Genomic DNA, 72,089 nt, shown 5'->3' on the forward strand with positions numbered 1-72,089 from the left:
TGATTTACTGTTTGCTGAACAAAAGTGGAATGCGGAGATCTTAAAACACGGCATAATAGTCAAAAAAGAAAAAAAAAATCAAACCAGGCGGCAGCTGTACTGCAGAAAAATGCTCCCAGAATTCAATCTTTCCCGGAAAAGTTCCAGACTCCGCCTCTTCACAGGAGCAGCCAATGGTCCCTCTTACGTTTGATTTTTTTTCTTCAGTTAATATTGTTTCTCTCTGAGCTAATAGCAGGCTGATATTGGCCACAAATCGATCGATGCTCTTGCATTCGACAAATCTCTTGCTCTCATCACCAGTTCCCCACCACCACTTATTTGCACCTCTTTATTTACACTCTTCCACCCTCCCTCCAGTTCCGTTTCTGTAAGTAGCTCATTCCTCTTCTGAACCAATCAAATTGATTTTCTCTCAGCCAACAGGCTTCCTCTCCCCATCCTCTTAGCCAGTAGAAATGTCCTTCTGTCTTCCATGCCCCGCCCCCTCGGCCCATTTTGGAATGTTTGACTCAGTCCCACCGTTTTGTTTCTTTTTCGAGGTAATCGAAACTGGGGGAGGGGGTCTGTTCCGGCTTATTCTTGGTCACATTTCGCCATGTGACCGGAAGTAGTGTGCGACTCAAATTGGGGTGACTTCCGCCTTTTTTCACTTGATTCCTCTTGTCGATGAGGAATTGAGACTGCGACTGACCAGGTAAATCCTTATATAGTAATTGCAGCGGCGAAAAGCATGCCTTGCAGGCACTCTTAAATCATATGGATTAATACTTTAATATTCGTCAATCTTTAATAATAAAAAGCAGTTCTGTTATATAGTGTTGCCCGATAGGTTGTTCCGAATAAATAATTCAACATTTATTAATGAAATAAGGTTTAAAACAGCCCTATGAGGTCTTTTTTTTTTTCAGGGCAACCTGATCTACCCAAATATGGGATGCAGCATACTGCTTCTACTTAAACATCAATATAAATAAATATACATTTAACACAGCATTATGAGAAGCATTAAGGTTTTCCTTGAATTCTAGATTTGGGGTTTCAGTGTTTACGCGGGCGGACAGAATCTGCGGTAATTTTCCGTAGGCTTAGTGAATTATGACAGAATCTTTTAAAGCTTTACAGCATCTGTTATTACCACGTTAGGAAAGGTGAGAGTTTGAAACAACCGTTTTAAGGGGGTTGATACATCTAATATGATAAAAATCAACAATTCACAATCTGTATTGTCTTTTGAACGGCATTAAAAGCTCTGCGGTAAAACATGTAAAGGGTAGTAGATTGGGAAAACTGCCAATCACGTTCTATAGATTTATAATCACTTTGATTTATAGTCCACCTTTTCCTTTAAGGAAGTGTACATGATTGTTTTTCCTCGCATTTTTTCCACACCAACAATCCTGTGAGGTAGGTTATGCTGAGAGAGTGATTAGAATCCACTGCATGATATGTCTGCAGAGTCATCTTCTGTTGGTGAGCAGATGTTCCAATAAAGGAGAATATTTGTAACTGAGGGTTAAAACGAGGAGGGGTCTTGGTGCCCTCTGACCTCAGTGGTTTCCTTGCAGACATTTCATTATCCAAACTAGGTAATATCATCAGTGTTGGTAAGGAGTGCAGTTTGCTTGTTAGTTTATATTTTAGTTGTTTGCTCTCTGGGTGTTGGGATATTTGCTCTTTTTGGTTGAGCTTTCAGTTTGGCAATTCCTTGATTTGGGTATTGTTTACCCAAAGCAAGAGTAAACAATACCAGTCTTGATTGCTGATCTGATGTTAATCTTGGTGTTAATCTATGCTCTCTGGGTGCTGATGGCTGGTGGGGAGATGCTTTGGTCTTTTTGTTTTCTTTTTGGCTTGATGATTGTTTCTTGCATAGTATGTAGATATTTATATCTATGTGTTGATGAGTAATTTATCAGAGTGCCAGGCTTCCTGGAATTCTCTAGCCTTTTTGGACTTGGCTTGGTCTAAGATATTCACAGTTTTCCAGTTGAAACTATGGCTAAGTATGTTATGTTGTGGAATAAAAGAATTTTCATCATGTTTTTGACTGCTGGTTAGTGTTTATGATTACTTCTACTAGTCTTCCGCCTGATTGTTCTATATGTAGTGGCTGTAGCAGTGTTTACACTCTATGTTATAAATGACTCTTTTCTTCTTCTGGGACTATGGGTTCTTTTTGTTAACATGATGTTTTGGAGGGCTTTAGTTGGTTTCTGTGCTATATTGATTCCATGTGGTTGTAAGGGTTTGTTGGTGGTTTTTGAGATTTTTTTTTTAATGTTTGGTAGTGTTATCCTTTTTATAGCTTGTGTTATATTGTTTGAGTGGTCAGGCACATTTGTTGAATTTGTTGGAAGATCTTGTATAGTTGCTCTATTCCTTTTTCTGCCTTTCAGAGTTGCTAAATTGTTTCGGTACACTTGTGTTTCTAATTTGCCATTGGAATCTCTGCTGATCAGGCTATCCAGGTAGTGAGTTGTTGTTTTGAAACATTGGAATTTTCTTTCATTTATTGAGTAACTTTTAGGTAATCAAATACTGCTATCCTTGTTGTGTTAATCTGTCATATGAGGCTGTGCTGTTCTTAGCAAAAGGACTTTATGATAATGTATTAAATAATAATTTTACCTTCCAACTTCTAGTTGGCCTTCATGCCTAAATGGTAGCAAGCTAACAGCAGTTTGTTCTGCTTCTTTGTTTTCTCATAACTTTATATGAAGCTGGGTAATACCCTTCTGAAATGTGTACTTAAAATACCTTTTGGAAGCAGAAAGGGCTGGCCATTTAGGATATTTTTGTGATCAGGAAGTGATTTTACTCATACTTGCATTATTCCTTTTATTTTTATTTCCTTGATTGTTAAGTCATTAAGTAATTGCCTTCATTGCTACCACTGCTTCTATTCAACCATTTATTACCTATTCGAACCCTCAATAAATTTTATATTGTATAGATTGAGTACATTTTGCTTTAGATTGTCATATCAGCTTTCCTTCTGATACAGGTAGTCTCAACTTGCAACCATTTATTTAATGACCAAAGTTATAATGACAGTAAAAAAAAGAGACTGGTGGCTGGTCCTTTCATTTACAACCATTGTAGCATCCGCAGATCACATGATTAACAGCACCATTCACTTAACAACTGCAGTATTCAGTTAACAACCATGGCAACAAGGGCCATAAAATTAATTACAACTCATTTAATAACCATCTGACTTAGCAGTGGAAATCAGGACTACTTTCATTGTCTTTCTTTAAAGAGTGCTTAAAAGTTCTTAAGTGATAGAAACCATTGAAATCTAGGCAAATGTAGTAGCAAAAACTAAAGGTACACTGTTCTAATTGTTATGTCCTTCAGAAGAAGAGTTGAGAGAAATTTTGGAAAACCCTGAACCCAAAGTCAGGTACAAAGACTGAGGAAAAACAGATTCATTTCAGTCTGGGACCTATTTTTTTAAGTTCCTACAACTTTGATATTCTTTGCTATCCTGCAGAACTCCAAAGGGAACAGTGCTGCTTGAGGCTAATTTCAGAAGACTAAAAGAAGTACCATTACCAGATTAATGGGAATTTTTTGTAGGAATAATGATCTCTTAGACATTGAAGTTACTCTTCACTAGACCTACATCCAACTCTAGTTACAAGTCTTAGATGGAGGCTTGACACCTTTCACATTAAACTTTGTTTTTTAGATTCAGCAGGTCCTGAAGACAGGAGTTTTAGAAAGTGTGCACATTTTGAATGACAAATTACAGGAGTTCAAGCCAAAGCTACATAGAATATATTTCTTAATGTGACATGTGAATTGAACTATCTTATCAAGCCATTCAGTGTGCTTTCATATGTTGCATGAATACAACCAATGTCTTTGAGCTCTTTGACCCTTTTGAACAGCAAACCTATAAGTTCCTTTGAATTGCCTGTCTGAATTAGAACTTAATTTATTACTTTGACTCTGCTTTTCTTTACATTCATTAGAACAACATTTTGATCACTGCTCAACATGTCTTTTTAATATATATAAAGTTATTTTTTTCATTTTCATAACATATAACCACATGTACACTATTACATAACCAACATCGTATTGTATTATTAAATGTTTACATCAGTTAATCTTACCATCAACTCCCAAAAACAATTATTGGCTCTTCTGCTCGCCATACACCATTTTTGTATCTTCACTTTCTTCTTCTCTCCTCCCCTTCCCTACCGCCTTTCTTCCCTCTGTCACCCTTCTCTACTACCGCGTCCTCTCTCCTTCTCCTCTCTTCCCTTTCCACTTCTCCTTTCTCTCCTCCTCTTTCCCCCCACCCTCCTATCCCTCCTTTCTTACCTTGTCTCTCCTCTACTTCACACTCTTCATCTCACTTACTTGGTGTATTTCAGCTTCTGAACAAGCTCCATTTTATGTTGATGGTATTTATAATTCCTTTTCAGTATACATATTTAATTTTAACATATATCTTCTTTCTTTTTTTAAAAAAGAGAGAGAACAAAAGAGTAATATATATATTCATTATACTTTAAAGCGCCCGCCCCCGGCCTAATTTTGGCCGAGATGTAGACCTGGTTACAATTCCCAGCTATTCTCATCATTAAGTTTATATAATTATTCATCCTTATTCGCCCCCACTTTGTAATTCTGTCTTTAAATCTCAATAGTTTCCCATTGTAAGTATATTTCATGTTCCCTCTCCATTTTTCAATATCTTGGTTTAGATTACCCTTAATTGTCTATAAATGGCAATCCTTACTGTTCAATGTTGATTACAATTCCTGTAATCTACTATATAGAATAACAAGCGGTACACATCTCACTTTGTTCATCTTAAAAGTTCTATATATGTCTATTTTTCATATATTTTAACCCCTGCTTAATTGTCCTTCTATTGTCATATTCAGTGACAATAGCTGAAGGCTGTAAATCCAAACAAAGCTGAGCTGAAGGCTGTAAATCCCAACAAAGCTGCAGGTCCAAACGGGGCGTTGGGAAAAGTGGTAAAAACCTGTGCTGACCAATTAACAGGGGTTGTGACAAGGATTTTTAACCTCTCCCTGCAACAGGCTAGTCCCATCATGCTTGAAAGCAGCCACAATTATCTCAGTTTCGAAGAAAGCAGCCATAAAAAGCTTGAATGACTATAGACCCATTGCACTGACGTCTATAGTGATGAAGTGCTTTGAGAGACTGGTCCTACAACACCCCAGGTCATGTCTTCCACCAAATTTTGATCAACACCAGTTTGCTTATAGAAGCAACAGGTCAACAGCTTTATATTTTCCCATATAATAATTTCTAGTTGTCTGATTTTTTCCTAGCAAATCTTTTTTCCCACTTCTCTATTCCAGTCTTCTCTGCCAAGCCCTATGGAGTTTTTTGTGTGCTTTTTATTTTCCATCATTTCTACCCTTTCATTGTCTCTCCACCCTACTTCCTCCCCTTCTCCTTTAAATACCCGCTTTTCTGAATTCTGAATTCTCTTTAGACTTGATTTTAATGATTTATGCATATTTTTGTTATAATTTCATGTAGTTCTTCAAATTCCCACCTTTCCATAATCTCTAGTCCCAAAGTTACAGTTAAATATACAATTCTTATTTCTGGTCCACCTTAAATTTATCTACTTCAGCTGCTGTGGGGAAATGTGATGGGAGCAATCTTGGTCTTTTGTTCTTCTTTAATGTCCAGTTCCAAAATTGCAGTTAGTTATGCCAATCTTATTTCAAAATTCTGGTTCTCCTTAAATTTAGTTAATTCAACTACTGTGAAATCGGAAGAGAAGCTGGAGCAATCTTGATCTTTTGCAGACAAAAAAGAAAAAAAGACTTTCCCCCCAGTTCTTGATTTTGTTATTATTTTTCCTTGGTACATTTCACTTCTCGTTGGTTATAATTGCTCAAAATATATTAAGTGGAACACACTTGCATACAGCCAAATTCGGGTATGTTTCTCTTCCCTCCTGCTTTTCCAAGTTCTGATTTATGGCAGTTGGTTAATTGAAATTTCCCACAAAGGCAAGATTAGGTTATCAGTTATCAGTAAGGAGATGGTGCTTTTTTCTTGATCTTTCTCCCTTGTTGCATTTCAGTTCTCATTAATGGAAGTTGCTTAAGATATGTTAGTTAAGAGACACTCAGACGAAGCAAATCTTCACGCTCCTAGGCTCTTTTAAAAACACAATCTTTTCAAATCCAAAACCAAATTTAGAGGTTGTCTTTAAGTGGGTTGTGTTTAAGTGGATTTGTCACGTCTCTTCTTTCTCCTTTCTGTCCAAATTATTTCAAGCAAATGGCTCTCTTTGGGGCTAGTGATTCAACCCTCCATTTTCCTTTTCTATCTTTTCGCAAAAATCCCAATCTGTCCATCAATATTATTTATGCTCTCAAGATTCTTTGCCTTTTCCAAATTCTGATTTATAATTGTGGGATAATAGATCTTACCAGGCTTTTATCTCGCCTTTGCACGCTCCTGTTCAGCTGCTTTGGCCTGGAGCCAGCTCTTGTGCAGCCATGTTGCCATGCTGACGCCCCGGCTCCAATTCAGAGGGCAAATCTCTGACCTACGAGGGACCTGTTGCACTCCCTCTGGGTCGCTGCCCCTTCTTCACACACACACACACACAGGCGGGTTCTGATCCAAAAACGGATGTCGGAGACAGTTTGTCAGACAGGGTTCATGTGAGACTCTTCAGAGCTCACATCCCCCATGTCTCTCCAGCTGGAGAACTTCAGGTCGACTCACTGCTCAACATGTTGAACAATATACCATTTATTGGCTTTTTTCAGCCTGCTCCATGATTTTAGATTACATAATCCTAAATTTGATTGGGTTTAGTTGAACCACCATTACAGAGCAGGACAGTAACAGCATGAACTTTTTTCATATTGAAAAAAGTTATCTGAGACAAAAATAATTGTGGATAGTTGTACGTTACTTGTAGACCTGCAATTACACCTTGCAAGTTGTACTGTGGAATGCTGATAGATTTTACATTCATAGTTCAATCTTTCCCATTGAGTTCTCTCTTGGTGTATTTATCTAGAACTCTTCATTCCAGCTGATATTGCAAAGATAGCAAAGAGTAAAATTAGTTGCAATCCAAGGCATGAAGGAAAATGCTGGTCTGGTCCTTGTTCTTTTGTGAAGTCTGGCGCCCTGGCGATTTTTTTTTACCCCTATTTCTTGTTAGTGATATGTTTAAAATTGTTTACTATTACCTTGGTATCAGAATTTATAAGTGTTTCAAGTAAAATATTCAAGACATAGATATTTTAAAGAGTCAGAAATAATTCATATAAAATTCCAATTTTCAGATAGATATCTTACTTAGAGAATAAATCAAGTTTGAAGAGTTGGATTAAAGATAAAAAGATAATTTTTCTTTCTTTCCCTCACCCCCTTTCTTAGAGGCCTCCCCCAACCATAACATCTGTCTGGATAACTTTGGACCAATCACTGTCATATAGACCATAAGGTTGCTGCTATGAAGAAAACAGAAGACAGGAGCTTTTGTTGCCTTGAGTTGATCAAAGATAAAAGTAGGACATAAGTCAAATCTTCACTGTCAGATGAAGAAAATGAAAAATAGAATAAAATGAAAAAAACGAATTCCCAACACAGTTAAGCAAAATTCTCAGCTACCATGACAAATAATCTTGCATATCTTCACATATTTAAACACAGTTATTTTTGCATTTATATGCCACTAAATTATTGAGACTCGTGGCAGTTTAGAATAGCAATTAAAAATTAAACACTCACAATGTTCAGCATTTAATAGCAATAGCAGTTAGACTTATATACCGCTTCATAGGGCTTTCAGCCCTCTCTAAGCGGTTTACAGAGTCAGCATATTGCCCTCAACAAACAATCCGGGTCCTCTGTAGTAAAAGTATAGGATGATGCTAAAAATAACTGAAACAACAAATTTATAATTTTTATTTATATATATTTTGTTTGCTGCTTATCTCCCCACAAAGTGAGTAAAAATACATGAAGTAATAAAACAATGGCAATACTCATAAACAGGAAATTACCAACTCTCTGTGGAAAAGGAGCTGAAAAACCTAACTGATTTTGTAAGTCAATAGCAACTCTGTGAATTGCATTTAGAAGCATACTGGCCACCAACATAGGCCTGAGGTTCAGGCAAAATGTTCTGTTGACAGGTAATAAACTCAGGCACTACTATTTCTGAATAGTCTTCAAAGGCAGTCCTATGTGTAGAGCATTGCAGTGATCTATTTTCAAAGTGACAAAGACAATGTCCCCATGCAAGAATCTCATAATTCAGATGCAGTTGGTCTGCTAACTAAAGCTGGGCGCAGCCTTCCCAAGCAATGGCCTCCACCTGCCCAACAGCAGTGGCCTTGAATATAGGAGGACTTCCTAACACGCAACTATACATTTTCTAGGATAATTTTGCAGGATCCAATCTGGGTCAGTCATTGGGATGGACATTTTCAGAGCCAAATAACTTAGATTACTTACTGCATGATTAGAATTAGGTTGTAAGTGCATTGTTAAAAGGGGGGGTGGGTGGGGTTACAAACAAGTAAATCATAAATCTTCATAAATCCCTAGCTTTGGTTCTAAGAAATCTCTATTTTTGTTCTTTTTAACTAGAGATACACTGAAGAGGGATTAGTTATGATCGATGATTATGATTCATGATTTTTTTACATGGATGTTATGATATAAATGTAAGTGGTCTCAAAGTTGTGCAGAGATATCAACAGACGTGCAGGGATATATTGTAAGGGAATTGTAAAATGGCTGAACTTTAAACCTCTTGTCTCCAATACTGCCAATTCTTACAGTATTATTTACAGTGACATTCCTCTTTCCCCACCCCCAAATCCAGTGAAGCTTAGTGATTGAAGGTCATTTTAGCAGGGACTGCTAAATGTTGAATGTTGCTTGGGAACCAAGTTTGATGCCTACATTCATAGCAACCTTTATGGAAAGGGCACACACATGTGTAAACTGTAGCTTTTCCTTGCAAAATGCACAGATGGAAAATCTAATTGCCTCGGTCGTAACTGGCATAAATTTTATGATGAAAGCTGCCACTTGGGAAGATGTAACATGTGACTCATAATTTGGACAGTTTACTTTTTTTTGCAGATCTGGAACTCCCCCCCTCCCCAAATTCCACACACTCACCCTGTTCTTGGAGCTTAGCTATGCCAAGGAACAAATTCTTTTGCTGTTGGATGTTTTGAAATTGCAATTTTGATTTTATAATTTGATCTGGGTGGATTGATTGTTGGGTGGCTGGCCATCTCCCAAGCAAATGCAAATGGGGTATGGGGAAAATTGAGCTGTTCCCCCACTTCCCATGTAATTTGCTTCTAGACTCTAGTTATTGTAGAATACTTCTTCCAACCCTGCTGTCTTTGGGTAGAAAGTTGGATTAGATGACCTTTGAATCTTTCCAAATCTGCAGACAACCATCTGATACAACAGTTGTAGATATTAGGGAGGGGGATACAATTTTCTCATCCCCTCTCATGGATCAACTGACAGAAGCTGGAATAGGATGGCCCAGCATTTTCATACTTGCTTTCATTCTGCCATTGAACCTACTTCATAAGTGAATATCACAATTTCTTACCAGTTGTTCATTTTCCTAAAATATGACTTGTGTTCAATATCCTTGAGGAGACTTCCTGCATTAGTGTTGCCTAATGTATAAACTACTAAAACTCTTGTGTCTGTAACTTTAGCTGGATGAAAGGGTGCATAATAAGACAACATTTTATCAACAAAGCTCAAATGGGGTAACTTACAGTAGCTATTGTTCTGAGGAACAAAATTTGGGAAAGTTGTGACTACTTAGGCATGGTCTGGTGGCGGCGGTTGCTACAGTCACATGATCATCATTTTCCGTGTTCTGTGAGTTTCCTAGCCATTCTTGTAAGCCCTCCCTCCCTTCCACACATAGCAGCAGAGGGAGGGCAAACACAGTGGAAGGAAACCCTGCATACTTTTCCCACCCCACTCTCTCCAGGCCTTCTCCAACCCATGTGGCACCTCTTGCACACCTCCAAGCACTGACCGTGACTTATTCCATTCTCCCACATGCCCTCTCCAACGCCACCATAGCACCTCTTGCACATGCCTGCAACCCCCATGTATTATCAGTCTGCATCACCTCACATATACTACCCAACACACATGGATTTATCATGTACCCCTATGTAGCCTTCCTGATCCATGCCACCCATTCACATACCCTCCCCAACCACACACAACCTCTCACAGAACCCTTCCCCTCACACCTTCGCTGATTCATGTGACACTTGTTGCACCTACTCATACAGCCTTACTGATCCATGCCCCCCACCCCCCCATGCACCATACCTAACCACCTACTTTCCCAGCAGCCACTTTTATGTCTGTTGGCCTTGCTTTTGCAAAGAAAATGGGAAGCTGGTGGGAGTGGTGGAGTAGTGTGAAGTTTTGAATGCTTCCTGACAGCTTCCTACAAGGAAATTCAATGGGCAAGGAGATAGAAGTCAGATTCATTCCAACTCCCACAAAATAAGTCCCATTTTGATGGAGACAAAATCGAAACAAATATTAAAAGTGAATTGTTTGTATTTAGATTTGTCTCAGCTCATTCTGTGCAAGAGCTTTCTATTCTTTCTATACCCATCCTATCTGTGTTAGGATACTGAAGTTCTTTGACTATATATCTTGTGAAGAGGCAGTAGCGATGGGATTCCACTTGCCATGAGCTCATTGTAAACCATGGCAAATCAATCTGATCTAACTCAGAAATATGCTTGAGTTTCTACCTAATATGCCATCCCGACTTCCTTGGTAGAAAGAGTAGGTTTAACGTCTAGAAGGCCTTATCTATGTGTTTTCTTTTTCTCCCCTTTCCTTCAAAACAGATGATCCATTGACAAGATCACGGATGACACGCCTGTACATAAATATCAACAACTTCACTGTTCTCTCCGAGGATGAGCAAGTTGTATAACTTCCAGAACACTGATTTGGAGCAGAGTCTTCCTGCCATTGCTTCCTCGTTTTCACACTCACCGGGGTTTTCCCCACATTACTTTTCTCCAGAGAGAAGAAGGGCCATTTCTGATGTGCGACGAACCTTCTGCCTCTTTGTGACATTTGACCTTCTCTTCATCTCACTCCTCTGGATAATTGAACTGAATGTGAGTCAAAAAGCTGGCTTTTGCAAATAAGATCTTCTCTCCTGACCTCCTAGATTCCCTCTCCCGCTTCCCTATTTCGCTCAAACAATTAGAGAAATAAAAGTTTCTCCAGAGACACTTTTCTTCACAGCTACTGCAGTGAATGAAATACAGTGCATCAGTTGGAGATGTCCATCCCTGTTTTGAGTAAATAATTGCCTAAGCTAACAATAGTATATTAGGACTAGTTTTCATCTTAGGGGACAAGAGTGGGGGAATAGGCTATTATTTCATTGGATTTAGAATCTGATTGCCTGGTCTTTTCAGCTTTAAACACAAACCTTAAGAGAGGCTGAATCAAACCTGCAAGTTTTTAATTTGTAAACCCGCTTTGGACAAAAAACAATAATGACTAACCTCTTGGAATTGTTCTAATTGTTAGCCATAGAAGGAAGGCCATTTCATATCTCCTCCTGTAAACAAACCTATACATATCAATGCTATTGTGTGCTACAAGTTAGTGAGGTAATGACTCAGGTGAATTACTCAGCTTACACATTGTGCTATAAGAATAGAAACCAATTTGATTTTAAGGAAAAGCATTCCTTCCTGATTGCAAACATGTTCCAATTGGTTCCTCAGAGCATTTGAAAACACTGCTCCCTGTAGGAGTAATATTATACTCCCACTCATCTGTAGCAGTTAGTTCTGTACTCTTTCAGCAATTCTTCCAACATGGAAGCTTCTTAATCTATTGGCAAGTGTCCAGAGGAAATGGAGTTGTAGTCCACGTCTAAAGGGTAACTAATTGTGTCAAAGATATACTAGAGCTTCTGAACAGAAATTTCATTAAGCACAATTTAATTTGCATAATACATAATAACTTTGGAGCATTCCAACAATATTCTTTGTAAACAAAATGTTTCTCAATATAGCATGTCAGTAAGAACAGAGTCATTGGAAATGGAAAGAACCATATGATAGAAATGGAATGTTTTGGTCACTTCACTCTATGCTCTCTACATGCAATGTGTCAGTATATTCCACAGTAGCAACTATTGTGAAAAAGTAGCTCAAGTATAGCAATTTATAGATCTCTTGAATGCCACTCTTTTAGATTTGGAAACCACAACTTCTTTAACCGACAAGTGAGCAGAGATTCATCATATGGCCACCCATTCACTCCGCTTCGTTGCTTTCAAAAGATTAGAAAAAAGGAGGTTTTTTTTTTTAAAGGACGGGAAACAATGAAAAGCCTAAATACCAGGGGTGGGTTTCAACCGGTTTGCGGCGGTCCCTGCGATCCGGTTGGTCGCCGAACCCGGAAGTAAGTAACTTCCGGGAACGGCAACCCCCCCCCCCCCCGCGCACCCGTGCCCGCTCCTTACCCGGTTTTGCCGAATTCTGCGCTTCCACGCATGCGCAGGATGCATACAGCGCCTGCGCGACCCTCCAGGAGCAGCTGGAGCATCGCACAGACAGTAGTACGCATGCGCGTGCCACACGCGTGCATCACGCGCATGCGCAAGGACGCCGCCGGCCTCGTTCCAACCAAACCGGTTGGAACGGGGCGAGAAACCCACCCCTGCTAAATACCCTACTCACAGGAAATAACACGTGGTTTTCCTGATAGTATTATAGCCTCAAATGGGCCAATCAATTTCCCCAGAACAGAATGCACAAGTAAAGGAAAGCTTATCCTGCTAGAAGCAAGATTCAGTCTTTCCATTGTATAAAGCAGTTATTTAACAACTCAGTCATAAAAACAGAGGGAAGGGAATCTTCACATTCATAAGAACAAATGGAGAGAGAAGAATCTCCATCATATCTGTATCTGCACTGAGGGATTCAGCAATCTAACCTCTTACTGATGTTCTGGGGTAGAATTTCTATAAACACTTACCAAAATAGCAAATGACTTGCATTCATAGGAATTAGCTAAGTCAATCTGCAGAGGTCAATATTGTCTAACTCTAGGCTAGGGATTCTTGTGGAGTCTTCCAGCAGCTGCCGCTCTAGGAGTGCACGCTATGGTTGTGGGCTGGCTGCTGGAGAACTCTCTGTCCGGAAAACTCTCTGTCCAGCAGCCAGCCAACAACCATACAGCGCACTCCTAGAGCAGCCGCTGCTGGAAGACTCAGCAGCCGAGTTTGGAAGTTTGGAAGACAGAGAAGAAGTTAGGCTCGGAGCGCGGCGGGGGCTGAACAGGCGCTCGCGCAACCACCCTCTCCAGCTGGGCAGAGCTCCATGCACTGACCTAGGAAGTATCCCAAATGTGCCAAGTCACGGGATCTGGGGAGTGGGCAGAGCACCACGTGCCTTGGCGTCTTGGGGATACCCCTAGGTCAGTGCATGGAGCTCTGCCTGGCTGGAAAGGGGGTTTGCCAAGTGGCTGCTCATGAGCATGGTCACCTCATGGCTGTTTCGCCCCTGCGGCTGTGCCCAGCTCTTCGGGAGCCAGTTCGCAAGGGAGCAGCTGCCCGGCAACCCCAAAACAATAAGCTCTCCCCCTATAATAAGCCCAAGGCCATATTTCGTGGAGCAAAAGAAAATAAGACCCTGTCTTATTTTGAGGGAAACATGGTACATGTCTGATGTTTGGTTTATCACTCTTAACATTCATGTTGCATGTTTGTTTTTAACTCTCTTGTTATTGCTTGATACTTGCTTGAGAGGTCCAGATCAAACAGGGAGAACTAAGATGAAAAGAGTCTGCCATTGTTAGGCAGAATTCAGATAAATATATGATGCTAAAAAACTATTCTTCCCCAACCTGAGAAATGTCAAGCCAACTAAGAATAATGACCCCAATAAAGTTCAGAATATTTTAATGATAGCTGAGTAGAGAACAAGTACCGCTCTGCAAAAACTCTGGAGGTTCTTCTAGTAGTCCATTGAATATCTGTAGTATTGTTGAAAATAGTCAATGGGACAATCTGACTATCCAGGACCTGGCCTCCGATTAGCTACAAATTTTGTGCATGTTGTTGAAAGTGATTTGGAAAGATGTAAGGATCTGTCTGTATTTCTCTCAGATGTTTCTCCCTCACAGGTTTCTTTATATATTATAGTCGTGTGGTAGCCAGATAGATTTAAATAAATAAATAAATAAATAAATAAAATAATGAAGCTGGCCTCAGTGACAATGAAAGTTATGACATGAGATTCTGTCCCTCTGCCAGAAGTGCATCTTCTGGTCCCATTATGGATTAGTTGTAGTTAAGCCTTGAATGTAGGATAGCAAGTCTATCAATGTTCTGCCCAGTCTCCCTGCTGCTTAGGGGAGGGGAGGGAACATTGGCACTATGGTCGAAGACTTGTTATTTATGGCTCAAGATGTAATTATGTCACAAGAATTCATCTTGAAGTAGATCTTGTGCAATTTGAATGTGAACTTAATTTGTATTTGGACCAATAAATTAGTCTTCCTTAACGGGCTAGTTGATTCACATTGCTATTTAATGCCTTTTTTACATATTTCAGTGGATCAGACTAGTGATTATATCCATAATTTGGCTGTTGTATAAAATCCCCAATAAACAGGTCTGAAGACGCAATCATTCAAAATTAGACTTGCTACTTTCAGGTGCAAGAAATCAGGAGCTAGGATAAAGTTCAGAAGTACTAAACGTTTATTTCATGCTACCTATACACCAGGGGTGGGTTTCAAAAATTGTTCGAACCACCTCTGTGGGCGTGGCCTCCTTTGTGGGAGTGGCTTGCCGCCCATGTGACCGGATGGGAGTGGCTTGCCGCCCATGTGACCGGATGGGAGTGGCTTGCCACCCATGTGACCGGATGGGAGTGGCCTGCCACCCATGTGACCTGGTGGGAGTGGCCAAGATGATGTTATTACTAGATATTACTAATTACTAGATATTATTAATATTACTAGATCATTATTAATGCATAGATAACTGTGGGACATTACACACCCACCCACACCCACAAACTATGACAGTGCTAGGAAAACACCAAAAAAATAAAAATCCCCCCCCCCCCCCCCAAAAAGAAAGACTGCCAATGAAACCAGTTTTTTTTTCCTAAGCCTAAGAACAGGAAAGACAAAGTCACTGGAATAAAAACCATCAAGGCAATGTGGAAAATTATAAAGGACAGGCACTCACAGAACCATCAACCACCTCAGAATTACCTAAACAAGTAAGGTGACCAGATTTTCAGATTGGTAAAGAGGGACACCATTACTGCCAGCCTGCGACCTTGCTAGGGACGTCTGGTCACCTTAATTATATACATCCTCTCTCTCTCTCTATCCATCCATCCGTCTGTCTATCTGACTGCCTATCTAGTTATGGTATCCCTCTCCCTCTTTCCCCTCTCTCTTTCTCCATCCATCTATCTGCTTGCCTACCTATCTCTCTCTCTTTCTCTCTATCCATCCGTCTATCTGCCTGCCTATCTGTCTATCTAGTTATGGTCTCTCTCTCTCTCTCTCCCTCTCCCTCCCTCATTATCATCTATCTCAGTGTTTCTCCACCTTTTTATAAAAATAATTTTTTTTATTTTTTTTGTTACATAGACGACACATACCCACAACAATAAAAAAACAAAACAAAAAGAAAAAAACCCATCATCACATATAGCATGTCGTTTGGTTACAAGTGTTTTAACATTTATCATTCTTATACATTTATTATTTCATTTAATAGGTTATAATATACAGTTTGGGTTGCTTTGTTTACCATCCCTTCCTCCTGTTATAACACCACCTTATTTTCCCTTTCTTTTCTCCCTTCCTCCCTTCTCTACTTTCTTCCTTCCTGCTCTCCTTTCCCTTCCTTCTTCCTGTACCTTTCTCCTGCTCTTCCTCATCCCCTTCCTACCCTCTCTCCTCCTCTTTCTCTCCTTTCCATCCTCCTCTCCTTACCTCTTTCTTTTCACCCTCCCTCCCTTCTCTACTTTCCTCCTTCTTCCTCTCCTTCCCCTTCCTTCTTCCCTTCCCTTTCTCTTACTCCTGCTCTTCCTCTTTCTTCTTTCCCCCATCTTCCTTTCATTCTCTCCTCCTTTCTCCCTTTCTCCCAACTCCCTTTCTGGGAGTTGAAGTCCACACACTTTCAAGTCTCCAAGGTGGAGAAAGATTGATCTATCTAATTAATATAATTATTTCTCCCTCTCTTTTTCACTCTCTTTCCAGCGCACATGCATAGGGCAGCCCACCTCACACACAGGTAACTCCGGGCGGCTTACGGGAAGAGGACAGCCGACCACTCACCCACGCAGGGGGGGGCAGGATTTCGCCAAGAAAAGTTAACTTTCCTGCGAAAGGGGCCGGCAGCCTCTCAGCTCTTCCCGGCCGGGAAGACCTCCCCCCACTTCCACTCCTGTGACCCTCCTCCCGCCTCCTCGGAGCTTCAAGCAAGCTAACTGGGAAGGCTGGGGAAGAAGAAGAAACGGAGGCGCGAGGTCAGCGGTCCTTGGGGGCGTGGCGGAAGCCCTGCAAAAGCGCTCCTTTCCCAGCTCGGCTGCCGTTGTTGCTGCTCATGGCAGAAGGGGAAGAGGAGGAGGAGGAGGAAGAGAAAGCGACGGGGCGGTCCCTGCAGCCGCCGACGCGGGAAAGGTGCGCTTTGACAGGGCTTCCACAGCCCTGCTAAAGCGCCCCTTTCCCAGCTCGGCTGCCGTTGTTGCTGCTCATGGCAGAAGGGGAGGAGGAGGAGGAGGAAGAGAAAGCGGCGGGGCGGTCCCTGCAGCCGCCGACGCGGGAAAGGTGCGCTTTGACAGGGCTTCCACAGCCCTGCTAAAGCGCTCCTTTCCCAGCTCGGCTGCCGTTGTTGCTGCTCATGGCAGAAGGGGAGGAGGAGGAGGAGGAAGAGAAAGCGACGGGGCGGTCCCTGCAGCCGCCGACGCGGGAAAGGTGCGCTTTGACAGGGCTTCCACAGCCCTGCTAAAGCGCTCCTTTCCCAGCTCGGCTGCCGTTGTTGCTTCTCATGGCAGAAGGGGAGGAGGAGGAGGAGGAAGAGAAAGCGACGGGGCGGTCCCTGCAGCCGCCGACGCGGGAAAGGTGCGCTTTGACAGGGCTTCCACAGCCCTGCTAAAGCGCTCCTTTCCCAGCTCGGCTGCCGTTGTTGCTGCTCATGGCAGAAGGGGAGGAGGAGGAGGAGGAAGAGAAAGCGACGGGGCGGTCCCTGCAGCCGCCGACGCGGGAAAGGTGCGCTTTGACAGGGCTTCCACAGCCCTGCTAAAGCGCCCCTTTCCCAGCTCGGCTGCCGTTGTTGCTGCTCATGGCAGAAGGGGAGGAGGAGGAGGAGGAAGAGAAAGCGACGGGGCGGTCCCTGCAGCCGCCGACGCGGGAAAGGTGCGCTTTGACAGGGCTTCCACAGCCCTGCTAAAGCGCCCCTTTCCCAGCTCGGCTGCCATTGCTGCTGCTCATGGCAGAAGGGGAAGAGGAGGAGGAGGAAGAGAAAGCGGTGGGGCGGTCCCTGCAGCCGCCGAGGCAGGAAAGGTGCGCTTTGACAGGGCTTCCTCTCCGGAGAGGTGTTTTTTAAAAAGAAAAACCCTGCAGGCACCCAGCGACAGGGGCTAGGAACCCGGAAGTTAATTACTTCCGGGTTCACTGACGAACCGGATCGCAAGAACCGGTGCGAACCGGGAGGAACCCACCCCTGCTATACACACAGAAATAAGATCTACTAACAGTAAAGGCAAATTGGCATCAGATAAGACTCAATAGACTTCCAGCGAGGCTGGACTTAGGTCTCTTATGAGGGTGTAGTAATTCCATATTGATGATGCATTTCACCCCACCCCTGGATTCACCTTGGTCATCTTTTATAGCTACCTTGGTCATCTTCTGTAGCTACCCTTTCTTACCCATCTCCAGTTGTCAACAATGTATAACTAAAAGATAACATAAATTAAGAGCCAAATCAGAATGGACTAGAATCAATTGTAGTGCTATATGTTATTCTTCTGAGCTATCCAATATTACCTAGAACAGTAGCCCCCAACCTTTTGGGAACAGGGTCCGTTTCCATGGAGAAAGATTCTTCTATGGATTGGGGGGGGCATGGTTTTGTGTGCTGCCAGCATCCTGCAGATGGGGCTTCGTTTGTTTGCAGGGTCTGGAATACTGTGGGCTGATGTTGGTCCATGGAAGTGGGGCTTGGTACCCCAGGCCTAGAAGAAACTTCCTAGGGTGTCTTTCAAACCATTTCAAGCACAATAGTTCAGAAAATGTCATATCCCAAGTGCAAAATTGCTTGAGTACAAAATGTGCTTTTACAAAAATTTTGGAAATGTTTCAAGCTTATAATAATGCTTCATATATTATCTTTTGAGTATGAAGCAGATGGTTTTATATTCAAAACAGTTTTGTACTCAAGATACAAATGGTGCATTATCTTAAAACTTCCCTTGTGTCTTCAGAGATGTGGGTTTATGCATGATGAGAGGCTATGCTGTTCTAAATTCTGGGAATTGTAGTCCCATCATACCCGGAGACACCAACTGAGGAAGGCTAAAAAAAAGTTTAAATAAAAGGTAAAGGTTTCTCCTGTTCAGTTGTGTCTAACTCTAGGGAGCAGTGCTCATAATAAAAAAGAAATCCCAGTTAATCATTGTCTATCCATTAAACTCTATTAATGTCATTTTCTTTAATCTTATTTAATTTCAGACTATCAAAACTATCCAAGTTAATTTAAAAGAAGAAGTCATCTATTACAAGTTTAAAACATCCTTTTTTGACATATTTGTAAGTATTCTGCTGCAATTCTCTTTTTTTTTTTTAAAAAAAAAGGGTTTTTTTGTCAGGGCAAATTATTACTAAATAATTCACATGGCTGTTAAAACATATCAGCTGTTGCATTTTGTAGAATTATTTTTAAGTCTCTAAAAATCTTATACTGCCAGCAGTTTACTTAGTTTTCTGTTAATTTAATTCACTCAGAAATAATTGTATTTCTCAGAACTTCATTATTGTTCATAAATATGTTGTATATTCATTTTTATTAGCTCTTGGCTTTTTTCCGGTTCTCGGTACTACTTCTTGCATATGCTGTTTTTAAACTCCGTCATTGGTGGGTCATAGCGGTAAGAGAAAATTCTTTACAAAATATGTTTAATTATATAACCTTGTAGCTTCCCAAGCTGCTCTTGTAATGGATTTTCTTTTTTCTTTCTCCTTCTCTCCTCTTCATCCCCAAGATCACTACATTGGTGTGTAGCACTTTCCTGATAGTGAAAGTTATCTTCTCAGATGTAAGTTCATGAAAAAAATGGGTTCTATTTGAAATTTTGCAGCCATCTTTCTAATGGTTGGAGCAGATTAAAATATTCCATATTAGCTCATGGGAATTTAGTTCATCATTAAGATTCCAGTGGTGGTAATGGGATTGGAGGTGCAAAGGTGTGCTTACAAATAAAGTACTTTATTCATAACATTTGATCTTCCAAGATGGTGAATAATAGTCTTTAACAAATACTGAATATATTAACCTTCGTTAAGCTAACACCCTCCAAATGTGTTGGCTGTAATTCCCATACACTGAAGGTAGTTCACATTTAGTGATTACAATTGAGGCTACTAAGTGAAACTGCAGTGAAGCTCATGATCTTATTTCAGCTTCCCTTAGCAAACTTGTAAAGATCATAAATATAAGGATTGATTGTACAGTAACTTTTTTATCACCATCATAACTGCAAACAGTGCTAAATGAGGCAGTCACTATATGAAGTCTAGCTATAGTCGGTAGTCATTATGCCTGAAATGTATAAAGGTTGTAGATCCAATCCAACTGGAAGGCTCTAATGTTAAGTGATCTCCAATACATGCCTTGAAACTTCTCTTCTTTTTTTTCTTTCTTCATGAAACAGCTGCTGACCAAAGGGGCATTTGGCTACCTCCTGCCCATTGTTTCCTTTGTCCTTGCCTGGCTAGAAACATGGTTTTTGGATTTCAAAGTCTTGCCGCAGGAGATAGAGGAAGAACAATGTGAGTCTGTTTATCCAGTGAGGGCGGGTGTGTTAAATAAAGCTGCCCTTCCACCTATTAAATGGTGTTATCAGCTTTCTTGATGAGGCATTCTGACCAGAGACTTCCTTGTAGAATTCAGGGAAGCATTTGCTACTTTAAACGCAATATATTTTAAGACTTTTTGTTTTAAAATAAGCTACCTCTAAGTAGAAGGAAGTTAGAATTTACCCATGACATATCCTTTCTTTCTGTCTCATTTTATTTTTGACATACTGCAATGTATGTAAAAATGTAAAGATGGTGGGACTGAGATGTCATCTTTAATCTAGAAACATAACGAGATTGCTTAGATGAAAAAAGCTCTCTATTGTTTTAAGCAGTTGCTTTTGAGATGTGACAGGCAGATAGACTAAGCTGAAAAGTTATAGTAGTTTGGCCAGCTGCTATACAAAAGCAAAAAATCTGCTTTTTTGAATTTAAACATGCTACAACGAGTTGCTTGTTTGTCCAACAGAATGTACAGGTTCATGATCTGCTATGATGTATGTAATTAAATTTTTATGTGACTTTGATGTTGTGATCATGATTTGCAATTCTTTGAAAAGCAGATGGGTTAGTGGTCTGGCAACTTTTTAAAATACTGTTCAATAATCATACAATCTCTAGACTTGCATTCTGGAAGAAAGACTGGGGATTTTAGCATGAGGATATTGGAGTGGGCAGTATGTTTGTCTTTATTTTCCTATTAACACCCCAAAAATATGCTGGTAACAATTTCTAGTTTGTATTAGAAATAGGAAGGCCTGGTTTTAAAATTGTACCTATTCTTTGGAAGTAATATTTAGTCTAACCAATCCAGTACCAGCAGGGGTTTTTGGATTCTGGTGATATATACATTTGAGAAATAAATGGGTAAAATTGTTGGAAAATAAAGAACTGGTATGTGTTTCATTATGAGGCATTTAAAAAAATATTAATAGTAACTTTCACTCTGATGAAAGAGTCATCATATGAACTGTTGCTTGACAGGATGTAGGATTCATTTGTTTGTAATAATCTCAATTGCTAGATGAGTGAACAGACAGCCAGACCAATGTTTTCCTAAAACTCTTCATCACTGAATGTTTGCTAATCTGAATTGAAAGAACGAAATTGCAGTTTTCACTCTAATTTGCTTTTTATTCTTACACCAATAGATCTTCCATGAAGTCCAAGTCAGTCCTATTTAGGCATTAGATTTTTTTAAATCTTTCTCACCAGTGAACAATGAACAATTTTCTGAGTCTTTCAGTTTCACCTGGACTTCAATGAAAATTATAGTTCTAATTTGTGAAATAGTCTAATTTCTAAGAAGATTGCTCACTATTTTCTAATGTGATTTTCCCTTTCATTTGGTAGGCTTTCTCATGTCATATATTGTGTAGACTGAGCAATAAGTATCACAAGATAATGATCAAGCCAACCAGTTTTTTCTTATCTCTTCTCTTCTCTTCTTTTCAGGGTATGTGGCCGCTCAGGCTGCTGTGTCTCGAGGACCACTCTTTTATTCAGGAGCACTTTCAGATGGCCAGTTCTACTCCCCTCCAGAATCTGTTGCAGGTGACTGATACTTCTTCCTCTCAAACACTTGCTAACCAACTTTTTATAATGATGAGTTTAAGAGTTGGTCTGATGGAGAACATAGAAGTTATAAATTCACACATGACATTCAGACATGATTTCTCTTTTGTCAACTGCAGTCCCTTTTCCCTTAATATCTGATACAAATATGACAAAACTGTTTCACTTCTCCGTTAATAAAAAGAAGGAGCAGACATAAAAGGGGGAAAGTTTGTACACTCTGGATATATTTTAACAACTCTTTCCTAACACATTAATATGCTTCCAGCAGGTAAAATCTGCTATGAACCCCAAATCCTTATATGCACAGAAACCTGTCCAGGGTTTTTTCATAATTTAGTGTCCAGATTATACCTAACCTCAGCAGAATTAGATGGGGGAAATTGATGCAATGTTTATGGGAACATTTAACAGTTCTGCAGAATTAGCATAGAATTATGTAATCTGCAAGCCTTCTTCCTTTACATGAATCACATTCATATAGCAGATAAGCCTAAGTGCTATTGCTATTTTAGTCTACCTACTTCTAGTTGTAAGACAAACCATTAATTCATACAGAAACAACAAGGATTAGTTTTTCTTCGGGTTAGCGGTTTTTATACCTCAACATGTTCTAAAAGCAAACTCCTGACTGAATAACCCAAACTGGAATTTAAATATTTAGAATACATAAGAGAAAATATCTAGACTTTCCTATTTTTGTTTTATTTTTTCCTAGAATAGTCGGTTTTGTCAAGAAATTCTAGAGCTAGAAATGTTTCTTCCTACTTTACACGTAATACTTCTAAAAGTCATTTCCAAACTTGTAAATATTTATTTATTTCTCTCTCTAATGCAGGATCGGATGAATCAGATGATGAAGTTATGGGGAAAAGAGCAGTAACTGCTGAGGTATGCCTTAACATAGCAGAATCCTTTGGGGCTCTCATATTTTGGGTTATATTTTTCTGTTTTCATATAATAAAATGCATGCTAGTGTTCTTATCTATTTACTTTTCTGTTGGGTGTCCAATCTAAATTGCACAATGAAATGGCAATAAAATAGAAGCAAAAGATAAACAATAGTACAATAGTGGGCAGCAATCCATAATAGTAATGGAAAAGAATCAGGTTAATGCCACCTCACCCATCTATCTAGTCTACTGTGAAGGTGTATTAAATCCCTTTGCTCATCATTTCAATTCACATACAGCTAGACATGTGATGGGTTTCTGAAATATCCAAGGAAATATTTCCCAGGACAGGTGCTCAAATGTACTCTGTGGTTTTTATTCTGAGATATCTCAGCATTTATCACAGATAGATCTTTATCCAAACACTGTGCCTAGAAGAACTTCCAGATTAGTTGCAGTGATCAGATGTTATATATCTGCATGTATCAAATGTGCAAATGTTTGGTGTGGGTTTATGCAAACAGTATATTAAAATAATATTTTATTTATATTAACTTCATACAAATTTTGTAAGTAGGGTGTAGTATCTTACTTCTTGGAGAACCCCATGGCTTTCAGAAAAATCTGAAATTTCTTCTGTTGTTTGACAAATATGCTTCCCTAAAGCAGAGCATCAAGCAGAGCAATTGAATCTTTTCTGCAGAAATTTCAATCATCACTCTGCATCCCAGACCTTGGGTGTCCCAACTTTTTCTCTAGCCTGGGCCATATTGAATGAATGAAGAGGAATTGTCTTGGACTGCATATAAAAAATATAATATACTTAATGTATATAAACCACAGAATGTTAAAAGTGTATGATCTTGTGGGGCCACATTACTAGTTGTGCTGGGCAACATAACAGACCGCTAGTTGGACATGCCTATCCTAGATTTATTAGAAAAATCTACTTGTCTCTTGTTTTTGTTTCTTGCTATCCACCAGGGGGCAGGATTATCCTGTCTAATATTTTCTACCAATTTCTCAAAGAAGCTCCATAAACTCAAAAGTTTTTGGTACCATAGTAGCATGCCGGTCCTATTGTGACATGGACAAACAATTTGTATTTGCTTCCTTGAATGAGTAATAGTTTTTTTGTTTTTAATATTAGGAGAAATAAAACAGCAGAGATGGTAGGCTGGTGGCGATTTAGATTGGGAGAAGTAGCTTTTGAAAAAGGTGTAAGGCATAAAGGCTGGACTTGCTTATTTAATATTTATGGAAAGATTACTGAAAATAAATATTGAACTCACTTAAAATAAAAAAGGAAGATTTTTTTTCTAATATAGCCTTGGGGAAGGGAGGGAAATTATCCTTAAATTCAATTTGAATTTGAAGTAAAATTTATATCCATTTGGAAGGAAGTAACAGTGGGGTACCCCAAGCAATGTTCCCTGTAATTTTTTTTCAGTGTGAGCAGAAAAGTATAGTGTTTGAGTGGCATATTTTCATGCCTGAGCACCTGAATTTTTTTCATAGATGTCACCTAAGACAATAACGAAATCAGTATTATTTGAAACTCAAAGTTATGTTTATTCAAGGTACCCGCTTAATTAAAAGTGTTATATAATATCAGTATCACTTAACAATGCTCCTGCTTAGCAACCAAAATGTTGGCTCAGAAAGTCTGGCATTTGAAGCACGCAAATCTTAAAGCTGTTGTTACAAGACCCTCGCACCCCTAACCCTTTAGGAAAAAAAACCCCAGGGGTCTTCAAACCTGACAGTTTTAAAACTTGTGGACTTCAACTCCCAGAATTCCTCCTCCAGTCATGTTGGCTCAGAAACTCTGGCATTGAAGCATGCAAGTTTTATCATCTGAAAAGCAGAATCAGGATTTCCTAACCACTCAAATAATAAGCAAGCTATATTAAGCAATCCTTCCCACTGTACATTTTAAAATCGTAATAAATTCCACTTATTTCACTTATCTGCAAGAATCCTCCTAATCAGAAAGGGGCCAGTTGCTTACAGGGAAGCCACTGGATCTCCTCTCCCTTGCCCAGCCCTGCAGAAGCTAAAAGGTTTTTATTGACTTGCAACAGCCACAAGCATTATGGAATGAGGGATGAAACCTTTCTGTGCCAACCAGTCACTGGATTACAAACTTCCTGTTCCTTATTTACTTTCCTGTGGTCAGGTGGAGAATTTCATTTGGAGAAGAAAGGGAAGAACCCTTTCTGGCCCTCTTTCTGTAGCTCCTAGTAGTTGCATCTCTTGCTAAGCTAAGTGTGTGTCATAATTGGGTAGAGGGTCTCTGCACCTCCTCAAGAGACAATCTGGCAGGCCGAGGCTGCAAACCCCAAGGCCAATAGTCAGCAACTCAAAAGCTCCGTCTAGAAGCCTCCCGAGTTCCCAAGCCTCTTCCGCTCGGCTGCCTCGCACACGACCACCACGCACACTCACCCCATCCTCACAAATGTAAGTCAGTAGGGAAGAGAAGAGCCGGAGTGTTTATGTTGCAACAAGAGACGAGGAGGGGGATCAGCACCCATCCACCCAGATACACCTAAGCGCGGCCCCTCCGCCGCCCAGCACCGCCGCCCTTCTCCAAGCGCGGATCTTCGGGCGCAGCCAAAGAGCTTGTCTGAACGGGGCTGAAGGGAGGGAACCAGGAGCCCAGCGGAGCAAGAACGCCGCATGCCCGCCATGTAACTTTGCCCGCAAACAAAGCATATCCACACCCGCCGACAACTCCTGCGCGTGAGAAACGAGCCGGGCTCCCCCGGGAGACACCCACCCAACCACTCCCAGGCCGGGGAAGGCTGCAGGTGGGGGAAGGGCGGGGGGGTGGAGGAGCCGCCGCAAGGGCACCGCATTTACCCCTGCCGCCGCCTCATCCTCTGCCGTGCTTTTTAGAAGACATGAGGGCTTTTTTTCCTGCTCCCGCCCCCTCCGCCGCCTTCCTACTGGCTCCCGCGGCTTCATTGCTCCTCAAAAGCACTGCGGAGGATCTTTGCGGGTGGCCAATTCTAGCCGCCTGCAAAGGACTTCCCCACGTTTGCTTTGACAGAAATCACTGCGCGGCAGTTAGAAACTGCTGCGCGGGGTTTTCTTGCCATGTGCCCGGCCGCGCACCTTAGAGGGAACAGTGACCCCCAAGGTTCCGTTTTAGGCCCAGTATTCTTCAATATCTTCATAAATGATCTAGATGAGGGAACTGAAGGGGACTCATCAAATTTGCAGACAACACTAAGTTGGCAGGAATAGCCAATACCCCAGAAAACAAACGTAAGATCCAAAAAGATCTTGACAGACTTCAACACTGGGTCCTGTCTAAGAAAATAAAATTCAATGGAGTTAAAAATAAAGTTTTATAGTTAGGTAAGAAAAAACAACTGTATAGGTATAGATTGATTAAGTGAAACATGGCTTAATGTCTGTAATTGTGAGAGGGATCTTGGAGTCCGAGGGGACAAATATGAAGCAACGGTGTGCGGTAGGCAGTCAAAAAAGCCAAGGCAATCCTAGACTGCATTAATGGATAGAATCAAGATCACAGGAAGTTCTAATATCAGTTTACAAAGCCTTATTAAGATAACACTTGGAATACTGCATCCAGTTCTGGTCACCACAATAAAAAAAGATGTTGGAAAGCCTCTGGAGCCTGTGGGGGGTGAAAAACGGGCCTACCGGAGGTTTCAAGGAGGCTTTCCTGGAGCCTGAAGAGGGTGAAAACAGCTTCCTCCACCCCACCCCCCAAAAGAAATACCAAGCTCAGTTTGGTAGCGAGCAACGCACCAACAGTGGGGGGGGGAGCGTGTGAAGTTTTGCATGCATGCGCATATGGGGGCACGCTTTGCATTATGGGTGCCAGCATACATGTGCACGTGCTCACTCGCATTTGTAGCACCCAACAACAAAAAGTTTAGCCATCACTGGTATAGGAGTTCCTGCTCAAGCAGGGGGTTGGACTAGAAGACCTCTGAGTTCTCTTCCAATTCTAATGTTCTATGTTCTACATTCTTGTTTTCAAGAAATCTGATTTTATACTGATTCAATGGACGACAGAGTTTTTTCTTTCATTCATCCCGAAATGGCACCTGTCTTAGAATTTGATCACTTTGACTACCGGGAACAGCATGGGGATATACAGAGTGCAGATGGTAAATGAAAGGAAGTCTGGTTGGTGCTGCATGTAGCCAAGAGTATCTCCTTGTATCATACTAGATTAAATTAAGTCTTGATCTAATGAACTTCAGATATCAACATTTGCTGGGTATAAAGTAAATTATGTGCTGCTAAGATGAATTCCATATTTTGGCCTAGGAGAGAGAATATGTCCGGCAAGGCAAAGTAGCAATGGAGGTGATGGATCAGATCTTAACCCAAGAAGAAAGCTGGATTTTTGAGAAATGCACAGTAAGTTTACATTTCTGAGTGACTGCTGGCGGAAATCCTAGAACCAATCATGTCACCTGGAAATTGCACTATTTGATTTAGAAATAGCAGTGCTGAAGTTTTCTGATACTTGTACAGCTTATATGTTATATTAGAAGCAGAAAATTCTAAAGTGATTTATTTTGGTCTGGGTTTTTTTTTTTACATCTCAAAACCTTGGCATTTTATACCACTGTCAGTCATAATTTAAATAGTTATACCTATTCCCTGTCTTTTTTTCTGTTGAATCACTTCAACCTCTGAGATTAACCAAGAATGCTGTCTTAAGTAGTTCATCTGTGTGCCAAATAGGCTAGCCAGAGCATATACTAAGAGGCTTCTTGGAAGCTTCACTCTCAACTAGAGTAATTGTTTGTTTGTTTGTTTATTGGATTTATATGCTGCCCTTCTCCCAAAGGACTCAGGGCGGCATACAACATTAAAAAAAACCACATATTACAAAAGTTAAAAAGGAAATTAAATAAAGTATCCCAAAACAAACCCAATTAATATTAACAATAAAATTTTAAAAATTAAATTAAAATTAACAATTAAATTAATCATTTATTTTTTTCTGTTCAGGCCAGGCCGGCTTGCTGTAAAAGCCAATTTTTAGCGTGTGTCGGAAGGACCGGAGTTCGGGGATTATACAAAGCTCAGGGGGCAGCTCATTCCAGAGGGAAGGTGCTCCCACAGAGAAGGGTCTCCCCCTGGGGGTCACTAGCCGACACTATCTGGCCGACAGCACCCTGAGGAGGCCAACTCTGTGGGATCGCACTGGACAGTGGGAGGCTACTGGTGGCAGTAGGTGGTCTCGCAGGTACCCTGGGCCTAAGCCATGGAGCGCTTTAAAAGTCATAATTAGTACCTTGAATCTCACCCGGAAAACAACCAGCAATCAGTGCAGGCCGCCTAAAAGGGGTGTAACATGGTAAAAGGGGTGTAACCTAGGTACCCCCATGATAACCCGCACGGCCGCATTCTGGACCAGCTGAAGCCTCCGGGTGCTCTTCAAGGACAGCCCCATGTAGAGAGCGTTGCAGTAGTCCAGACGAGAAAGGAGGGCATGAGTGACTGTGCACAGAGCATCCTGATCCAGGAAGGGGCACAACTGACGTACCAGGTGAACCTGGTAAAAGTCGGCCCTGGTCACGGCCGTCAGGTGTTCTTCTAAACTAAGCCGCATATCCAGGAGGACTCCCAGATTGAGGGCCCTCTCTGAGGGGGCTAAAATTTCTCCCCCTATCATCAAAGATGGAACAAGATGCACAAATCGGCATGACGGAAACCACAGCCACTCAGTTTTGGAGGGATTGAGCTTGAGCCTGTTCCTCCCAATCCAGATCCATACAGCCTCCAGGCATCGGGACATTTGGGTGGTTTCGGGTAGAGATGAAAAGTTGGGTATCATCAGCATATTGATGATGCCGTACCCCAAAACCATGGATGATCTCGCTCAGTGGTTTCATATATATGTTGAATAGGAGGGGTGAGAGAACCGACCCCTGGGGCACCCCACAAGTGACTCACCTCGGGGTCGATCCCTGTCCTCCAGTCAACATGAACTGTGACTGATCCGACAGGTAGGAGGAGAACCACCGTAAAATGATGCCCCCCCACTCCCAACCCCCCGAGTCGTCGCAGTAGGATACCATGGTCGATGGTATCGAAAGACGGCGAGAGGTCTAATAGGACCCTGACAGAGGAGCAGCCCCTGTCCCGGGCCCGCCAGAGATCATCAACCAACACGACCAGTGCCGTCTCCGTGCTGTACCCTGAAACCCGACTGAAACAGATCCAGGTAGGCAGCTTCATCCAGTTACTGGGGAAGCTGACGTGCTACCACACTCTCGACAACCTTCGCTACAAAACGAAGGTTGGAGACCGGACAATAGTTGGCTAAAGACGCTGGGTCCAGGGATGGCTTCTTAAGGAGGGGCCTCACCACCGCCTCCTTCAAGGTGGTGGGAAAGAGCCCCTCTCTCAATGAAGCATTGATAATCGCCTGGAACCAGCCTCTGTCACTTCCCGGGAAGCTGAAACTAACCAAGAGGGACACGGGTCCAGCACACAAGTGGAAGCACTGAGTCTCCCCATAGTCCTGTTCATGCCCTTGGGGGTCACAGGGTCAAACTCACCCCAGATAGTCTCCACAAGATTTATCCCCATCGACTCGCCCGAATCTACCCAGTCAGAATCCAAGCCTGTCCAGATCTGAGCGATTTTATCCCAGGCTTCCACTAGGGCTTCAGTCGAGCTGTGAGCAAGGGATTCAGGAAAAATCCCAAACTTCATCAGGAACTTTTCAGGGTCCATCAGGCGCCTGGGGCAGAACCATCTAGTCGGTTCTGCCTCCTTGCGGTGAGGGGTATGGAAGTCAAGCCTGATGAGGAAATGATCTGACCATGGCAAGGGTTGGATAGAAATATCCCCTAAATCTAGATTATTCATCCTCTGCCTGGAGACCAAAATCAGGTTGAGCGTGTGTCCCCTGTTATGTGTGGGGTCTTGAATTAACTGAATTAGGTCCATAGCCGTCATGGAAGCCATGAACTCCCGAGCTGACTCTGATGTCTTGCCAATGAAAGGCTCAGGGATTAGATAATTTACAAAAGCAGTGGAAGTTGTTGAATCAGATAAACAAGATAGTATAGGGTTGCCTGTTATTTAACCTTGGGGCCAGCTCAATTAATAAAAGGGGGAGGGGGGATGCTACAATCCTGGAATTTTTCATGAGACAGTAAAAGGACAAATATTGAACTCATGTGACTTTAATATTTCTTGTGCAGGACTTTGGGGATACAATTCATTTTCTCGAAATGCCATTCTATGGCAAGGTTTTCATCCTAAAGGTAAGGTGCCTTTCAGCTTCCTTCCACGTTTTCCAACCATCTTTCCTTTCCATTCTTACAATTGTTGTTGAAAATGGAGGGAGTAAAGATGGGAAGATACAATCTATATTTTGAAAGAGAAGCTTTTTTGAATGGCTGGAGGGGAAGATACTGTGGGGTGATTGCTTACCACTCTGTGATACACATATTTCTTTTTTTGTGTCTAGCTGGTATTTTATTCTTTCCAGCACTTCTCCCAATGATGTTGTTTATTTGAGAGATTTTAAATTGGGGTATGAATGCATTTCAACTCCCATCAGGACTGACTGACATGACTATGAATTAGGGATGATAGGGAGTTGAAACCCAACAACCTCTGAGCATCACAGGAGTCTTAAATGAATATTCCTTTTAATTATTGCTTTAGTGAGTTTACATGAGGCACTGAGGTGTTTAAGCTCATCCTTCAATTTCCACTGACTGGTTAGGGGGCAGAGATTCTGACATGTAACCTGCGTCCCTCATTCGCAGGCTATTCTACAATGTCCAGCTGAGTTAGTATACCAGGAGCTGATTCTTCAACCAGAGAAGATGGTCCTATGGAATAAAACTTTACTAGCATGTCACGTAAGTCTTTCCAGACAGACTTGTATCCAAAAATTATTCACTTATCACTAACATTATTCTTAGTATTGATTATTCTTATCTCTCTAACACCCCAAGCTGAAATTCTGAACTATACATGGCACTTCTTGCTATGAACTGTTATCTCCAGAAAATGATTGAGAAAGGTAGAGAGATGATTTCTAGGCTGTTGGGTTTCTTAAGTTATTCTGGGCTTTTCTTTTCAATAGCTATGAATCAGAACTGCAGCATACTTACTCATCCTTTTGTTTGCTAAAGACACTTTTGCTGTTTGATGCCACTTGCATTAGCATTACACATTAAGATTGAAAGGCTCAAAAACACAATCCCCCATTGAATTAATGCATAATTTATAATTTTTAAAATAAATATTTATAAAATAAGAGGATCTTTGAAATGCTACAGAGTTACCCAGGATTGGCTACTTAGAGTTCATTTTTTATCCATTAGTTTCTGCCAACAGCAAGTAATTTTCTGCTTTATTTAATGACAAAACCTATCACTTTTCCTTTGTCTTGTGCTCTCAAAATATATTGGTTCAGAATTTATTCTGTTACCAAATTAAATACATGAATGTTTATAATACCAGTCAGCAATAGTGTTTTTCTTCGATGTAAGTATGGAAGTTAATTTTGTGAACATACCTGAAATTAATCATCATTGTTCTGATTTCTTCGCAAGTCAAAGTTCCTTTACAAAGAAATCATGCCAAGGAAATACTCTAAACTAGTTTATGTTGGCAGAAGCGGGAAAACCTTCTGTTTTCTTATCAGATCTTGGAACGGATTGATGATAACACAACTGTATCCTATGATGTGGCAGCTGGTGCCGCAGCTGGTGTTGTCTCTCCTAGGTAAGTTCTAATTCAAAGTATATTTTTCACTATTTCGTTTCAATGAACTGATGTTTCATATGTGCTCTCTTTACAAATCAAGAGATTTTGTGAATGTGCGTCGGATTGAGAGAAGAAGAGACCGATACATTTCATCAGGGATGGCAACAACTCACAGCTTGCGCCCTCCTACATCCAAATATGTCAGGTATGAAAATCATGCTGTTGTCCTATATTAGTGAAGGCTAACCTTTTCGTTACTGAGTGCCCAAACTGGAACGTACATGTGCATGCACTAGAATGCCGGAAAGCTGAAGACCAGCTGGCCAGCATGTGCATGCCTGTTTTCAGGCTTTTTCTCAAGCGGTTTTCAGGCCATTTGGGGGCTGGTTTTTTTGGCTGTTTTTGGCCTGAAAAATGCCCTGAAAATGGTCTGGAAAATGGCATAAACGTGACCCCAAAATGGCCTGAAAACAGCCTGGGAAAAAACTTGGAAAAGCCCCAAAAATGGCTTAAAAAGGGGCTGGAAAACATCCCGAAGAACTGCCTATTGTTAGGCCGCTTTTCAGGCAGTTTTCCGGCACTCCAGTGCCCACGAGGACCAACAGGTGACAATGTTTGTGTCCACAGAGAGGGCCCTGCATGCCACCTCTGGCACACGTGTCATATCATCCTAGAAGCTTTTCTCCAATATTGATTGGATTGGATTTATTCAGTTTGTATGCTGCCCTATTCCCGAGAGACTCAATACACAGGTAGGAAAGGGTAGGAAAAAATATTTTTAATTTATAAAGCCTTTAGTTACTGTCTGCATTGGCAATGAAAAAAAATACAGTAAAGAGCTTCCCATATAGCAGCATTTTCTAAGTAATACGTTTGCTTTGGACTTTCAGCAACAGTGAGAAGAAATAATTTATTGTTCATTTGATAATAATTTTAAATAATTTAGGAACATTCTTGGATGTAAACAGTATTGTATGGTAGTAGCTTATATATACTTGGGGATTCCCCAGTATGCATAATTTAAGTCTCCTTTTTTTTATTATTATTATTAAATTTATTTGCCTCCCATCTCATTTCAAAGCAACTCTTAGCGGCTTACAGCATGAACAAATTTACATCGTCAAATATAAGTACACCCAATAAAATCACAATATAAACAACAAAATCATTGAGCAAAATGGAGAAGGGGGAAATTAAATACACAGAGGAGGGGAGGCGGGGATTAACTTTTAAGTAACGTCCACCTGCAGTTTGAAGCTCCACCATTGGGGACCCAAGCCATCTGGCAGGATCAGATCTTAAGGTTCTTACGGAAAGTCAGCAGAGTGGAAGCCAATCTTGCCTCAGGGGCTATAATATTTCAAAGGATGGAATCCATAGCAGAGAAGGCTCTTCTCCTGGACTTTTGCCATCCCAAATTCCTTGACTGATGGGATCTGCATTATGCTTCTCTGCCTTAATTTGATCAAAGACCATCAAAGAATGCATAAGCATATTTGTAAGGAATAAATCAATTAAAACAGAGAAAAAGAGAGAATCTATGCTGAATGACTTCCAGAACTGTGGAAAGTTAAGCATCTATACTCCAATAGCCATGCTGGCTGGGGGTAGTAGTGATTATAAATCATAAAGCATAGTACAGGAAGTCCTCAACTTACAACAGTTCATTTAGTGATGGTTCAAAGTTACAATGGCACTGAAAAATGTGATTTACGACTGTTTTTCACAGTTATGACCTTTGCAACATCCTCATGGCCATGTAAACAAAATTCGAACGCTTGGCAACTGATTCATATTTATGACCGTTGCTGTGTCTCACAATGTCATCTTCTTTTGCAACCATCTCACAAGCAGAGACAATGGGGAAGCTAGGTTCATTTAACAACCTGTTTACTGACTTTTCAACTGCAGTGATTCACTTAGCAACTGTGGCAAGAAAAGTTGTAAAATGGGGCAAAACTGACTTAACAAATTTCTCACAGCAACAGAAATTTTGGGCTCAATTGTGGTCATAAATTGAGGACTACCTCTGCAGTAACCAATTGGCCATGCAGTCCTAAGTATTTATACCATTTTTATTTGTCTCATGTTGCGTTTTGTACTTTTCAAATTGTAAGTAATATATGTAAAAAATATTTTTAAAAGCAAAGTCCAAAATTCCCATTCCAAATATTTTCCAAAATTTCTGAAAGGTAGTCGAGTTCATGTTTTGATTATTCTTCAAAGTGAAAAGGAATTTTCAAAATAGGTATTTAGGATAGCTGTAGCATTTTCTTAGATACCCTGTTCCTTTTGTATAGTTAACTAAAACTTGCTGCAATGGTGGTCTTGGGGAAATTTAGAGAAAAGGGCAAACTATTCAGTTTTCTGCTTCCTGGAAGAATAGAAATTTGGAATTTTTCTTGTATCAGCAGAAATTCTTGAGTTTTATGTCAGCACTCTAGAATTCGTTCTGCTAAAACAAATGAAACAATCATAGCACTCGTCCTTCAGAATAGTTTCTATGGTCTTTCGTGTGTTCCTGTAATGAAGGCTGCATGAATAAGACACACCTTCTGATTTTAATGCAGAAGCCACCCCCTGGGACGGTGCATTTCAGAGCTTCCTACATAAAAGCATTTTCTGGCAATTAGTTTGTTTTTGGCCTCTATGTAATGTCTTGTGACGAGCAAACTCCAGTTGTGAGCAGTTTCCAACAAGGCCTCTTTGTTGTCATGCTTTCTGCCTCGGGTGACCAGTCAGGGTGTCTTTGTTCACCACCTTTATTTTTTCTGAGTAATAGCATTAAAACATCATTGGCCTTTAACTCAGAATTTGCGTAGCAATTGGAAAGATATATGAGAGGAACTGTGTTCATTTCACATGTCAGTGTGCATTATCAAGTGTTGTGTATCTTTATCCTGTTCAAGGAAATTGAGTTTCTGGTATTCAAAATGTTCTGTTTAAAAAAACCAAGTTTTTTGCATCTGTTATCAAGATACCAAATACAGATAAAAACTAGCATCTTTTCACCCATTTCTTTTTCTCAGTATTTAAGTTTGTGGGATATTCCTTGAAGGGCATCCTTCATGATGAGAAGTCTAAGCAATCATGGGGTCCATATTCATTTGGTTGAAAGAACACTGGGACTTATGGACATATCTGTAATAATGCTTTATTTATAAATGCACTGGTAAGGCATAATCAGTGCAAATCAGCACTGTTTCTGTGGTTGGTGGCTTGCTCATAACTAATTTCCAATGAAATGCAGATTATAGATGTTTTAAAAGGTCAATAAATTTGCAATCTTTAATAGCTAGGCCTGGATCCAGTATCACTGACAGCTGCTTTCCCATCTGAAATAGTTTGGGTGTCATTATTTTCAAAATGGTTGGTGCTCTCTTTAGCACTCCATTGATGGAATGTACATAAGGAAATTCCAAGCCAGGGGCTTATTTGTACTAGTTTTAAATTGCTGGAGGCGGGATTGCAGTTGAATTAAACCAATTAATGATTCTAAAAGAGCATCATTAAGGGAGAAGGGTATAATGATAGTGATAATGCCTAATTTGTTTTCATAATGTAAATGTACATTGCCTTGAACCCTTCTGTTCAATGGTTGGTCTGCCATTAAACTAAAATTTATCCTAATTTTTTCTGCTCTGTCAGTATATCTCCAACATTATTTATGCTTTTGGCTTTTCTCAGAGCAGAGAATGGCCCAGGAGGCTTTGTTGCCCTGAAATGTCCCACCAATCCAAATATTTCTACCTTGTTCTGGATACTCAATACGGACCTTAAGGTAAAGTGTATTTTATCTTTCTAGGTCTTGATTTAATACAGGCTTATAATTACAAATTGGTCCATTGTGCTTTACTGTATTCTAATATTTTTCAACACAACTGGCTGGCTATTACTGCATTGTCTTTGGCTCCTTGGTGCTTGTGGGATATACTGAACAGAATGTTACATGGATTGTATAACAACCTAGATTCTGTTGCAATACATACTTTACTTCCTGCAGTTCATATGAGATTCACTGTTGTATAAATAAATATCACAGATTAATTCATACATACTCAGACATTTTGCAAAATGATGTTCTACTGATCTTTTTATTCTAACTGGTAATATGAGTCTGGGAGCCATGGTGGTGTAGTGGTTAGAATGCAGTATTGCAGGCTAATTCAGCTCACTGCCAGGAGTTCGATCCTCATTGGCTCAAGGTTGACTCAGCCTTCCATCCTTTCAAGGTTGGTAAAATGAGGACCCAAATTGTTGGGGGCTACATGCTGACTCTGTAAACAGCTTAGAGGGGGCTGTATAGCACTATGTAGTGGTCTATAAGTCTAAGTGCTATTGCAAATGTTATTCTAATCTACAATATAGGTATTTTATGATATCCATAAAGTACTATGATTACAAAGTCTATATAAAATACAAAGTTTCCAATATGGGTTGGATTCAGTTTCCTGCAATGGAAGTTTTTAGTTCCAGGTTAGTTTTGTTTAGTTCCAATTGCTTTGCTGCCGCAGTTCCCTCTTTAGAGATTCCTGGGAGAAATTGATGGTGTTCTTCCTTATTAGAACACTCAGTAGTGCCATCTTTAATTATTTCCTGGCTTCAAAAAACTGTTGTAGCCAGAAGAAATTGGGAGAAGAAATAAAAATGGTGAGAATATGCTAATTAACCTATGCATTTCTAATAAATAAGCCATTGTTTGTTTAAGTGAACCCAATAATAGCTCAATTCTGCAATTTTTCCCATCACAGTGCTTACATTATTCTAATCTTATGGTTAAAAATGGAACTATATTGTGACTGAAAACTATGCTTTGTATGCCAAACGTAGATTTCATTTCTAAATATACTTGACAAAAAAGTTGCCAGAAATCCTAAAGTTCTGCTTGAAATTAGTGTAGATAAAATTGAACTAGATGGACATAGTTGTATAAAGTAAGTTCCTGGATTCTTAGTTTTGTTTATTTTAAAAAGAGAGAGTATCCATAGTTTGTGGTTAACCTCATTTACTCAGTAATGCCTCAGATAAAACTGAAGTTGGATGGCAGAACTGGGAAAGTTATTGCTGTATCTTAAGAGGCCACAATTATGTACCAAATATTTGATAATTTGACTAGATTAGACAAGACCAATGAGCATTAGAATATATAAACATTAAATTGATGTCTTTTGATTTGCTTGTTTTGTCCTATAGGGTCGGCTTCCCCGATATCTAATTAACCAAAGCTTGAGTGCCACCATGACAGAATTTATGTTCCACCTGCGTAAACGAATTATGGATATCACCTCAAGATCTAATTCTTAAAACTTGGTTTAACATTGCCTTTTGAACGTTCTGTGAACCTATCAAGGCCCAAAGAAGTGGATATCTCTTCCTACTAGTTGAAAAAAATTATTTAGCTGTCATTCAGGATAAAAATGAAATATGAGCATGTGGCTGGTGATGTCAATGTATAGACTCAGGAAGATAATCATGTGGGAAGAGGAGATAAGATGGTTGGTGGTTCAAAACAGAACATATTGAGAAAAATTAGGACAAAATCTTTGAGATCTTTTGCTGATGATCAAAGTTAACACTGCAGTTGTGCCAAATTAATTCATGAGCGTAATTGCAAAACCCTGTCGCTTAATCCCTAATACTTCTCTATCTGTTCCTCTTTCTCCCTTTACATGGTCATACTATTTCTGACTAGTATAAACTCATAAACACATCCAAATGTTACCATCAAGTAATCTTGCATATGAAGTAATATCGTTGGAGTGCTGCAGAATAAGCCAGATAATTTTCTGATCACTGTTGTATCAACTCTGGACCCTCCACTTTCCTAAACAATGATGTACTCCTTCAAATCAGAGGACTGAATTGCCCAAAGGTGTGGCCATAATTTGACTATGTGTCTCTGAAGAGGCAATGTTTCAGAAAATGAAATTCCCACTATCTCCATTGAATACATGGATTAGAATTGTGCTTCAAATTGGTGTGCACCTTTCTGGGCTGCTGTTCTAGTTCTATCATGATTTTATATATATACATATATATAAATATATATTTCTTATTTCCGAGAATATGAAGAAGGCCCCATCTCTGCAGAACTGAACCTTCTACAGTGGCTAACATTTCATAGTTTGATTATGATATTCCATCCTGTTGTAAGTAGGCTGGAGGATTTGCCAAGATGTATATTCTGTGTGTTCCTAAATGACTTCTTAATCCAGAAACAGTGAAGTCCAGCCCTTGTCTTCAAGGATACATGTTAAGTGCAAGAGAAGCTTACTTGAAAACTTGGCATCCACTTATTTTCCTTGCCTGACAACATCATGAGGCACGTGCTGGATTTGCCATAATAATGAATGGACCTTCTTAAGGCAAAGACAAGAGCTATCACCAGAGCATGAGGATTGTGCTTCCTTAAAGTAGAGACTTGTGGTCCATCTTCTTCCTCCAAAATTTATTTTCATGGAAGATAATTCCTTAATAAAAGCAGGTCCTGAAAAGGCTTTAGGATATGAACCAGACTAGCAGTACCATCTGTCCTATATATATATTGCCTATCACTATTGAAGTGAAACCTTACTACGTATCATCTCCGGGAATAAGGAAAGTCATAAACAAGAAGCTGCTTCAAAATATTTTTTTTAAATAACCTGTACCACCATGAAATATGTGAATATATTCTCATTTTAAAGATTAGCAATTAATCTTATTTAAATGCCTTCAATTTTAAACATTCTGGATATCATTGGGAAGTGGCTTGTACTTTTTTGTAAATCTAACACAGATTTCTTTGCCTTTACACCTCATTTAAAAAGCCACTTGAATTAAAAAAAACATGCCTTTTGCTTCAGATATTTGAGAATTAATCAAATAAAGTAATAATAAAAACTTCAATGTCTCAATGTGTACTTCTTTTGAGCCTGATGTATCTTTTTACGTTCAGCTTTGCTAATCTAATCTAAATCTAATCTTTGTTTTCATTATTCTAAATAAATTTTTGCTTTTCTGTGTTATGCAGTTAGTGGGGTTTTTATATATCTAACAGACCCAAAGCCTGCTTTCTCATAAATACACGTATTCTGTTATAACTTATCCTTCATAAGTATATCTGTTATTTTCTTTATTTTATTGTGTTTACATATTCTTCTGAGAAAGAAGAAACAAAGGCCCTTGTGGTACCTTAAAAAAACACAAAATGATCTAATGTATAAAATATAAACCACAGAACTATGCCCTAATAAATTATTATCCTTTTAGATATAGATTAATGTGGTTATTAGCTCAATTAAAACCAGTTGCACATTTTGATATCTCACTTTATGGCTTACACATCAAAACTGATAAACATAATAGAGCTTGCCATCTACTTAGCCAATATGACATCCAAATTCAGAATTTCTATAGGAAAGTGGTTTGAAGTTCTATGCTGCAAACAAGCCACTTCTATGTGCAAGATTTTTTGTTCAAGCTGGATGCTGGCTGATTAAAAGACAATTGCCTGAGATTGCCGTATGAACCTATAAAAGTGGGTATTGAAATTGATCCAAAAAATGGAGAGAACCAGTGGAGCTATTTAAGCTGATTTGGCTATCATGAAAGGGGCAATGAATAATTTTTGTTAGTAATTGTCCAATAAATAGGAAGAAGAAAAATGTAAGCTTTTCTGCCTCACTACTCAAAGTAGCCATAGCTCTTGAAATGAGAAAGATTTCAGTATGTCGGGATTGTAACCTACAAGAACAACTGCTTATTAAGAAATATCTTAGTAACATCTTAACAAGAATTCTATTAATTAATAATATTCCAGTGAAGCCAGAGCTTTTCCCTTTGGTTGTTAAACAGTTAAAAAAGAAGCTATGGAAGATTATTTCAATATAAGCAGCTATGGTAGATTATTATATGCACAGATGGAAAGATTCAACACTCACCACTATGAGCAATGGTTGTTGAAGCTGAATTTGCTACATTTTGCTGAAATGGATAAATTGTTTTCTTTGATTAGAGAAAAAACATATCTATATTATTGGTGATTGGAAGCCTTTCATGAACTTTTTGCACATAAATGAACTTGCAATTTATGGGTTTGATTATTAGACTCAATAGATTATAGAAAGTATAATAAAATGTAGCTTTAACAATAGAGATTAAAATATATTTGTACTTACAACTGCCGTGAAGAATATCAGAAGCCACTTCTATCCTTTTTCTTTTTTTTCTTTTATTTTGTTTATACTGTATTAGTCTGTGTTAGTTTTTATTGTTTAAAAGTCATAAAATATAGATAATAAAGCAATCCCAGGGCAGATAAATGTTCTGACTCCCAAACCAGCCTTATTAAATCAACATTTATAGCTATTAAAAGTACTGTAAAATATAGACCACCTGGAAATTTCACTCATTCATTTAAATTCTTATAAATTCCTATTTTCTGAGCTATAAGGATGCAGAATTGTAAGAATGCAATGCATATGAAACATATTCTAAAATCTAATGTGTTTTGCTGGTGCTTTGTACATGAACCGTAAACTATAGCCTTAGGACAAAAAAAAAAAAGCCCAAACCAATGCAGCAGTTTAATCGATATCGTGCCCTGTGAACCTCTTCCATCTGCTTTATCATAAGTGTTTGTTGTGATGTCACAAAGATATAATCAAAGATCACTTGAAAAAAAGGCTTATTTTCTTGCACTTCTCAGGATGTAAAATTTTAGGTGAAGGAATGTGATTCATGTACCACAACATCCTCAATTTTATTATTGAAGCTAGATAACTTTTATTGCAACCTGACATCCAGATGTCTTGGTGTTTGTAGGCCAATATGAAGTGCCAGGATCGGAAGTCCCATCTAGAAAGAAACAGGCTGGGAAAAGCCATTTAAAATATTTGAGGGTTATTTTTTTTCTTTGCAAGACTTGAAAAGCTACCAAGGCAGAAATTTACCTAGCTTAGGTATATATTCTCCCCTGAAACCAAGATGATACCAAACACAGTGTTTGATCTCAGAAATGATGTTCACTTTTGTTTTGGCAAGTCAGTATTACAGTCTCATACCAATCATATATCATGGTTGTAAAATGAGTCCCATCCATTAATCTGTGGTCTTGGGTATACTGGGTACTTCGTCTTCAAAAAGTTACAAGATAACTCACAACTAGACGAAATATTTGATCCAGAAGTCTTTGGGGACATTAGGAATTTTGAGTGTCAAGAGCACTGTCAGAAACTGGTCACCATTTTGTGGAATGACCATTTAAAAAATCATGTTCTAAAAGTCAAATGAATATGGTAATTGCTCACTGTTCAGCAACCTAGCTTACCTGGTGAGGTACATTTCCTGACAAGCATGGGCATACAGCCTCCTTGTATTTTTATTTTCTAATTATAATCCATGGAGTTTAAGTGAAGGTCATGGCACTTCTTCCATTTAAAAAAAAAATAAGGGAATAAACAAAATCAAATCAGGGGCTCCAACTGATACCAGGTTAGATAATTGTCTCTGCACCTCCTAGAGGCACGTCATTATTTAATACTGCTTTAATAGGTCTTGAAGAAGATAACAGAAATGAACTTTACGCGTCTTCCCATATAAATGCCAAGACCACAATATATTATGTTGAATTTTGTATGTTTTGTTCAAACGCCTTAAGCTATGGAGGATTGAAGGAAACATTTCACATGATCTCTGCTTATGACTGTCAGACAGTATTGAAAGAGAACTATAAACTTCTTTGCCTTTTTTTAAAGTGCAATTTCTGTTATCCCTATTGTATACTCTGATATACTAGTTATAGGCATATTTTATAATCTGCAGCTTTTGCAAGTGACATGGATTTCTTGGGCCAAGTGTGTTGTTGCTGTTACCACGATGAAGATGAATTAGAGAAGAATTCATTGAACACTGGGTATGTATTTTAGCATTTCACAATTATCTCAAGGTTCCATAAATATAATTGCAATGGTACAAGTTTGCATAATTCATATGAAATCTTTTGCTTTGGAAGTAATGCTGGAAAGTTGAACCTTTAGATTCACCTCCAGGAGTCTTCTACCATTGTCCATTCTGTTGCTTGTTCCCCTTGTTTTCTGTGATTCCTCTCTAATTCCATTCGAAGGACAACTTTTTGTATTCCTCATGTTCTGTTCCCATTAGGCTGATCCCTATATTTTTCTATGCTTTTATCAAGGGACAAAATTGTCCTGTACTTGCATGGAGCCAGAGTGGGATTATCTCCTCCAATGATTTCTATATGTAAATTTGGCAGGGTTGGACATGCTCTGAGTACACTCATGAAACTGTGTTACCTACAGGCCTCGGAAGTATGCTTTGTGTGTTATAATGCCTTATACGTTAGCACTATATGGCCTCTACCTATAGATAAGATGGCCCGACCCTTTTGGCTTTCAGGAAAATGGTGAAGGTCTGTTCTTTTCCTCCAGGCACGGAGGCCAGGATTTGATAGTTTGACCGCTGGTGGATGATGGATGGATGAAAGTTTTTTATTAAGACCCCAGCACAGTTTATTGCATTGAATGGTTTTTAATGTTATTACGTTTTTATTTTGTTTCCTTCCCAGAGTTTCTTTAGGAGATGGGCTACTATACACATTTGTTTAATAAGTAAAGCGATATTTCTTCAGCCTTGGGGATGTTTGTTTATCTCTTCTGAAGCTATCTCTTTAGGTTTAGATGCTGCCGTTTGGGCTGCATAAAGTAATGGCTTGTTATTAGTATAAATAGGACAGCATCTGTGAGTGCTTTTACTTAGCTTCAAGGCAGATTTCTCCTGTTCCTGTTTCCAACAGGATCTGATCTCTTAATCTCTTGAAATTAATTTCATTATGGTAGCATGTCCAATGTCAAAATATTTTGCTTCATTCTGTATTTGTAAGTTGAATCTAAGTGTTGTTCTCCTTTAATTGTAATCATAATTCCTTCTAGTTACCTCTAGTGTTTAACCTTCAAAGTCCTATTATATCTTTTTTTTTAGAAGTCAAGTTTAGCCAAAGAGCAATGCAACAGAATCCAGGGGGAAAAAAAGATTACATATTCAATTTTGACAGAGTAAACCTATACGACCCTAACCTAATAGAGGTACCCTGGAGATTTTTTAAATCTCCAAGGTACCTCTATTTTTAAATTTGTATCCAAAAATTTATCCTCTTCCCACAATCCAGTTTTGGGGCTCTGTTTGCTCTTATCTCACACTCCTCCTTGGAATGTGCTCCCTCCTTCCAGTTAGCTACTATGTTACAAAAACATTTTCCCGTGGGAAGCATTCTTATGCAATAGTAAATAACTAATTCCAAAATTTTAAAGTTTGTTTGTAACTTTCCAAAATCAAACTTCTAATTATCTTTTTGCTGTTTATTCCAAAATAAAAAATAAAGTTGTATTTGAACTTCTTTCACTAACAATTAAAGGAAACTCATCCAATGATTTCAGATTTGTTGGTCCGAAGCTTCCGTATAATTGAAAAATAGTTAACAAGCAATGTTCAAAAGCGATTGGGAAAGGAAGTATACTTTTGAAGGTGCCAACCATGGTTTGAGCAAGCTGGCCATTTCTTCTTCCAGAGCTTTAAACCATGAGGAGCATTGGTGGGCAATCTCCGGTTCTCCTTGTCTGTTTTCAAACTTATTGCCCTGGGTGAGGAATTCTGGGATCCGATATATTGCCAAGGTTGAAAAATACTGCCCCAGGGGAATGGTGATGATCCACTAACAAATGTGAAGCCTCACACAGTCTTTGAATCACAATTCAGCAGCCATTTCTGAGACCCAATTCCCAGACATAGTTTTGAATATATCTGAACCAGTGGTGGATTTCAATTTTTTTTAGAACCTATTCTGTAGATGTGGCCTGCTTTGTGGGAGTGGCCTGCTGGCCATGTGACCAGGTGGGAGTGGCTTGGCAGTCATGTGACTGGGTGGGCATGGCCAACGTAAAATATGGTGAAACTCACTTAACAACGCTCTTGCTTAGCAACCAAAATGTTGGCTCAGAAACTGTGGCATTTGAAGCACGCAAGTCTTAAAGCTGTCAAGTTTACATGATCTTTGCACCCCTAACCCTTTAGAAAAAATCCCCCAGGAGTGTTCAAACATGACAGCTTTAAGACTTCGACTCCCAGAATTCCTCCTCTCATTCTTCATCTTGATGATGTGCAGAAGGCAGGGGGAGGGAGCTGGAACTGGTTCTAAATGGCACTGTAGATTTGTGGAACCTCTTCTATAGAAGAGGTTAGAACTGGCAGAAACCCACCCCTGCTCTGAACTCACAAAGCCCTGAAACTCCTGAAAAGTCTGTGCAAGACCTTTAAATATTTTGGATGAAATAAACAATACACCATGGAAAAGACTAGACTTGGCCAGTTTCAATAACTCCATTACATTGCATTGCTATGGATTCCCCTCACACTGCTATCTAAAACAAAACCTTGAATCTTTTCCATTTTCTATTCCAGTGACACATTTCAGTATTTCAATAAGTTACAGAAATGGCGGCAGTCAGAGGCAGCTAATTTGTGGAATGAACCAGCAGACTCCGCTCATGTGGAGCGGGGAGATGATCATGAGCTTCACAAGCTGCTAGAGAAAAGGTCAAAAATGCGTCGTGGGTCAGAGGTAAGTGGCCCACACAGTTGAAGCTCTTTCTTTCATATGGAACTGAATTTAATGATGTGGAATTCAGCCACATGTAACTTGATATGTTGACAGATATAGTGAATAATTTTTTGTGTTTTCTCCGTGTGAAAATGGTGAAGTACATGTCAAGAATAATCATAAACAAAAATGCTATTGCTGCCTTTAACCAAGAAAAAAAAAGGTGTAATACATAAATTGGTCTTTTTAAGACCATTCTGAAAATGCTAGTTATAATTTGGGTTGGGTTTGTCATGCTGTCATTCCCTGAGCTGCTTTGTCCAAGACTTCTAGAGCTCATAAAAATTAGAAACGTGATTTTAATTTCTCATCGTCAGAGCACTGAAACTGTAGCTAAACAACACTATGCTGCACAGTGCTACAAGGGAGAGTGGAGGCAGGTGTTAACATTTTTCTACTAAATTGGCCTTGAGAACTGCAACTTTACCTAAACCAAAAAAATATTTTCTCATAAAATAGAACATAAAAATAATAAACTAAGCTTAAGATGTATTACCCTCTAAAATGGTCCAGACGGATCTGGACTGCGGAGATCTCATTGCAGGGGTATCTGGGAGAAGCAGTGTGTGTGTGGGAATGAAGAAAGAAAGATGTTGACCCACAGCCATGTAATAAAGCACACTTTACACATGTTATATGGTTGTGGCTAACATCTTGATCTTTATGACTTCCTGCTGAACTTGGTACTTGATGGCTTTCATTGCTACTAGCAATATAAACAATCAGGTGGATGGAAGGAGGATGGGAAAATCTAACCACTGCTTGTCAAAACATCAGAACGTGTTCACCTGGTGCACCAATTGCGTCCCTACCTGAACCGGGAGGCACTCGCAACAGTCACTCATGCCCTTGTGACCTCAAGACTGGACTACTGCAATGCGCTCTACATGGGGTAGCCCTTGAAGAGCATTCAGAGACTTCAGCTCGTCCAGAATGCAGCCGCGCGAGCGATTGTGGGTGCACCTCAGTACACCCACGTTACACCTATCCTCCGTGAGCTGCACTGGTTACCGATTGGTCTCCGGATACACTTCAAGGTGCTAGTTGTCACTTATAAAGCCCTTCATGGTATTGGACCTGGGTACTTGAGAGACTGCCCGCTGCCAATTACCTCCCAAAGGCCCATTAGATCCCTCAGATTAGGCCTCCTCCGGGTTCCATCTACTGGCCAATGTCATCTGGCTACTACCCAGGGGAGGGCCTTCTCTGTGGCTGCTCCGGCCCTTTGGAACGAACTCCCCGCAGAGATTCGGACCCTCACCTCTCTCCAGGCTTTCCGTAAAGCCGTTAAAACCTGGCTGTGCCGGCAGGCCTGGGGTTGATGAGTTCCCTTCCCCTCTCGAATCGTGTGACTGTTGATTGTCTTTTAAATTCCCTTGTACCTTCTTTGTTGTATTCCTTCGTGTTTACTTCCCCCCCGCTTGGGTTTGTTAGCCGCCCTGAGTCCCCCAGGGAATAGGGCGGCATATAAATAAAATAAATCTTCAAACCTTCAAATCTGGATTCATTGTTTAGCTCCTATTCACTTTCTGGGCCTCCTGGTTCAAGATTTCAGTACTGAAACCCTGCATAGTTTAGGAGCAGACTACCTCAAGAAACACACTATGTTTCAATATGGTTGCTTTTGTCCTCTTTGGAGGCATTTCTCCAGAGGTCTCCAACAAGTGGAGCAAAGTGGGTAGCTACAAGGAACAGGTTCTTTGAGTGTCAGGCGCCTCTTGCAGTCTGTGGAAGGAAAGAAAAAGATGATCAGCACCAAGATGAGTGGACTCAATAATAGTGGTGCTGAGCCCTGAAATTCTCATAGAGAAAATCTATCTATGTAGTCATTAAGAATCAGTAATGACTTGATGGCATATAAAAATCATTTGATTATATTTTTGTTACTCTTCTTTAAAGAGTAGGTCTAACAATTATGGTTAATCCAGAAAATTTCAATTATTGGATATGTTAGAAGTAAAAGTATTATCACTATTTATATCAATCATTTACTCCATTTTCCTATACAAATAAGTATAAGAATTAATTGTATTCACAGCCCTTAAATATGGGGAGCAGAGATCTCATCTGAGTAGAACACATATGTGTGTATCTGCACATGCATGCCCAAACCCATTATATTTAAAATTGGAACCTCAATGGCATCTCCCTATGTACCGACCTAATTTTATTCTACTTTTTTCTTTGTTAAAGATAGAAGAAGAAAAACTTGATATACTGCAAAACAGCAAAAGTCTCTGGAATAATCCTAATTCCCAGAAAGGCAAGGAATTATATATAGTTCCAAAACTATTCTTAGACTTAGACTTAAAACTGTTGCAAGGATCAACTTCACTGGTTAACTTCTGGTCAATGGGGTTTTATGACTGGGTTCAACCATTGTGGTAGCCTTGTTGTGAATGGACATACACTCTATGCAACAATTAATTTTGACCATATATAATTTATTCCCAAAATATTAATATATTCTCTGGTTCCACAAGGTTGGAAGTCTCTGCTTTCATACCTCTGTAAAATCTAGCTGCTCACATGCACATGCCTTGCCCTCTGTAAGAGCTTGTATTTTGCTCATCTGTATAGCTTGTGGATTCTTTCTCACCCCCCTGTTCTCCTTATTCTGATAAAGGGATATCGACGTTTGAGCTTTGACATCATTGCCCACCGACAGATCCGTCGAAAGGTAAAGGATCGATGGAAACATGTCTTGGAAGTCTTAGGTAAATGTCCTAATAGTGAACATTTTTTTCTGTCAAGTTAATTTATTTAACTATTGTATAATCTTTTGTTCTAAAGGAAAAATTAAAAATTATAGGCAGGACCTCAGATACTGTTTCTGTAGTTTCAGATTGTTGTTTCAGATTTAAACATAAAATACCCAGTAAGAATAAGATAAAGGGTTTTTTCCCCATTGGCTGAGCTATTGCGGGATGTTAACTAATATCAGCAAGTACAGTATCCTAGATTCAGAGAATTAAATCTGCCATTGTCTATTGAAAAGAATTGTCACTTGGTTGACTCTGCAATTCTGACAAATTTAAAAAAAAAACTATGGAAAGAATGCTTCTAGTTATTTTGACCATATGAAGGGCTTTAATCCAACAAAACTTGTTATTTTAAAAAATCTAGAGAATTAAAGAACTATATGGCAGTTTCCCTTATTATATGATATTGCAAGATTTAGTAGGCTTTAGAAATTGAAACAGGAATTTTTAAATTAGTCCATACCACAAAATCTGTTAGTTTTTTAAAAAAAATCTTGGAATCCCTGATCTCAGGAATCCCTGAGAGACAGAACAGTAGTTCTTTGTCAAAAGTGACAATCTTTAAGCAAACCTTGTCTGTCTGTCTACCTATCTCTTTCTCTTTGTCTCTGGGTATGTTTAAACTGATCTAAAAGAACAATATTAAGCTAGTAGTTAGGCCTGTGGGCAGGGGATATCTCCTTCTCAGGGTTTAGACCGATGCTAAATTTGGGCTGCCTAACCAGAAATTACTGTAGGGGTTCCCTCTACATTGGCTTGTGTATCTATGTCTATCTTGAAATCAGGCTTGGCTCTTGGCAACTCCTGGACTAGTCTCTTCAGTCTTCTTAGCAATGTCTTTCTTAAATGGTTTGCCATTGCCCACTTTATGTGGCTGAAAGTAGGGACTGGCCCGAAGACAACCAGCTGGCTTCATGCTTAAGACTGGACTAGAACTCATGGTTTCCTGATGCTTTTGTCACCTAATGTTTTAACCCAGTGGTGGGATTCAAATTTTTTTACTACTAGTTCTGTGGCCGTGGCTCTGTGGGCATGGCGGGGGAAGGATACTGCCATCCCCATTTCTTCTCAACCCCACTAACCAGCTTTCCAGCTCCGTTCTCCTGTTCAGGGCAACAAAAGATTGGCTGGGAGACAGCAGAGGCGGGGCCAGCTGATCTTTGGTTCTCCAAACTACTCAAAACTTCTGCTACTGGTGCTCCAGAACTGGCTCAATACCACCTCTGCTTTAACCAATACATAAAACTGGCTCTCTCATTGAATTTGGGGGGAATCCATGCTTCAATAGTTTCATTCTTGGGTTCTGTAAGATTTGGTACAAGTGGAAGATGGAATTGTAGAAATTTAAGCTACACAGGGCTACAAGGTTATATCCTAGTCTAAAGACTTTCTATCAGTGCTTTTTGCTTGCACTTTCACTGAGCAACACTGAGCAACTGAAAATCAAAGGCAGATATTTTTTTGGACCTTTTCAAATCACAAATGTCATTCTCCCTAACCCTTCCTCTATGTCCTTGAATTCAGGAATAACATTGAAAATTGTTTTTGATTGTAATACAAATGGGAGGATGGCAGGCATCATTTCTTGTGTAATTGATGTTTTGATAGATGTCCCTTGCTGTATGCTGTACCTATCTGAACTTTAAGATCTTCTGTAATTTGTTTAATGGTAGTTAAAGTTAGATGGTGATTACACTGTACAAAGCATTTTCTTTTGTAGCACATTGATTATAGAGGATCCCTTGGTGTCAGATAAAAGCTTTTTATAAGTTCAAGAATGACTAAATTGCAATCTGAAATTTGGTGAAATATCTTTGTTTTAACGTATATTTTAATGTTGAATTTTCTGGAAGTGCATATAAATACAATAGAAGATCATTTAGTGAATTGCTATGAATGAAACATGAAGGTTAATGATATTTTCTCAATGTAGGATTCAAAGCTGAAGCAGATGGCCTACTCACTGTAACTTCCTGTACTTCCTATGAATCTCTCCACAACCCTCAAGAGGCCCGTAGACTCCACACTATCCTGGCTGAACAGACATCAATTTTTGGTCATCACCATGGTGGTCCGCCAGAGAGATATCTCTTTGTCCTGGTGAGTAGGGAGGAAACTGTAGAGAGTACACTGTCTATACAGTGCTTGTCAGAAGGAGCCCTGGATATTACTCAGATCATTATGGAAACTATTTTGGAGGGTGAGAACAGCAGCTGCATCTCTCCTAATTAACTGAAATTTGATGTAGGTCTTCCCACAATGGTTAACCTAATGCGGAGCCAATGTAAGTTGATTCCTTCTAATGTACTTTCTGGTTCACGGCCTAGAAAAAGAAAAAAGATTTTGAAAAGTGGTATTTCTCCCTACTTTCTTTTTACTCTCCAGAAAACTGGGAATGGTTGTTTCTGAAATATTTCCATATGCTCCCTCCTTCTAAGGGTTGATACATCTCTTACACACCAGGTTGTCCAGTCTGTGGCTCTCCTTTCTGTCTCTCAAGATCATTCCCACGTATCCTTAAAGCAACACTTGTAAAAGGGAGCAGGTGTTTGACAATAAGATCGCCCTCCAATGACAATAAGATCCTCCATCTTGACTTTTTTTCATGCAAACTTTCTGCAGTTTCCACCCCTGGACTTAGGCCACCAGATCCATGCTTCAAAACTACAGACAAAACTAAGACAGCGCAGCAAAGAGTTTAGATTTTTCTAGATCTCTTTGCTGCCATCTAGAAGCAGCAAATGAGCATTATTTGTTGAGAAGGATAAATCCTTCCTTTTCCAGCAATGCCAATGAAATAGTTGCCGTGGTTGCGCCATTCCTAACAAGCCATTTAGGGACGGAATTGAAAGTTGCTAAAAATAGGGTTGTGGCTACTTGAAACAAAAGCCCAGAGAATTTTCTTAAAAATTCTCCAAAGCCTATTTGGCTTCCATACTGTTTTGGTTCCCCCTAGACAATTCATTGAGAAGGTATCTGCCTTGTGTGGCCTGAATGTGGGCCTCCAGAAAGGAGGAAAAGAGTCTTTTCTGCTCCGTTTAATTCCAATAGCCTCTCTCTTCTACAAATGTGCGTCTGTCATTTCAGTCTTTGCAAATGTAATAATACATTTTTATGTCAGAGAAATGCCACTTTCATTGAACTCATTTTGTTTGTCATTGTGCTTTTATTGTATTAAGTGGTAATAAGATCACTCCCAGCCCTTCCTTCCCTTATTCTGCTGATAACTAGACCACATTTCAAAATCAAAAGTTATCTCCTCCTGTTTATGACCAAATAAAATTTGCTAGGAGAGATTTACATGGAATTCTTCAATCCCTCTAAAATGTTATTTTTCTTAGACACACCAGGAAGGATTTTGAATTTTCTAGATTCTAAAATGAATTCCTCTAAGCATTTTTTGTTCCTCATTCACACCAAAAATCTGGAGGAATCACCATAAACAGTATTTTAAAAAGTCAGATAATGAAAACTGGCAAAACTGTCACCCCAGAACTATTTAAGAATCTTTATCTCCTTATATTTACTATACCATACAGTTTTATAAGATGGAAATGTAATGTAATCTGTGGTTTACTGCTAATTGGGATTTTTGTGATTTGAGTAATTTCTTATCATATTTTTGATGTATTTTTTCACCTTCACTGTGCTTCAATTTATTTATATTCTAATTTCAGGACCGGCTTATTCTTCTTGATGTGGGAGATGATTTTCTGTCAGCTGCCCGACACTTTTATCCTGCAGAGGAAGAAGAAGACATGTCTTCCAGTGATGGAGGACCATCTACTCCTGGTCCCATTTTAGTACAATTAAATAATGAAACTCAAAAAGATGCTGAAGTAGAACAGGGGGAGGAATTAAATGAGGACTATGAATATTTTGGAGAGGCAAAGGAAGAAATTGATAATTCTGAGTAAAGTACCATGAAGAGAAGCCAACTCAAATGATTTAGTATGGATCTATGGAGGATTAGAGCAAGGATTCTCATCCTTCATTTTTTTTAAAAAATTCACTAGTTATCATAAGAATCAGGATCCACATAATACAAAATAAAACTCCCCGTACACTGACAATGACAGCTGTACATTTACAAGTAATCTGTTACTAAATTTATCATGTACAGTAAGTTTGAAAGACTTGAAATTTCATGTAGTTATTCTGTGTCCCATCTAAAATGCTTCTGAATCCCATTGATGCCAATATTGAGTCTAGGTAACTTACATTGTGGACTTTTTAAAAAGTTATTTTTCATAGAATAAACTTGCCTTTCCTTATTTCCCATTTCTTGTTTTCTTTTTATTATTATTATAGCACAGTCTAAAATAATCTTTGAAATTTATACTATAAATAAGTCACTGTCCCTTCTAAATGATAAAAGTAGGAAATGGTAAACATTTGGGGGTAAATAATGTAGCAGAACTATCTTTCTTTTCTCTCTAATTTAATGTCTCCACACTGCCCCTTGCTACTGTTGGCTGATACCTTATTTTACATTGTGTTTTACAAGACTCCAAGTCATTTTATGTCACATGCAAGAAATGACACAAGGAGCTGATCAGAGTGATATGTTTATTGCAGCTTGTCTATAGAAAGGAATATAGTCAAACTAAAGCGCTCAGCACACAACCAGTAGATAAACACTGTGAAGATTTAGGGAGGATCCTCTTTCAGCTGCTTCCTTCCCATCAACTCAGCTCTAAATTCCACCACATTTTACTTTTCATTTGTGGTTATTTCTTATACATGATAGAGGTTGAGAATGAGAAATGTAAAACATCACCCACCCTCCTTACCCTACACAATGTCCACCTTAGAGTTTCTTGTATAACACAACAATATTTCATCTGCATGCAAGAATGGCTTCAGATACCATGCTAACCCATGATTTAATTAGCTATGGTTTGTTGAACAGATCAGAATTCACTAGTTCAGCATTCTAATTGATATGGCTTTGCCTCTCACTGTATCGCAATCGCAATCGCAGTTAGACTTATATACCGCTTCATAGGGCTTTCAGCCCTCTCTAAGCGGTTTACAGAGTCAGCATATTGCCCCCAACAACAATCTGGGTCCTCATTTTACCCACCTCGGAAAGATGGAAGGCTGAGTCAACCCTGAGCCGGTGAGATTTGAACAACCGAACTGCAGAACTGCAGTCAGCTGAAGTAGCCTGCAGTGCTGCATTTAACCTCTGCGCCACCTCGGCTCTGTATGAGTGGACACAACTCTATGGTCTTAAGCATTAAAAAACCCCAAATATTTAGTTTACTTTATTGTTATTGCACCTTGTACAATGAAATTAAATGCCATCTTCAGTGTACATCATACATAGGAAAACTATAAAAATAAAACAAAAACACACATCCTTCACATTCTATACAATTGAATTGAAAACCCCTGATACTGCATTAATATTATACTATTCAGTAGAATTCAATATAGTTACTGCCCTAGGATAGAAGCTGTTTTTCAGCCTATTTGTTCCTGTTTTTATTATCCTGTACCATCTGCCAGATGGTAATAGTTCAAAAAAAAGGTGCCCAGGATGAGATGTATCTTTAAGAATGTTTTGAAATTCCTTAAGGCAGCGGGAGTTATTAAGCTCTTCCAAAGAGGGGAGAGAGCAACTAGTGATCCTCTGGGCAATGACGTTAACCCTCTGGAGTGCTGTCCTATCTTCCACTGTGCAATTGGCAAAGCATTCACAAGTGCAGCAAGTTAAAATACTCTCTCTGTTGCACTGGTAGAAGATTTTTTTTCATTCAGTTGTTGTTTCCTGAGAAGTCTCAGGGAGTATAATCTCTGCTGGACCTTTTTGCCCAATGCTGCAATGTGAGGTCAGGTCCTCTTTTATGATAATATTCAAAAACTTAAAACTGGCCACTTGCTCCTTTCGGTCTCCATTGATAAGCAAAGGCTGGATGTCTGATCTATTCCTTTTGTAGTCCACTATAAGCCTCTTGGTCTTATTGGTGTTAAGGATCAAGTTATTGTCTCCACACCACGAAAGCAATCAATCCACCTCATCTTGATAGGCAGACTCATCCATCACACCACCACACCACCCCCGAGATGAGTGGGAATGCAGTCATGTACATAAAGAGTATAGAGTAAGGGACTCAAAACACAACCCTGTGGTGTACCCGTGTTAAGAATAAGGGTCAAGGAGGTTTGATTACCTAATCTGACCCTCTGAAAGTGGCCAGACAGGACATTTCCTAGAAAGTATTGCCCAACCTAGTTTAGCACAGATGTGAGCCTGGACAATTGTGCTTTGTTAAACAAACCATCACAGAGCAAAACCAACCACTGACTAATGACAGCTTACAGTTTTCATTCTATGCATCTTCATATGATGGCACCTCTTCAGCCAGAAGGATCTGCCTTTATAGTTCTGTCACCAACTTTAAAACTCACTACTGTGTTTTCAAAATTGGTCATGCAAGAGGAGCCAAAGCTAGAAGTACTGTATAGCCTCATGGAAACAGCCTTATGTGATTTAGCCTTTATTATTTGTTCATATATGCTAAAATCCAAATATTAACATATTAACAGTTGGAGGAGACTTTGTGGTCATCTAGTCCAACCCCCTGCCCAAGCAGGAGACCCTACACCATTTCCGACAGATGGCAGTCCAGTCTCTTCTTCAAAGTTTCCAGTGATGAAGCTCCCACAACTTGTTCCATTGGCTGATTGCTCTCACTGTCAGAAAATTTTTCTTTATTTCCAGGTTGAATCTCTTCTTGTTCAGTTTCCATCCATTATTCCATGTCTGGCCTTCTGGTGCTTTAGAAAATAGCTTGACCCTCTCCTCTATCTGGCGGCCCCTCAAATATTGGAACATTGCTATCATGTCTCCTCTTAGCTTCTATGTGTTTCTATCATGTATATTTTCAAAAGTACATTTTTATTACTTAAAAGACATTATGCATAGTAATGCCTGATGAAGTTCAGAAACCAGAGACAGGAATTCTGGGCTCTGCATGATATTCTCATCTTTTCCTTTTCACACATAATAAAAAACATAGTTCAAAGAATAGGTTTGTCAGCCAACTTCCATTTAATTCCACTTCTCTCAGGCAGTATTTAGAATACTTTTTAAGTGCTGAAATATATTCATCTTTGCAAATTTGTTTGGTGATTGCTCTTTCGCATTATATTCCAGAGTATGGAATTTGAATATAAGGACCTAAATGTAAGGATTTCTATTAGCTTTGGCAGCAAGATTCTTATATGCACAAAGATGGAAGAGTATTGAAGGGAGAAATGGATTGCAAAACTGTCAGAATTAGCAGAAGTGGCAAAATTGACTTGTTGGCCAAAGAGAGAACAATGCTGGTGTTTTTTTTAGCAGATTGGAAACCTTTTATGGTTTTTGCTAAAGAAAGAAAAAGGTGAAACAATGATCTATGGATTTAATAATTGAAAAATATGATAATATAATAAGGAAGAGACAAGAAAGCAGATATGATGGGTTTATCAATATCTGTTGAAAAGAAGTTCGGACGTCATTTTCTTCAATAACTTTTTTCTGGTTTTGAACCTATTTTTTTTCTTTTCTCTCTCTATAGATCCTTTTGCTTCATGTAAAATTCTGAATAACATTTTTATAAATATTTTTTGTTAGTTTAAAGTGCATTCCTAATGGGAAAATTACCTTTGATCTCCAGGAGGTTAAAAAATATATTAGTTCAAAAATAAATTCAGACAACCGAACTCTGACTAAATAGGAGATGAGTCTTATATGTAATACTTATATAATTTGTTTCTATAGATACTAAATAAAATCTGCAAAATGTGTCAGTTGTGTTGATTTGCAGGATATAAACAACATGAAGGGTTCAGCTTTTGGCACAGTATATGTGTATTTTAAGCAAGAAAATAATGGGGAGCTTTAGTATACAATATAAACCTGACATGCTTTCTTCTGTAATAGCTTTTCTCTGTACTTTGAAAGACGGATCCATTTTCTTGTTTTTCCATAGCCACATTTTCTTCTTCCTGGACACCTGTTCTCCTCTCATCATGTCTTTCTTACACAATCTCTGTGAACAAATTGTCCCTGCCGCACAAATGGAGCTTGGAGACAGAATTGTGGCTGCTTTCACTAATCCTTCTGGCTCTGCAGCTAAATAGCAGAGCCTCTAGTTTCTCAGAGCAATGTTTCAACTTTCACTTCTTCTGTTTTCTCTCCCTACACTTCATTCCCCTATGTGTCTTCTGCAAAAGCCCAGCAGGTTGGTGCTTAAAGTCCAGATCATAGAGGTCAAGTATCAACCAAAAGAGTGAGAATAAATTAAGGAAACTTGCTCCTCCTTGGCACAAACTCTCACTATCTACTGCTCCATCAGCTGCCAGCTGTCAACTAATACACACAGTTAACAAGTCTTTTATCCAGCTTGTTCTGAAAGGCTTCTTCCTTCCTTATCAGGGGATTTGTGGTTTTGCACTTTCCCAACAATCTTGACCTCCTGCAAGGGATTCTGAATATGTGGGCGAGAGAAATGGATATCAGCTGTCAAACTCAGGTTTCAAGAATCACATAGAGGGGAATCAAGTTGGAATGAACATCACTTGTATATGACTGTGTTACAGTTGCTTTGAAATAGGCTGATTTGTGCGCAGCAGAAAGTTAGCATTTTGCATTGCATGTGGCAATCACTGCAAATCTGAACTGAGCAATGAGCTCTGGGCTTTCCCTATTTTTGTCTCCAGTGCTAGGAGAGGGAACAACAAAATTCTTGGTATTTTATTTCACATGATTTAGAAATTGTGGTTTAAAACATATACTAGGTTATTGGGGCTTAAAGTTGGCTGTATTAAATTAAACTTTTAAATTATAATTCTTCGCTCATATTTTTATTGACAATTATAAATTGGGAAACAACTGAATTGTGGTTTATTCTCCTTACTTAAATGAATGAAAAAGTAAGATGTTACTCAGAAAAGTATGAATGTAATATTTAATCATAATCTTTTGCTAATGCAAACCAGATATTGCCTACCTTTCTAGACACCATCTAGAAATATTACATAGTACATATTTTAAAAGGGGATAAAAATTGAAACAGTTAAGGAATTGAACAGAGTAAAGACAGAAGAAGATAGTCATATCTATAATGTTATCTTTGGCAGCAATTTCCTATATTTCATTTCTCAAGTGCCCTGATAGCTTGTTCAACACAGAGAAACTGTACCTCCTCACACAATGATTTATGGAGCTTACTGACATAAAATATGGTGGTAGCCTCCAGATGAGATATCTTGAAAAGACTTGAAGAGAAGACATTATTATCAATATTGAGTATTTCTTACATTCATTGGGATTCAGAAGCAGTTTATCTCCAAATTCAAATGCTGGGGATAGAGAACTAGGAAACCATTACAATTCTTCATTTTTCTACTAGTAAAGCTACCAGATTAGGACTGCAACTAGACAACACCAAAATTACTGGTCTCTAAATATTTTTTCTTCCATCTTTTGCTTCCACTTTGCAGTCTGGATATTTGTCACACTGATCTAGAGTTTAGAAAAATATGCTCAAAACCACATCAAGAAATGTGCTGCCAGCTTTTGCTGAAAGCCAAGATAAAATTGTAAAAGACCTGGATCACATTTTCTCAGTCTGATGCTCTCCAGATAATATTGATTCTACCCAAAAGTCTCAAAATCCTTTGGCATTTTTCGAAATGTACCTATGAAGCTTCAGTTGCAGAAGGTTGACCTTTCCTAATGCCAGGTTACAGCTCTGCCTTTTGGATGTGGAGCCAGAATAAATGACCTTGTAGTCCCTTCTGACTCAAAAACATAAAAGCAGATCTGCTGAATTAGACTGAGTTCTAACTAGCCCAGCATCTTGTTTCCAGCAGTAAATGATGCTGATCTGCCTCAAGGGGAATAAAAAAGAAACAGCTAATCCACTTTTCAAGTCAGGGGCTTTGGAGGCAAATTAAGTTGGCCCTTAGGAGCTACCCTTACCCTGCTTGTACGTCCCACTTGCAAACTGATCTTGTTCTGAGGACTTTGTGTGACTTAAGCAGATGTCGATTCCCCAAAACCAAGAAAGATACATGGCGATTCTTTCAAGGAGACTTTGTTTTAATGGTTCCATGCCTACAGATAGAATCTTGCCAGACTGAAGCATTCTACTATCTACTTCAAGCATATACTATTAAAACTATTAAGGAGGGACTGTCTGGACTAAGCTGCCTCTCATTGCTTCTGGGAAATGAGAGGCAGCTTAGCCTATTACAGTACACTGCATCATAGTAGAAGACAATAGTCAGAATGGGTGAAAAAAGAATGTGTGGCCTCTCTCTTTTTTGGCTCCAGATAAATCTGCAAACTTAACGCAATTGGGGCATCCTGTGATTTTCTCCAAGATATTCTACATTTGTACTTAATCAACGGATAGGCCAGAATTATAGCTATCAGAAAATGAGCAAGAAAAGAAGATCAAAATGACATAATTAATATAAGGATCAAATTAAATTATTTTGAATGCATAACATATTGACACCGGAAATATCTTCTAGCAGAATGTTATTTTTAAGGATGATCTGGAAGGAAATTATGTGATTGGATGGAAGCATCATGTGAGACAGGCCCAGGTATTTCTTTTCTGCCCAGAGAATTGGAAAGCTTGAGACAAAAACTACAATTAGCCTAGTGCAAAAATGAGTTTTGGTTAAATTGTAGTTGAAAGTATCCCCATTTCATTCCCAGAATAATAGCCTTATTCATGTTGCTATCCTACTTAAAAGATTAGGGGTAAACATCACCGTTCTGGCATAATGAAGCCAGCAGTGGTAAGCATTATGATACTTGGAAGCAAAACTATACATTTTCACCACAAAGTGCTCCTAAACCTGTAATATTACATTTTTCCCCCAGCATGGGGTTTCAGAAAGAAAGGGTCAACAGATGTGAGAAAAGTGAGATATCCTTCCACTTGTTAACCCTCATATTGTACCCCACCCAGACATCAGTGCTACAAGGCAGCTGAGATCTGAAGCTTGCATTTGCTTCGTGAAATGTGATTCTGTCTGCAAAGTTGGACGGTTACGTACACTTAGCTATGTGCATATGTGTTCAAGCCAAGATGTTAGAAGTTCAAGCAGTGTAACTTTTAGAAACCCAAACATTCCCTCTGCTAATATGTTAAATATGTGGAAGGGATTACTTGATTGTCCAGGCAGGAATTACTTGGAAAGTCTGCATAGAGAGGCCGCTCACAAAGAATGAGAAATCCTCAGTACAATAGGAAACTTGCTGGTTTAATGGCATCAGTATTCACACGTGCTAAGCATATAGAGCATAAAAAGAGTTTTTACTAGATTGACAATCTGTGTTTCGTTTCCAGGATGTCAATGGAAAGTCCACAAGGAACAAATGGATGCAATAGTGCTCCTGCTATCTTACATAAGTATTGTAATAACCATGGGCAACCTTAACCTTGATTAATTTGGCCAGCCTTCTTTGAAACCACCAGCACTGCAAACATTGTTAATCCCATTACTTAGTGATGTGATGTGCATGAAACATCCCATAATTTTGTTTTTGTTTAATTTTTTTTTTTGCTGTAATTATTAGAAATCCTTTGCTTTTTGTTGCTTGCCCCAGAAATCCATTCTCATTCTTTCGGGGGTTTTTCCAGTTGTAGAAGCTGACAACGATCTCTGGCAAATGGACATTGCTACAGCTTATGAAATTGTACCTTGAAACTGTAAGGACAACAAGGTATCCCATGTATTAATACTGTACATCTCCCACTGCATAGTTTGTATTCAGTATATAAAGGCTTGTTAATCTTTCTGTTGATAAAAGTAACTAACTAAATAAGAATACTCTCTTATGTCAAGGTCAATTGCTTGTGTCTAAATGGACACATACATATATACTTTTCTTAACAACAATATCAAAAAGGTTTCCACCTCTTTATTCCAGAAAGTTTTTTCAACTTCCAAGCCTACTTTACAGGCTTATGATTTTCTTGTGGTGTCCCATTCAAGTGATAACTCGGTTTCCACCTCCATTGATTTTAAAGTCAGCCTGCAGGGTCAGTTCAGGGCTTCTATCTACTCAACTATCAACTAAAGAAGCTCTGAATTTAGATCCTATTATTCAGTATATTGAAACTTAGCCTGAATTGTGGCCCTATATGGAATTGTTCATCAGAAACTCACATGCACACTAACATATCAACAACATTTCCAAGTGTATAATCTTTCTTTAGAAAGGTTACAAAGGTTTTCAGCCACCCTGATTATTTAAAGCCTTTTTTCTCCTCCTGTGGATACAATGGAGCACAGGGATGTGTTGAAAGATGTGGATGGAGTAGTTTTCTGCTGGAGCCTCGTGCTTTCTTTGCTCACCATATCTCTGGTCACGTTGGAAGACCTGTGCTGATATGTCGGGAACTGGTTCAGTTAGGCAGAGATGGGCTTTTAAAAATAACTATGAAATGTTGTGGCTTATAAGGCTGTGGATTGGGGCAGGAGGTGGGTTACACTTTCTGCATTCACTTTTGATAAGTGTTTTCTGTTGTGGTTGGGAACTGCCACTCCCCCTCCGCCCTGACTTATCCTGGCATCCAAACACTACACGCCTCCAGCAAATCACATGTGGATGATCCCTCGCCAAGTCCTCTTCTATTTTTAAAGTCAAAGTCCATTTAAAGAGAGGTAAAAGAAAACATTGAATCCCCTTTCAAATGCAGGATACCAGCAGCATCTTTTGGTGCAAGAAGGGAGAGAGTGGTTGATGGCAAGGGACAATATTAATAAAGATTCATGCTATCAGCACTGTGTATATTGATATCGACATATATGGCTCTTTGTTACAACTAATGGTCAAATGGCCAAGATGATAGCAGGGATGAACCCAGTGACGTGTGTGAAGTGTCCAATGTTATAAAAACATATCCTGTCTGGACTGCGTTCCTGTGGGTTGCAGGGCTTCCTTCATTATGAAACTAATGCACAAAGTCTGATGCAGAAAAATAGTAGAATGAGTCTCTGACAAGCTAAAGATGTAGGTTCCCAAAAACTGAGGATTTTAAAAGAATCCATTTATAAACCAAAACTCCTACCAGTTATTGGAAATAACAGAGCTTTGTAAGTATTAGGAGTAGACTAAGCTATTCAATGTCTATCTTCTTGCAACACCCCCAGCCTTTGCTTAGAAACCATAGTAATTAAACACACTGCACTGTGTGAATCCAGTTATTATTTTAAGCTACAAACGTGACTTGTGCAGTTTTGGTTTAGCAAGCCATCAGCCACTATGTTTACAGTGAAATTGGAGCAGGGGTGAGTTCCTGCCAGTCCTAACCTCTTCTATAGAAGAGGTTCCACAAATCTACCATGACATTTAGACCCGGTTCCAGCTCCCTCCCCCCGCCCGTCCGCTCCCTCCCCCCGCCCACCGCTCACTGATTGGCTGACTCACCAATCGGCCCACCCCCCCCTGAAAGAGTCCTATCTAAACCTTAAAGTCTTAAAGCTGTCAAGTTTGAACATCCCTGGGGTTTTTTTTCTAAAGGGTTAGGGGTGCAAGGGTCTTGTAACTTGACAGCTTTAAGACCTGCCTGCTTCAAATGCCAGTTTCTGAGGCAACATTTTGGTTGCTAAGCAAGAGCGTTGTTAAGTGAGTTTCACCACATTTTACAAGTTGGCCACGCCCACCCAGTCACATAGCCAGCAAGCCACTCCCACAAAGCAGGCCACACCTACAGAAGAGGTTCTAAAAAAATTTGAAACCCACCACTGAATTGGAGGCATACAAATTTGATTTATATTTAACACAGAGATACTGTGATTTCTTAGCTGTGGTTTATGGTGCAATGTGAATATAACCAATAGTAAAAGAACAGAACTCTCTTGAGCACATGCCTTTCACATCTCAAATCCTTATAAGGATTGGCATTGCATGTTTAAAATAAAGCAAAGAAGATTTTCAAAAAGAGTTTTTTCCTTACCTCTGTGGACTTTCATTAAATATTGGCACTTAATGTTAATTGAGTTCCCTGGGTGAAAACTCCCCATATTGTCTCTCTTTCCATTGATTAATATATGAAATAAGTGATTGCAATTGCCTTCTTTGACATCTCCAGTGGAGGATGTGTCTTAGCAGTTGTATAGTGCAGGAATGTGGGATCTCAAAAGGCAGGTTAAAGCAGAACTGGAATTTTAAAGACAATCTAAAATTAAAGAGCAACTGACCCAACTGATCTTGGCCGACATTGGAGACTAAATAAGATCAATCCTGGGAGAGGGGAGATATCTGATAATTTCAGAATCAATAACTAGACTGGGAAGTAAAAAGAAAAATCTTCAATGACAATGGCAAACCAATTCCATAACACTTCCAAGAATCTGCATGGATGGTCTAACTGAGGTCAGTTAAAGGGCTTCTTCCCCTTTTAAAACGGGTATGTGAGAAAATTTCACAAGGGAGATGTACAGACGCTGACATTTTACTCCTGCCTCTTAGCCTGTTCTACTATCTCTTATTCTGTTTCTGTCTCTGCCAACCATTCATTTTCACCATTAGAATAGAGCCACTCTAGGTGAAAGTTCCTAAATGGACAATGTCCTGTTTTTGCTTTGAGTCTACCCTGTTCCTCTTCAAAACTATTAATAGTCCTAAAAATGTTGGCTTTGACCATGCCAGGTCATGCTGTCTTCCTTGTTGAGTTGTCGGAAGGAGACCTTGGAGCTTTGCCCTCTTGAATTATATAACTAATCACTCCATACCTTGAATGGTTGCCAGGTTCCTTGGCCTTGCTTTGGCATCATGAACAAGTCCCAAGTCTGGATTAGCTGTCCCTTCCTCCTCCTTCCCTTAGATCTCGCCCACCTTCCCAGCAGCCAAATCATCCCTTTCCTAGTAGCTTTGAACTACACACAAGCAAGCACAGGTGAATCTGTATCTAGCTGTTGCAATTCAATCTGTCCAGCAATTATTATTTGCAAGGATTTGTTTGGGGTTGAAGTTTAATAGAAAAGGCAAACTAGCAGGGCAAAATTGAACTGACCCCCTAATTTGTGAGAGTGACTGTTACAGAAAATAATTATTATTTACCAGGTTACTCTAACATCTTATTTTTCTGCTTTCCCCCCCTCCCCCTCCCTTCACTAGTGGTCTTCACAGCTGTTATGGCATATATCTCACTGCCAAATCCCAATATACTTCAGTGTTTTGCATAGAACTCCCCCTGCCTACGTCATACAGATACAGTGATAAACATGGGCCCTTGGTCTATTCTCCCTAGCCGAAGTAGTATAATGATCTCTTTATTAGTAGTGTTATGAATAGATTCTGCTCTATGTAACTCAATATTACCTACACCACTCTTCCCCAAATTAATGACAACCCCTATAGCTTCCATAATCCCTAACCAACATGGTGTCCTAACTGTAACAGATGTTTCTGATAGAAGCTGCAATCCAAACATTTTAGAAAGCAGCTAGTGGGAGAGATTGATCTTCTCTGATTAGTAGTAGCTCACTTAAAGTTCAAACATACCTTTTTTCCAATTCTAACTGGAGGTGCAGATGAGAGAGACTGGGATATTTTAATGTAGAAACAAAATTGAAGTTGGCCACTAATTGTACTCTGTTTTTTTATTTTATTTTATGGGAGGCTGTTGGGTCTTGATGGGGAATAGATTTTAACACAATCTTAATAAATCCAAGCGATTATGGGTATTGGACTCCATTGGTCCTGGAACTGAAGAAATTTCATCTTTGATCCTGAATAGAATTGCCTTATTGCCTCAGAGTCAGGGAACAATGAACTTGTCATTTCTGCTTGAAGAGCAGGAAGCAACTGGGCACCAATTATGATTGTTCTTAGATAATGAGGCCCTGCTAAAGTTCATTCATGCCTTAATCATTTTCTGGATAGATTATGTCAATGCAGTCTACATGGAGCTGCCTTTGAAGATATCTGGAAGCTATAACTGGTCCAACGCTGAATGGCTTCCAACCAACTGGGTACAATTTAAATATTTATGGGCAATCCTTGTTACAATTATATAACTTCTTTACTCTGTAAACTGTACTGGATTCCTACAAGTAGTTCTTTATTTACAACTATTGGATTAGCATACAAGTTACAACAGCATTGTAACAAGCAACTTATAATTGGTCCTCGCACTTACAACTCTTGCAGTATCTCAGAGTCACGTGATCAAAATTTGGGTGTTTGCAACTGACATGTATTTATGACTCTCTCCATCTCCTGAGGTTCTGTGATTGCCATTTGCAACCTTCCAAACTGATGTTCAACAAGTAAAGTCAGTAGCAGAAGTTGGATTCACATGATCAAAATTCAGGCTCTTAGCAACTGATTCACATTTACACTGCAGTGGCCGTGTGATTGCCATTTTGACTTTTTCAGCTGGCTTCCCACAAGCAAAGTCAGTGGGGGAAGCCTGATTTGCTTAACAGTTGTATGACTCATTTAATAACTGCAGTGATTTGCTTAACAATTGTGGTTAAAAAAGGCGCAAAATTGTGTGTGGCTCACTTAACAACCACATTGCTTAGCATCAGAAATTCTTGTCCCAGTTGTGGTTGTAAGTTGAGGACTTCCGGACGCAATTCTTGATGCTGGCTATCACATAGAAACCCTTGAATGCCATGGGATCAGGATACTTTCAGGATTACCTTTTCACAGTAGTATCTGCCTATCTCACATGCTGAAATAAGGACGATACACCTTAAGTCTCTTCTTTGAAACTACAGGTAGTCCTCAATTTATGACCATAATTCAGCTCACCTTCTCTAGCAATAGAAGTGGAAATGAAAACTCTTTGGCTCTGTATTTCTGAAAATAATAAAGGAACCACTCTCTAAGGTGTGCTGTAATATTAAATACACACTTCCTGTAAGGTAGCACGCGTTAACATGCAGATGTACAGTATCTTTCTTAGTCATGCAACATATTTATTATTTGTTTATTAAATTTATATGCAGCTCATCTCACTATTCAAAGCAACTTGCCTCTTAAATGCATCTAATGGAGGTTTATGTTCAAAAATGTGCCCGATGAATATGAAGCCAATTTGTTATCTTATCAGGTGAGTAAAACTAGACTGATGCAAAAGAGTCTTAAGTGAAAGAGATACACATTCCATCATTTTCTTTTTATTTCATTAATCCTTTAGAACACAATCAAGAGAAATCCATGTATCATTTTATTTAAAAGAAAACAAGACAAGAAATAGAAGGCACTAGGAAAAATTCACAGTGGAATCTTTTTTTCCTCCTCAACTACTTGTACATGGAAGGGACAAGGAGGTGAAAGACCAAATCTGTTCTTTATAAATTAAATCCATTTCCTATCCTTTCTCTAAACTTCTTAATTCAACTTTCATTCATTACTTTCCCGAGGTGTACTTACTCTTCATTTTTCATGGCATATGTTCACTGACTGGGACATTACCATGGATGTCTCCTATCCTATGTCACAGAACTAGGGAAGGAATATTGGAATAGAATCCTAGAAGATAGTTCCTATCCTAAACGCTTCATAGTTCCCTTCTGGAACAGGACCAAGAAAGCTAAAAATTTCCTCCAAATTCTTTCACTAGCTATACCACTAAGCACCATTTTCCTGAACTCAAGTATAACTCCAGCATATCTCTCACTTGCTAAACTCAGAAACTGCCATTCTTATCATTTGGATCAGCCATTTTATCTACAAATTCATTTTTCACTGTAATTTTAGGCAATTATGTCAATCACCTTGCACTGTTTTTGTTTTTCTCCTTTATTCATGTACACCTTCCTGACTTCTCCAGTTAAAACATTAAACAAAAGAAGAAGAAAGAAAAATAAGAACTGGTCATAGAAATATGTAACATTATACAGCTAATTATATATACACAAAGACATCCCACATCCTTCCCCCCCCCTCCCATCCCTACTCACAGAAAAAGAAGGCCATCCAAAGTTCAATCCTACAAAGTCTTTTCTACATATCTGGGCACCTTCAGATTGTCCTCATGCAGCAAAAGGCACTTTGGCCCAAACCAGTTCCAAATAGGAGAGTTGTTGAGTTGCCTCAGCCTCTCTGGGCCTCCTGGGACATAGAGCGGGACAGTGAACGGTGCAGGCCAGCTTTTTTGAAGTCGGGGCAGGTGGGCTGGACAACAAGGGGCAACTCTTTGGTGATCTCAAACACAGGTGTCTTGTCAGGGCAGATGCCTGTGACTGGCAGAGACTCCACTGACTCTGATGGAGTTGGTGTCAGCTCCCGTTCAGCCTTGGTGCTTAGCTTGATTGGTGTGAAGATGGGCAAAGGCAGAGCTCGCTGATAAGGCAGATGGTAAGAGACCAGAGGCTCACCCAGCAGACCTAGACGGAGGATGCCCCATGGTGATCGCTGAATTATGGCCCAAGCCTCCTGTTGTTGTCTATAGGTTTCTTTGCGCTGACTGTCCACCTCAGAGTGAGAGCAGCTATATGGATGTGAGCACAGTATGAATTAAAAATCCACCCTACAATGTATCTTAACAATTCTGTCTTGAAACCAACCATATAACACACACTGCTAGCAGAAACAGAAAAACTTGAGTTCTTTCATCTGGAAGAATGAAGCCATCAAGAATATTGCCATTCAAAATCATATTCTCAATTGACTTGTTTGAAGTCCATGCTCCGTTTGCCAAAAGGAAGAATTTATTGGTGCAATAAGAGCATGCAAACTCCAATCTCTCTGTTTCATCCTACTGCTTTCCATTGTATAACATCTACGCTGGGAGGAAGTTTATTTCTGCTTGGAAGTTCCCTTCGTACATCCTTTAGAGCCCTAATCTTCCATGATTGTCAATCACATAGCAAGCCTCCACAAATTGAGAAAGCCAGTAAAAAGAATTAGATATAGGAGCTTGCCTAAGAGACTCATGCCCAGTTTTACTTTCGTGTGGTAGCAATTTGTTGAGAAGAGAACATCTAAGTAGGGCTTTATAGGATTGAAGAAGTTCATGAAGGACATTCTGATTGCAAATACTTAGCTGTGGTAGCTACAAAGTGGAAGTGGTTAGTTCCAAATGGAATTGTGAAGATCTCTCCCCCACCCCAAATCTATCCAGTTTAAGTGAATAAAGAACACAATAGCAAATACAGTTCAATGTAAGAGACATACACTATCTCCAAAACAGATTAATAAATATTCTAACTTCATATAAATGATAATGGAGACTAAGCAGGCAATGTGATTAATGTGTGTGGAAGAAAGGAAGAAGGAAAGTTTCTTCCATACTTGATATAATTAGGGAAGGGGATGAAGATTATATTATAATATTTTCACAGATTTGTGATATAATAATGATGCATTTCAAACACTGTAAAAAGTGTCATCAGCATTCTTTAAAAGGGGAGAATATGTATTCCCCTAAAAAAGAAAGATTGCACATTCAGTTTTAAAAAGAATGAAGAATGACATCATATATTATATTTTGTATACTAAATATAGAGAAAAGGGTATAAAGAACATTTTGTTGCTCTCCCATTCTCATGGCAGTAGATCTTGAAATGCTCAGAAAACTGGAGAAATTCAGCAAAGGAGGTCCCTTTCATTCAATGATAATATTCACACAGTATACTAAGCCTTCAAATGTATGTTTGTTGCTAAGCATATGTGAAATTGAACTTGCTATATGTATCATTCAAGGATGACGTTCACTATCACTAAGTTAGGTGGCTTCAATTTAGGTGGCTTTATATGTCTAAGGTGGTTTGGAAAAATAAATGGAAGGTTGTCCTTTCAATGGCTATTTCTTACAATGCTTGCCAGAGTAGGAAGCAGTGTTGCCCTTCCCCAAAAATATCCAGTGTAGGTAAAACAGAAGTAAGACTAGGCAGGTCTTTGCCTAGGAATTTGCTCTTACAGCCAGAGGTAATATATTTTTGTAAACAACATAGGACAATGAACTCTATCATGGCCTGCTTGCCTATACTCAGCCTGGCTTTGAACCAACAAAGCAGTCAATGTATATGATCCATCTACTAAAATGAATTTAATAGTAGCAGGAAAATCTACTTTTAAAAATCCTGGCTGCAATAACCATGAACATAGCATTCTCCTTTCAACCCAACTCACCTTTTTCAATGGTGTATCACTGATGCCTTGATTTAATGTTACATACCTATTCATCTAAGATGCCATAATCTAAACACAAGGTTAGAGCCTATGGAGATTCATATTCATGTCCATCCTTTGGGTGTGCCTTTCCCTTTCTGTCTCTTCTGTCTTTATGTGTAACATACAATAGGCATATGTCTGGTGCTATACACAATCATAACCTCAGAAACACTTCAATTCAACCCCATGCTAAGTTGTTGCTTTCCGATGAAAGAAATACATCAACCTCTTGAAAAACCCAGCTGTTTTCCATCTCCCGATGCATGTAGTACGTCCAAGATCTGATTATGTTTGATTTCTTAAGTGAAGGTACCACAATTTCACTTTGTGTAGACATGGTATTAGGAGTCTCAGCAGTCTATCCTCCAAGTTTCAGAAAAGAACTGGGGAATCTCTCCCCACCCATCTGCTGGAATAAATCATTTTTGATCAAGTCTAATACAACCTTTGCCTAACCAAAGGCAAGCACTTACCCTTCTTCAGGCCTTGAGGTGAGTGACAAGTCTTTCCATTCAGCATTGAATGATTCCTTTCGGGCCTCATCCTTCTCAGACACCCGGCAGGCCAGTTCAGCTGCAGACAGAATGCCGGAGCTGTGGAGAATCACACTCTTGCCGTGCATCTTTGTGTTGTAAAGGTCTGTTTGAAATAAAACAAGATCTGTAAATCTGAATTCTGTCTAGTGTTTTGTCCCTGCTTAGGTGGTTTATATAGTTTTAGGAGAGCTCATTTCTGGGGGATGGTGCTGGAGCTAAATTAGTCTTGCAGAGTCACTGCTACAGCATTCCAATACTGAATACCTCTTCTCCACCCCTTTGCCTCATGGGATATGTATGTATTACTGGAATCCACATTAGTGACGTAAATTTTTTTAATGCTCTTTTATTTCTGTACTTCCTGGCAATAGTATCGACTGGTAATTTAATTAATTCACTATTTGAAGATGAAAAGAAAGTTTGTAAGTTCTAAATCTGAAGCATTGTGTAGCAGTCTTTAACTTGGATGGACATTAAAGCTACCTAACACTTCAAATTACAATCTAATGAACTCATGAAAAGCCATAACTTTATTTGGGGTCTCTCTCTCAAGGAGAAAGTGGGTCTTTAGAGATACATGACTTCTTAATGCCTTTAGATCAGCCCAAATATTTTTTTAAATTATCTTTGATTTTGCAGAGTATCAAGCACTTTTACATCATTAAGGAATTGTGAAAGTACAGTAAACATTAGGCTGTATTCCCTCCTCCTCCTCTTCTTCTTCTTTATTATTATAGTTCTTTTCAGAGTCAGCCAGATATTTAGAGAGGACTTGGCATTTTTGTTCCACCTATCAAGTCCTTTCCAAAGACCTGGGATAGGCAAATGTTGTTCGATGGTTGCAGGATGTAAACTGTAAACTCTTCAAGTCTAACTGTAAACTGCTTTTTATAATTGACTGAGATGATTTCATCAATGTCAATGGTGTTCAAGAGATGCTCAAGATGTTGTGGGATTGTAGCCAAGATGCCTATTAACTCTAGGTACTATCTTTGCTCTCTTTTGCCATTATTATACTTCCATTTGCACATGTTTGTACTTTGTGAATTTCTTTCTATACTGTTCTGCTATCTCCAGGTATGATGACATCCACCATTGAGACTTTTTTTTGTCTTTCTCATTGACAGTTGTTAATTATTATTATCACTATAATCTGTTGACAACAATGTGAAGTCACAGCTGCCAGTTCTTTAGTTGGCATTGACCTTGATATGCATCATGTTTTTGCCAAGAACCTCGGTATCATAATGTATTTATGTAGCATGTATGCAGATTTATGTAGGTTTATACTATTATGTAAAAGAATATGCAATTTCATAAGCGCTTCAATACTAATATTGTATTAGTATTAATTAATATTATCTTTTATTGTCATAGTACATACACTTGTATATTCACCATCAAACACCTATAATCATTATACTAGAAAGCATCAGTGTGCAAAAGGTGTATAAGCAGAGAGTATTCAGAATCAGCTCTTCTAAGAATTTTTGACTTCATATTCATTTCAAGCTTCTTTTCACTGAAAAATAAAATCATTATTTCAGCTATTGGGAACCCTGACCAAGGCTTAATAATTCAAGAAGGTATTCTGTAATAGAAGGAAGATTTGCAGAACTTGTTGATGGAAGATGGGAGGCCTGCTTTGGGAGTACACAGCTCTATGACAGTTCCGCAGGATGAAGTCATTTGGAAAAACCTTTCCACTCCCTCCCTCCCTCCCTTCCTCCTTCTCTCCCCCTCAGGTTTCAGGAGCACCATACTCCCTCAGAGCCAAGCTCTTGCTCACTTTTCTCATGTCCAGAGAGACCCAATGCCAAAACTTTGGTGTAACTGGGAGAAAATGTCCTGCATGTTCCCGAAGGGTAGATAGGGTCAGGGGCAACATGAGATGTTGACTTGGCAAGCAGTCCTTACCAAGAGGCATGGAAATGCTGGGAGTAGAAGAAGCATGACTATTGAAGTATGTGTAAAATCAAACACTGCAAAGACGTGGGACAAGAAGGAACTCATAAGCCGGGAAGAAGAATCAGCATGCTTTTTGCATTGCACCCTTTTAAATGGCAATTTTACATAGATAAATTCTTTGTGTATTCAGTTTTACTAGACTTTGATAACATCAAGTCCTACCAGATTTCTTTGGCAAAGGTGAGCCGTTTTCCTTGACTTGACTGCTGCATTATTAAAATAATGAAATATGATAGCGAAGCAAATCAACAGAAAAGAGACATTAAAACATTGAAGTTAGCTCCCATAAAAGATATATAGTTCTACTGATGCCTTTTTGGAAAAACTTTGCCTTTCCTTCCCACTCTCCCCCAGTAAGGTATTTTCCATCACAGCAGGTAGGCTACAGCAAAGTTCACCTTTCTCTCCACCTCCTTCCTTTGTTTTGCAACAAACATTTTGCCTTATCCTCAATTCCCAACCAGAGGAGGTCAGCAGATTGGGAACAGTTATATTATTTTCTCTCCATCCAATTCTGCAAAACAGGGTGATTTGTGGAATGCAAATCAGAACAAGTATTTTTCTTTTTGAAATAAAGATTACTCTATGATATTCACATTCAACTCTACATGGTTCATGGCTCTGTAACTTTCATTTCCTACTCTTCCATGCTTTGTTAATACATTCAAAAATGTGATGGGAAGGGGAGGCAGATGCAGATTTCTTCCGTGTTCTACATCTTCCACTCATGTTAAGGATCACATTGCACACTGGGTCTAAAACAGCCTTCTCCAATCTGATATCTTCCAGATGTTCCTGCCATCTAAGCTAGCAATAATGCACTAGGGATGATGGGATTGTAATTCAGTGCATTTGCATGCACTTGCATAGAGGTTATATAATTTTACAACCTCAAAGAGGTCAACAGGATATACAGCCGATAGTGCCTTATCTGCAATTGTAGAGAGCAGAAAATGTCATAATTACGTCAGTCAACAGGCAAGCATTTACATTGTTCTATCCAACCATGCAAAATGTCTTTGATGCATCTATCAAAGTAAAATGTATCAACTAAGTGTATTATTTCTTTTTAACAATTAATATTGTTAAAATATTATATTTTTAATATTGCATAGCATTTTTACTTCTATCCCAACTTTGAAAAATTGAGTAATCCCTATAAATTGAGAATCAGTTTAATCAGAAACACAGTATAAGAATAAAAATTAAATACTATTTCTTCTCCCAGAAATAGATGAACGTTTTGCTAATCAGTTAACAAATGTATGCAGGAAACACAATGGAGGACTTTAACTATCCTAGCATCAACTGGAAGACAAATTCTGCATGTGGGAGATCAAGCAGGTTCCTGACTAACCTAGCTGACAACTTTGTCATCCAAAAGGTAGAGGAAGGGATTAGACAGTCTGTTATACTGGATCTAATTCTTACTAACATAGAAGAAATGATAGAGTGGCTTGAAGTTGCAGGAATCTTGGGAGAAAGTAACTATGTCATATTAGAATTCAGTATAATGCAGGCACAACCAATAGAACATAATCAAAAAGAAAAATAAGAATAAATAAATAAACCGATAGACAAAAAGGATAAGAATAAAAAATGGAAAGACGGATACATAACTAAGACAGAATGTCAGCATATGGCCCAAACCTGCAAAAGGCAAAGCTAAGGCTCAGAATGAAGTAAGACTTCATTCTGACAAAATTATTTTTGACAAATGTCAAAAATAATTTTAAAAAATTCTTTCAAAATATAAAAAAACAAGAAAAAAGTCAAAGAAACAATTGGTCCACTAATGGGAGAAGATGGCAAGGAGGTTTGTTTGTTTGCTGGATTTATATGCCGCCCTTCTCCCAAAGGACTCAGGGCGGCGTACAACATTAAAAAAACCATATTACAAAAGTTAAAAAGGAAATTAAATAAAGTATCCCAAAACAAACCCAATTAATATTAACAATAAATTTTTTAAAATTAGATTAAAATTAACAATTAAATTAATCATTTATTTTATTCTATCCAGGCCAGGCTGGCTTGCTGGAAAAGGCAACTTTTTAGGGCGCGTCAGATGGACCAGAGGTCAGGGATTATACGAAGCTCCAGGGGCAGCTCACTCCAGAGGGAACATGCTCCCACAGAGAAGGCTCTTCCCCTGGGAATTGCTTGCCGACACTGTCTGGCTGACAGCATCCTGAAGAGGCCAACTCTGTGGGATCGCACTGGACGGTGGGAGGCTACTGGTGGCAGTAGGTGGTCTCGCAGGTACCCTGGGCCTAAGCCATGGAGCGCTTTAAAGGTCATAATTAGTACCTTGAATCGCACCCGGAAAACAACTGAAAACCAGTGCAGGTTGCCTAAAAGGGATGTAACATAGGAGCACCTAGGTACCCCCATGATAACCCGCGCGGCCGCACTCTGGACCAGCTGAAGCCTTTGGTGCTCTTCAAGGGCAGCCTCATGTAGAGACCATTGTAGTAGTCCAGGCGAGAAAGGACAAGGGCATGAGTGACTGTGCACAGAGCATCCTGATCCAGGAAGGGGCGCAACTGACATACCAGGCGAACCTGGTAAAAGCCCTCCCTGGTCATGGCCATCAGGTGTTCTTCTATCCAGGAGGACTCCCAAATTGTGGGCCTTCTCTGAGGGGGCTAAAATTTCTCTCCCTATCATCAAAGA

The 72,089-nt window shown here is 39.3% G+C and overlaps 3 protein-coding genes across 3 annotated transcripts; 2 read left to right on the top strand and 1 right to left on the bottom strand.

Moving 5' to 3' along the window:
* Positions 1 to 507: 507 nt before the first annotated feature.
* Positions 508 to 38,224, top strand: STARD3 (StAR related lipid transfer domain containing 3). The gene is made up of 15 exons (XM_032235556.1): positions 508 to 697; positions 10,911 to 11,189; positions 18,799 to 18,876; positions 19,137 to 19,214; positions 19,329 to 19,382; positions 19,998 to 20,115; positions 21,598 to 21,696; positions 22,556 to 22,608; positions 26,919 to 27,011; positions 29,819 to 29,881; positions 30,392 to 30,487; positions 31,279 to 31,358; positions 31,441 to 31,545; positions 35,028 to 35,121; positions 36,534 to 38,224. The coding sequence occupies exons 2-15, from the start codon at positions 10,983 to 10,985 to the stop codon at positions 36,642 to 36,644; spliced, it is 1,329 nt and encodes a 442-aa protein (XP_032091447.1). The 5' UTR covers positions 508 to 697; positions 10,911 to 10,982; the 3' UTR covers positions 36,645 to 38,224.
* Positions 38,225 to 38,324: 100 nt separating this feature from the next.
* On the top strand, positions 38,325 to 51,717 carry MREG (melanoregulin). Its single transcript, XM_032235557.1, has 5 exons — positions 38,325 to 41,235; positions 43,797 to 43,956; positions 46,622 to 46,712; positions 48,691 to 48,857; positions 50,435 to 51,717. The coding sequence occupies exons 1-5, from the start codon at positions 41,159 to 41,161 to the stop codon at positions 50,672 to 50,674; spliced, it is 735 nt and encodes a 244-aa protein (XP_032091448.1). The 5' UTR covers positions 38,325 to 41,158; the 3' UTR covers positions 50,675 to 51,717.
* A 13,113-nt stretch (positions 51,718 to 64,830) lies between these two features.
* On the bottom strand, positions 64,831 to 67,652 carry TCAP (titin-cap). The gene is made up of 2 exons (XM_032234510.1): positions 67,386 to 67,652; positions 64,831 to 65,227 (listed from the first exon to the last, which is right to left on the bottom strand). Exons 1-2 carry the CDS (start codon positions 67,532 to 67,534, stop codon positions 64,831 to 64,833), a joined length of 546 nt encoding a protein of 181 aa, XP_032090401.1. The 5' UTR covers positions 67,535 to 67,652.
* Between the last annotated feature and the right edge of the window lie 4,437 nt (positions 67,653 to 72,089).

The sequence above is a fragment of the Thamnophis elegans genome, chromosome Z, assembly GCF_009769535.1.
Source record: "Thamnophis elegans isolate rThaEle1 chromosome Z, rThaEle1.pri, whole genome shotgun sequence".
NCBI classification, from domain to species: domain Eukaryota; kingdom Metazoa; phylum Chordata; class Lepidosauria; order Squamata; family Colubridae; genus Thamnophis; species Thamnophis elegans.

Coding starts and splice junctions, on each gene's coding strand:
- STARD3 (XM_032235556.1), top strand. CDS start 10,983: ATGAGCAAGTTGTATAACTTCCAGAACACTGATTTGGAGCAGAGTCTT. Junction 19,215..19,328: donor GTCATTGGTGGGTCATAGCG/GTAAGAGAAAAT, acceptor TTCATCCCCAAG/ATCACTACATTGGTGTGTAG. Junction 27,012..29,818: donor GGATTTTTGAGAAATGCACA/GTAAGTTTACAT, acceptor TTTCTTGTGCAG/GACTTTGGGGATACAATTCA.
- MREG (XM_032235557.1), top strand. CDS start 41,159: ATGGATTTCTTGGGCCAAGTGTGTTGTTGCTGTTACCACGATGAAGAT. Junction 43,957..46,621: donor AAATGCGTCGTGGGTCAGAG/GTAAGTGGCCCA, acceptor ATTCTGATAAAG/GGATATCGACGTTTGAGCTT. Junction 46,713..48,690: donor ACATGTCTTGGAAGTCTTAG/GTAAATGTCCTA, acceptor TTCTCAATGTAG/GATTCAAAGCTGAAGCAGAT.
- TCAP (XM_032234510.1), bottom strand. CDS start 67,534: ATGCACGGCAAGAGTGTGATTCTCCACAGCTCCGGCATTCTGTCTGCA. Junction 65,228..67,385: donor ACCTCAAGGCCTGAAGAAGG/GTAAGTGCTTGC, acceptor ACATCCATATAG/CTGCTCTCACTCTGAGGTGG.